The sequence below is a fragment of the Neoarius graeffei genome, chromosome 17 (assembly GCF_027579695.1).
Source record: "Neoarius graeffei isolate fNeoGra1 chromosome 17, fNeoGra1.pri, whole genome shotgun sequence".
NCBI lineage: Eukaryota > Metazoa > Chordata > Actinopteri > Siluriformes > Ariidae > Neoarius > Neoarius graeffei.
The window spans coordinates 3,174,839-3,246,927 of record NC_083585.1 but is presented as its reverse complement, the minus strand read 5'-3'; the positions used below and the strand labels follow the sequence as shown (position 1 = coordinate 3,246,927).

The 72,089-nt window shown below is 43.1% G+C and overlaps 1 protein-coding gene across 1 annotated transcript; it reads right to left on the bottom strand.

Annotated features, from left to right (window-relative positions):
- Nucleotides 1-13,228: 13,228 nt before the first annotated feature.
- On the bottom strand, nt 13,229-69,865 carry LOC132901318 (zinc finger protein 271-like). Its single transcript, XM_060943630.1, has 6 exons — nt 69,647-69,865; nt 47,064-47,235; nt 43,209-43,480; nt 21,227-21,294; nt 20,878-21,056; nt 13,229-15,436 (listed from the first exon to the last, which is right to left on the bottom strand). Exons 2-6 carry the CDS (start codon nt 47,221-47,223, stop codon nt 13,647-13,649), a joined length of 2,469 nt encoding a protein of 822 aa, XP_060799613.1. The 5' UTR covers nt 47,224-47,235; nt 69,647-69,865; the 3' UTR covers nt 13,229-13,646.
- Nucleotides 69,866-72,089: the final 2,224 nt, after the last annotated feature.

Sequence of the window (72,089 nt, the reverse complement as noted above, 5' to 3'; positions counted from 1 at the left end):
CCTGCAGAGAGCTGGGACCAAAGTAACAAAGGCTACCATCAGTAACACACTACGCCGCCAGGGACTCAAATCCTGCAGTGCCAGACGTGTCCCCTTGCTTAAGCCAGTAAATGTCCAGGCCTGTCTGAAGTTTGCTAGAGAGCATTTGGATGATCCAGAAGAGGATTGGGAGAATGTCATATGGTCAGATGAAACCAAAATAGAACTTTTTGGTAAAAACTCAACTTGTCGTGTTTGGAGGAGAAAGAATGCTGAGTTGCATCCAAAGAACACCATACCTACTGTGAAGCATGGGGGTGGAAACATCATGCTTTAGGGCTGTTTTTCTGCAAAGCGACCAGGACGACTGATCCGTGTAAAGGAAAGAATGAATGGGGCCATGTATCGTGAGATTTTGAGTGAAAACCTCCTTCCATCAGCAAGGGCATTGAAGATGAAACGTGGCTGGGTCTTTCAGCATGACAATGATCCCAAACACACCGCCCGGGCAACAAAGGAGTGGCTTCGTAAGAAGCATTTCAAGGTCCTGGAGTGGCCTAGCCAGTCTCCAGATCTCAACCCCATAGAAAATCTTTGGAGGGAGTTGAAAGTCCGTGTTGCCCAGTGACCGCCCCAAAACAACACTGCTCTAGAGGAGATCTGCATGGAGGAATGGGCCAAAATACCAGCAACAGTGTGTGAAAACCTTGTGAAGACTTACAGAAAACGTTTGACCTCTGTCATTGCCAACAAAGGGTATATAGCAAAGTATTGAGATGAACTTTTGTTATTGACCAAATACTTATTTTCCACCATAATTTGCAAATAAATTCTTTAAAAATCAGACAATGTGATTTTCTGGATTCTTTTTTCTCATTTTGTCTCTCATAGTTGAGGTATACCTATGATGAAAATTACAGGCCTCTCTCATCTTTTTAAGTGGGAGAACTTGCACAATTGGTGACTGACTAAATACTTTTTTGCCCCACTGTACATATGCCGTCCTGGATGCCGGTAGCTTGGCTACATTTTACTCAGAACATCTAATACAGAAATTGAATGTTACAGGCAGAAGAACTAGCCTCCTGTTGTGGACTATGGGTAAGAAAAGATTGTTCTAGCTTATTCTTTGACTGGTTAAGAGATAACTGGTCTGGACAGCAATGATTTTCACATCCTTCTCAAGGTTTTTACACGGAAGGAAATGCCTGTCACTGTAGATGATCTGGTAACTCCTGAAGACCTGACTAATTGGCCATATTTGTCAAAGGTGCACATCCCAAGCATTAAGGCAAATGTTGTGCTGTTAATTGGTAGTAATGCTCCCAAGATAATGGAACCTTAGGAGGTCATCAGCAGCTGTGGGAATGGTCCATATGCCATTAGGACATTGCTGGGATGGGTCATCAGTGGTCCACTGGCTAGAAACGATGACAATTTGGAGCAATGGTTTCTTTCTGCTACAGCAAACAGGATTTCTCTGTCCAAATTGGAGAAAATGCTGACTGATCAGTACAACTTTGTAACAAAAAGGGGGTACATTTCTGTTTTATGTATTTTGATCATGCATTGCATAAAAAGTGGGATTTTCCTCACTGAAACAAAATTGTCTTGTTTATCCATCATTCAATGCAGGCACAATCTTTTACAGGTTCCACCAACATTTGAACTCAGATGCCTGGATTCACCATCCAGAGTGCTAACCATGACACCATGGAGCCAAATCATTCAGCACTTGTGCTTTTCGGAAGATCAATACAGACACATAGTGGCCAATACCATTGAAGCTGCGATGATATTGCAATAAAGCCCAGATTCAAAATTGTAGAACTGGCCCATACCCATCTTGAAAAGAAGTTGTTTCATGGTGACGGACACAAAGGGTTTGAGACATAAAAGCTGGCTTGACCAAAAGGAGCCTTCTGTTGAGACAGTCTGTGCATGTTAGTTTGGAAGCTGCAAATGAAGGATTCACAGGTTCCACTGAGATTTGAACTCAGATCACTGGATTCAGAGTGCTAACCATTACACCATGGAACCAAAGTCAAACAGTGTGATTTGTTTTAACCATCAAATTACTGGCATCAACCTGGCAAAAAAAAAAAAAGCACAGACCAAGATGTACACAAGCCACAGTCCTTGATGCTGAAATCTGGGCTTGAGCCAAAGATGCTTAGATTTTCAGTCTAACACACTCCCAACTGAGCTATTTCAGCAACTCCTGGGGCAATTATGTCATGGCTCTATCCAAACAGCTGGATACAAAATTTGTCCCTCATCAAATACATACAGCAAGCTGAAATTTTGTTTTGAGATTACATTAGAATATGTTACAGGCATTTAGCAGACGCTCTTATGGGACTGTGGTCACAACAGCTCCAGTTCGAATCTGTGTGACAGCACTGCTTTTTCCAGGTCACTCTTGAATGCTGGATGAGTGGAAAATATCGATGGACAAAAAGTGTTTGCCCATCAAGTGGGCAGTCCTCACTCTCCGGTACTACCTGCTCGGACACCCTCTGTTCTGACCAGTGGGACCACCGCACGGATCACTCTGGGTATCACCCTTCAGCACTTTAAATTCAATTTGGCCTACAGGCCGGGGGCTACATATGGTGGTGGCAGATTACCTCTCCTGCCAGGTAATGCCAGGAAAGTGACAAAAGGGAGGTCATCAAGATTGATGTCCATTGACCTTCTAAGGGCTCCAAACGAGGCTTTTAGCCTACCAAATGCACATTCTATTACCATCCGTGCATGGCCCAAAGACAGTCCGAAGTACTGCTCTTGGACAGTGCTCCCCCCATTGGTGTATTCTTTGATCAGATATGGGAGCAGTGGATACGCGGCCTCTTCTTCATCAATAATTTGCCTGGGACAGGGTGGAATATTTCCATTTTTCAGGTATGTGTTTAGATTAGAATTTGCAAACATACGAGCATCATGGACGCTCCCCAGCCATTTATTTTAACGTGATGGTGGTGCTGGTAATGGCGATAGGCAGCGGTGTGTGAGCGTTGTGAGCGTATGAATGTCAGTGCGCGTTTTTTAAGCTCTAACCTCCTTGTTTTTTGTTTTTATCATCATTACTAACAAGTTCGGACGATCGTTACTATTTACTGCAACAATTACAATGACTTACCGCGGTATGTTGGGCCTTCTATTCCTCATCACTTTCTTCTGTCACCTACTGAGTGGATTATGTGACCACTGAGGGCCTCTCCAATACGGCCGCGATTTCCTGCTGCTTCTACAGGACAACAACGCTGGCAGTGTGGATCCCTCATCCACCTTCCCTGTGGAGATCATCCGTCCAATATACATCAGCGGTAACCAGGGCTGGGGTCCCAGGCCATTGAGGAAGAGGGGGAGACAGGGTAGTGTGCGCCAGAGACTGAAGAGGCAAGGCCACCACCGGATTCCTCTGTCCACTGTCATCTTAGCCAACGTCCAGTCACTTCGCAACAAGATTGACGAGCTCCAGGCAAATGTCAAGTTTTCACATGAGTATAAGAACGCTTGTCTCCTTGCCTTGACTGAGACATGGCTCAAAGATCATGACCCCCAGTCCGATTTGGAGATCGACAGCTTTGGGGAGCCTGTTCGCTTGGACAGAGATCCCTCGGTGACAGGTAAATCACTGGGGGGAGGCTTATGTCTCTATGTTAATAAGAACTGGTGCAGCACGGTGATAATCAGAGAGTCACTATGTACCCCCGACATTGAACTGTTGTCTGTGTCCCTTCGTCCATTTTATTTACCAAGGGAATTTCCACAGTTATTTGTAACACTTGTCTACATTCACCTGAAAGCTAATGCCGAGTTAGCAACCCAGGTTCTAGTCAAGGTGCTGCAGTGGCTACAAGGGATTTCCCCGGATGCGCCGGTCCTTGTCATGGGCGATTTTAACCATTGTAAACCAGGGAAGTCCCTGTGTAATTTTTACCAGTATGTGACTTGTCCGACTCACCATGGAAAATGTCTGGACCTCTGTTACGGTTCTGTGAAGGGTGCTTACAAGTCCTTGCGCAGAGCCCCACTTGGTTTGTTGGATCACAAGGCCGTGTATTTACTTCCGTCCTATAAACCAGTCCTGAAGGAACACAAGCCAGTGAAACATTTGGTTCCGGTTTGGTCGGAGAAATCAATCCAAAGTCTACAGGACTGCTACAGCTGTACAGACTGGGCCTTGTTTAAGGAGGTCTGTACTGATCTAGATGATCTCACAGAGACTGTGTCAGCATATGTAATCTTCTGTGAGGACTTGGTTATTCCACTCAAACAGGTTTCTTTCTTTCCAAACAACAAACCATGGATTTCAAAATCAGTTAAAAACTTAATAAATCAGCATAACATTTGTTTTTATCAGGGGGACACTACTAAATATAGAGAGCTACAAAAAGAAATTAAGAAAGAACTTAAGCTTGCCAAGTGTAGCTATAAAGATAGAGTGGAGAACCTGCTTTGTGCCGGTTGCTCCTGCCCTGCATGGGAAGGGGTTAAATCCATGATGGGTATGAAAACCAAAAAATGTCCTATTTCCCATGGCAACATGTCTGCCCATGAACTGAATGTTTTTTATAACCGTTTTAATACACACAACTTTGCAGTGGAACAATCCCATTTTAAGGCTGTGACAGCGGACCAAAATCCCGTCTACATTGAGGAGGGTATGGTCCGGAGACTTTTCCAGGGTGTGAAGGAGAGGAAAAGTCCAGGCCCTGATGGTATCAGTGGCCGCTTACTCAAGAATTGTGCAGATCAGTTGTCTGATATTTTTTGCTATATTTTTAGACGCTCCCTCCATCTCAATAAGGTCCCTTGCTCATGGAAAGATTCCATTATTGTCCCCATCCCTAAAAACAGAGCTCCAAAACAGCTGAATGACTACAGGCCCGTTGCCCTTACATCCCTTGTTATGAAGTCATTTGAGAAGATAGTTAAGAATGCACTATTATCCACTGTGAAAACCGGCTTGGACCCATTGCAATTCGCCTATAGGCCAGGTAGAGGGGTGGACAATGCCATATGCACTTTACTGAACTTGGTGCTCTCACACCTTGAGGCAGCTAACACCTTTGCATGTCTTGTTTTTATTGCTTTTTCCTCTGCTTTTAACTGTATTCAGCCACATATTTTAGCTAATAGGTTAAAGAACACACATAACATTGACCCTGGTCTTATTTCTTGGTTGATGGATTTTTTAACCGCCAGATCCCAACATGTCAGGGTCAATGATGTTTTATCTGATGCTCTGCTCTCCTCCACTGGTTCACCACAGGGTTGTGTTCTCTCCCCCCTTTTATTTGTTTTATACACAAATTTGTGTCAAAGCCAGCACACAGGACGGCATATTTTAAAGTTTGCTGACGACTCTGTTATTGTGTCTCTTTTAAAGTCAGATGATCCTGATCATGGCTCAGTGGTGTCTGATTTTATTAACTGGTGTAAGTCATCCTTTTTAGACATAAGCGTCAGCAAAACTAAAGAAATGATCATTGATTTTCGAAAAAAAACAAAGATGTCATCTCCTCTGTATATATTAGCGATCAGGTAGTTGAAGTTGTAGAGGAGTATAAATACTTGGGTACCATAATCGACTACAGATTTACTTTTGACAAACATGTGGACAACGTATGCATTTTTATCATTAACTGAGGAATTTTAACATGGATGGCAGTTTTATGAGAATGTTTTACAGTTGTTTTATTGAATCTGTTCTTACTTTTTATCTGCTGGTTTGGGTTGCTGACACAGAAAAACAAGAACCGTATTTTTAACATTATCAGTCTCTGTAGCAAAATTGCCAATACTCCCCTGAATAATATCTCCACTCTCCATAAAATCAGGTCACTCGAAAAAGCACAGGCAATTTTAGCTGACTCCAGTCACCCCCTGTTCTCAGAGTTCTCCCTTTTACCATCCAGACGCAGATTTGTTTTAAAAGGTTGTAGAACCAACAGATTCAAAAACTCATTTTTACCTGCTGTAACCGTCCTTTTAAAACACTTCTTGATGAATGTTTTTATTGTTCTAATTATTTATGGTTGGTTTCTGTCTCAATTGTGACTGTATTTATTGTTGGTGCGTGTTTTTTTCTGGTGGCTGCAAAGTTAATTGCCCTCAGGGGACATTAAAAATACCTTGAACCTTTCACCACCACGTCCATGAATGGATATTTGTAGTCACAGGTTGCTTGAATATTTAAAGTATACCTGCCTTTCCTGTTAATGTAATCTGTGGAATTGGCTGAAGGTTGTTTTATCTCTGTGTGTGTGCACCATCTACAGCACCTCGACAATGGCGGAGGCTGTGCGCTTGCTGAAATCCGTGCACAAGCTGTTGGACAGCAGTTTCTGTTGTCGGCAGTCGTATGTACTTAGGACCAAGATGCACAGTAATCGCTTTACACACTTGTCTGATTATTATGGAAACCATCGACCTAGAGAGCCCAAATGTATTTGCCATTTTCCGTATTCTACCCTCATCAGCTAAATAATATAGGGTGCAGGCTACTTTTGTCAATACACTGACTGGGCTCCGCATGACAGTCATCTGGCCTTCAATGTAGAGATGCAGTAACTCCGCAAGCGAGAGCAGCGATGACTGCGACATTCGGAAGTTCTCATGCCATTCCTCCAGGAGAACAACTTCATTTGTGAAGTTTAGCCACCAGGCAGCAGTTCGCCTGGGTCGGATCCAAAAGTGGCGGTAACGTTGGTAAGCAGCAGGCCTTTGTCTTGGTGGGAGGAAAAGTGCCTGAAAAACTGCGACCCTCCTCGCAGTTCTTCTCCTCTGCTCCTCATAAAGCAGTTGTAGTCCTATTTGCAAATGCAAACAAACCAAAAGTGTTTGCAAAGATGTAAAAAGGACGACCACCACTGTTGCATCCATGAGACCATCAAACCAAAATATTGAGCGCCTGACGCAAATATTGTTCTGTGACGCATATCGTGACGTCGGGAAAACCTAAAACTCCATTTTCCACTATTTACATGCAGGCATGAAAACGGAGTTTTCAAAGATATCCGTTTTCAGTGACTGAAACCTCCGTTTACGTGTAAATGAGAGGTGCAACCACATAAATAAATATGCGTCTTCATAGATATCTGGCTACGTGTAAATGCACCATGAGAACGCATGTCACTTTATAGCTCTGCGGAACACTGGGAGCTGTTTGAGATGCGCTATCCTGGGGTTTAATATTGAAGGCACATTCACGCTGTCCCTCTTCTTCCTTGTCACCCGCTTCCTCCTTTTCATCACTTTATTCACACTGAACCCATTTTATAACGCCATCCAAGAAGGCTTTGTAAAACTGAAATTTTGGTTCGTACCAGTCTGTATGATCGGCCTCTCTTTCATAGTCCTCTTTTATCAATCTCTGTACTGATGCTTGCAAATTATTAAACTCAATGAAAAATCCCTCAAATAACTTAATTTGTTTCTCAACAGTTTCTTTATCTGGGCTGGATTCAATAAGGCTGTTGATTTCATTACGTTTATGTGTTAGAACACCAAGCTTCCCTCTGCGTGTTGCAATTAACTTAAACAGTTGTCGTTCATTTGAGAAATCCTGGTCTTCAGTCTCTTCCTCAGTCATATTGAAACTGAACTCAAAAGCTTTAAACACAGAAGTTCGTTACTAACTTAAAAAGGTTGAACACAGCGCAGTAGGAAAGGCGAAAGGCAGTGCGCGCACAGGCCGGTTCACTTTGTAAAGTGCACGCGGCGGCTCAAGTTCAAATGCGAGCACGGCGGCCTGTTCAGCAGTTCAGCCTTATCCTCACCAACCAGAAAAGTCACTCAATCCTACAAGCACGTAAATCCACATCCACGAACTCCTGACAAGTAATCCACAGGCTTGCGACAACGCAGCTTCCAATCTTCCAAAACCGTGTGCCTGCTGGCGCCTCCAAGCTTCTAAATTTTCCATACACCCTTGAGCACTCACGCACGCTCTGCTAATTAGCGCAGGTGAACCAATTAACCCTTTCATGTACCAGGCTCCACTTAAGGCCAAGGCCAACATCTCATATCATCTCTAGCTGCTTTATCCTGTTCTACAGGGTCGCAGACAAGCTGGAGCCTATATTGCAACAGAAGGCTTGGTTCGTCTTAGAAATGGTCAATGCACAACATTGGGGATGGCGTAAGAACCCCCAAGAACGTCACAAGAAACTAAATTGCTATAGAGCATAATTTTTTGACACTGAATTTTCCCGATTCAGGGATTATTCTTTTGAGTACAAATTCCAACTCTGGACCCACCAGAGAGAGAGAGAGAGGGGTGGGCGGGCAGACAGGCAGGCATCCATCCATCTACAGTGGTGCTTGAAAGTTTGTGAACCCTTTAAAATTGTCTATATTTCTACATAAATATGACCTAAAACATCATCAGATTTTCACACAAGTCCTAAAAGTAGATAAAGAGAACCCAGTTAAACAAATGAGACAAAAATATTAGACTTGGTCATTTATTTATTGAGGAAAATGATCCAATATTACATATCTGTGAGTGGCAAAAGTATGTGAACCTCTAGGAGTAGCAGTTAATTTGAAGGTGAAATTAGAGTCAGGTGTTTTCAGTCAATACAATCAGGTGTGAGTGGGCACCCTGTTTTATTTAAAGAACAGGGATCTATCAAAGTCTGATCTTCACAACACGTTTGTGGAAGTGTATCATGGCATGAACAAAGGAGATTTCTGAGGACCTCAGAAAAAGCGTTGATGATGCTCATCAGGCTGGAAAAGGTTACAAAACCATCTCTCAAGAATTTGGACTCCACCAATCCACAGTCAAATGGAGGAAATTCAAGACCATTGTTACCCTCCCCAGGAGTGGTTGACCAACAAAGATCACTCCAAGAGCAAGGCGTGTAATAGTCGGCAAGGTCACAAAGGACCCCAGGATAACTTCTAAGCAACTGAAGGCTTCTCTCACACTGGCTAATATTAATGTTCATGAGTCCACCATCAGAAGAACACTGAACAACAATGGTGTGCATGGCAGGGTTGCAAGGAGAAAGCCACTGCTCTCCAAAAACAACATTGCTGCTCATCTGCAGTTTGAAAAAAAGCACATGGACAAGCCAGATGGCTATTGGAAAAATGTTTTGTGGACGGATGAGACCAAAATAGAATATTTTGGTTTCAATGAGAAGCTTTATGTTTGGAGAAAGGAAAACACTGCATTCCAGCAATAAGAACCTTATCCCATCTGTGAAACATGGTGGTGGTAATATCATGGTTTGGGCCTGTTTTGCTGCATCTGGACCAGGACAGCTTGCAATCATTGATGGAACAATGAATTCTGAATTATACCAGTGAATCCTAAAGGAAAATGTCAGGACATCTATCCATGAACTGAATCTCAAGAGAAGGTGGGTCATGCAGCAAGACAATGACCCTAAGCACACAAGTCGTTCTATTAGAGAATGGTTAAAGAAGAATAAAGTTAATGTTTTGGAATGGCCAAGTCAAAGACCTGACCTTAATCCAATCGAAATGTTGTGGAAGGACCTGAAGCGAGCAGTTCATGTGAGGAAACCCACCAACATCCCAGAGTTGAAGCTGTTCTGTATGGAGGAATGGGCTAAAATTCCTCCAAGCCAGCATGCAGGACTGATCAACAGTTACCGGAAACGTTTAATTGCAGTTATTGCTGCACAAGGGAGTCACAACAGATACTGAAAGCAAAGGTTCATATACTTTTGCCACTCACAGATATGTAATATTGGATAATTTTCCTCAATAAATAAATGACCAAGTATAATATTTTTGTCTGATTTGATTAACTGGGTTCTCTTTATCTACTTTTAGGACTTGTGTGAAAATCTGATGATGTTTTAGGTCATTTATGCAGAAATATAGAAAATTCTACAGGGTTCACAAACTTTCAAGCACCACTGTATCTAAATTGTATCCGTCATCGGTCAAGGGGTTGGCTTGGGAAACAGAATTTTGAGGTCAAAAATCACAATCATTGCTGATCAGTGGTGAAGGTTTTGAGCTAAGAAGCAGAACATTTAGAGTTTAAGAACGCAATTATGGCTAGTTAAGTGGTTAAGGTCATGGGTTAAGAATTAGAAGCTTTTGAGGTTAAAACAGCAATCATTGCTAGTAAAGGGGTCAAGGTATTGTATACAGAATTAGAAGGCTCCGAGTGTAAGCAGCCAATTAAGCCAAGTGTATCGTATGAAGAATTGGAAGGCTCTGAGTGTAAGCAGACAATTAAGCCTAGTGGGGGTATCCAGTCAATCAGACTTGTTTTAAGGGCTATTCCCCACAACCCCCGAACCTAACCACAACCTCGACACCTAAACTTAACCGTGATCCCAGTACCTAACCCTAACCCCAACCCCTCAACCCTTAAACCTAATCTCAACCACTAAAATCAAATCTTGGATCTAGACCTTCCCCTCATCCCGTTCCCGAACCCTGGCTGAGGACCATCAGACTGATCACCAACCCCTTCGACCAACATCCAGATTAAGGTACAGAAAGATTGTTTGCTCGGGAGTGTGGTGTCTGGGCTGTGGGGGGTGAGAGAGTAGATGGACTTTGGACAGGCCCGTGCAGAACACAGGCCCCAGCTTTTGCTGGGGCAATGGAAAACTTTCACCCTCACCCTACCCTAATCCTAACCAGAGGTAGCCTATTTTGAGGAGTGGGCCAAAGATAGCACCTTCTGGAACACCAAACTTTACTTTAGCATGCATATGAAAGTCCCCATTTAAGTATACAAACTGACAATGATCAGTTAAATAAGACCTGAGCCAGCAGAGGACCATTCCTTTATCTCCAATTACATTTTCTTGTCTATCCAGCAGAATGGAATGATCAGTGGTGTCAAAAGCTGCACTAAGGTTAAGCAGCACAAGCAAGGAGACACACCCCTGATCAGGAGCCATTAGTTGGTCATTTACTACTTTAACCAGTGCTGTGGCTCTGCTATGATGAGATCTAAATCCTGATTGATACCTTTTATGGATGTTATTCCCATGTAGATATGAGCATAACTGTTATGCCACAGTTTTTTCTAGGATTTTGGAGATAAAAGGGAGGTTTGATATTGGCCTATAATGGGACAGCTGACAAGGGTTGAGGTAGGTTCTTTAATCAAGAGTCTGACAACTGCTAGGTAAAAGGATTTAGGTACATAGCCATTGGTAAAAGAATAACTGATTGTTTTTCAAAGAGGTTTGATTGCTTCTGGTGTTATTTGTTTAAAGAATCATATAGGTAAGGGGTGAAAAAAAATCCCCACAAGTACACAAGTTGAAGATTTTGATTGAATAAGTGAAATTAGTTCGGTCTCTTTAAGGAGTGTAAAACACAAATCATTGCTCATAGTCATAGTGTTGGATACTTATCAAATTGTCTAGTTTCAAATTAATAGTTTGATATTTTTGCCTGAGATTTTCAATTTTGCCATTGAAAAAAACTTCATTAAGCCATCGCTACTACATATTGAAGGTTTGCATGTTTCTGTGGTGGTCTTATTCCTAGTTAATTTTGCAAAAGTATTCCATAAAAATTTAAGATTATTTTTGTTATCTTCTATTATGGTGGAGAGAAACATTGAACAAGCAGCATTAGAAGCTTGTCTCGGGAGTTCCAGTGGCTCTCATTCCATGCTAATTGGAATACTATCAATTTTGTTTGACACCATTTTCTAATTTTACATGTGTTTTGTATGTTTTAAGGTGCATGTGTGATTGTTATACCAAGGTGCTAGGTTTTTTTTCTCCTGAATTATTTTTCTTTTAAAGTGGAGCTACATTATCTAAAGCAAAGCAGAATGTTGACTCAAAGCATTCAGTTGTCTGATCAAGTTCTGTGAGGTCTAATGGGGATCCAATCATAGTTGATAACTCTGGGAAACTACTGATAAAACTTTATGCAGTAGTTGCTGTGAATGTACTTTTGACGTGATGGTGTGCAGGGTGCATATATTATTGTTAAGACATTTCAAAAAAGATGAGGTAATGGTCTGAGGGAGCATCAGACTGTGGAAGTATGACTATATTTTCTATATTTAATACAAATGCAAGTGCTAGATCGGGAGTGTGACCACTAGGAATCATACAAAAACCTGAACAAAAATAGGGTTAGGTCCTATGACATTCTGATTCACCCCTACTGAATCTAGAATGGACACGGATGCTGTTCTCAGAGTCTTCCAGGTGATCAAAATAATGTCTCTAACAATTAATTTGTCTAAAGATACAACCAAGTTTGAGAAATTCCGCAAATTCAGAAACAACTTCAGAATTTAAACCACGGGTCTGTAAATAATTAGTTGAATCAACTGCGTAGATTTTTTTTTTTTTAGCTACATACATTAGGATAAAGAACTTCAAGCATACTGAATTTTTGTTCAGGTTTTTGTACAATTCCTAGATTATTATAAACAACTTTGATGCCTTCTCCTCAACCAGTGAGACGAGGTGGATGCATATAGTTGGACGAGCTTCATTTAAGTGCTCTGTACTCATTTGGTTTGATTGACATTTCCATTAAACATTAAAATCCTGATCAGTAATAATTCCATGAACAATTAGTCTCATGCTGCAGTACTACACTGATAAGGGTTACAGTTAAATCATTATTTGTATGGTGGTAATTAATGACTACTTAAGAGCAAAAGAAAACATTAACAGTCTCATTTTAAACATCACTATAAGGTTACAGATTTTAAAACAGTCATAGAACACTGGTCTACAGCCAAAATGCTTCTGAAATAAATATAGTCAAACTTTAACTCTGGATCGCTGAGAACGAAAATGAAACTTAAAATTGTTCATTGGCTCATTTTCAAGATTGGCTCTATGAATAAATCTATGAGTGGCTTTGGATAGTACTTACTTTTTTGGCAAAACAATGAATGATGCAATCTGAAGCCGGTATTGCATCATACATGACATTAGGTTATTCTTAGAAGTCACTGCTGATGCATTCATAAGTCAACTGACATCACTCTGCTAAACAAATTGTCTTATATCAGCTCAAAAAAAAAAAAAATTCATACAGTGCTATGCACTTGAGATCAAGTCTTTGTTTGACAAGAGATGCTCCGTTTCATGAATACAAGAGACAAGCTGCCAAAAAATAAATAAATAAAAACCCACTGCGTACACACAATAAGGACGAAACCTATTCAGTACTGATACATAATTGGTTTTTGCAATTTGGTTCGTAATACATTTTATTTATATAAACTTTTTGCTGATTTTCTAGTGTTACATAAAGAGAAGAGGTGAAATATCATGTAAACCGACCATAAACACATGAAGAGACCTAGTTTTACAATTTACATTTAAAACATTACGATCTACACAATGTACATAAGTATAAAATTTAAAATCTTAAATATCATGGAAGCCATAGCCAATCAGCTGATTAACTGTCACTTCTAATTCAACACACTAAATTTCATAATAGCCAATTTCATCTCTGAAGCAGACAACTTCTGAAAAATTGTTGACCAGTGTAACATGAACAATAAAGTTCAAAGTACAGGTCATTTTCAGTCAAAACTGTAACAACCATATTTAATTTGACAACTTTAAATCATGCAATGTCTCTGAGTTAGTGCACTTGAAGGTCTTAAATGTAACTAAACAAGCAAACATCTTTCCACACTGTGAGCAGTGATACGGCTTCTATCCTGTGTGAATGCGCTGGTGTCGTTGGAGAGCACTCTGCTGAGTAAAACTCTTCCCACACTGTGAGCAGTGATATGGCTTCTCTCCTGTGTGAATGCGCTGGTGTGTTTGGAGATTACTCTGATGAGTAAAACTCTTCCCACACTGTGAGCAGTGATACGGCTTCTCTCCTGTGTGAATGCGCTGGTGTGTTTGGAGCGCACTCTGACGAATAAAACTCTTTCCACACTGTGAGCAGTGATACGGCTTCTCTCCTGTGTGAATGCGCTGGTGGACTTGGAGATTACTCTGCGTCGTAAAACTCTTCCCACACTGTGAGCAGTGATACGGCTTCTCTCCTGTGTGAATGCGCTGGTGTGTTTGGCGATCACTCTGGTGAGTAAAACTCTTCCCACACTGTGAGCAGTGATACGGCTTCTCTCCTGTGTGAATGCGCTGGTGGACATGGAGATTACTCTGCGTCGTAAAACTCTTCCCACACTGTGAGCAGTGATACGGCTTCTCTCCTGTGTGAATGCGCTGGTGTGTCTGGAGAGTACTCTGATGAGTAAAACTCTTTCCACACTGTGAGCAGTGATACGGCTTCTCTCCTGTGTGAACGCGCTGGTGTGTTTGGAGATCACTCTGACTAGTAAAACTCTTCCCACACTGTGAGCAGTGATACGGCTTCTCTCCTGTGTGAATGCGCTGGTGTAGTTGGAGATCACTCTGATGAGTAAAACTCTTCCCACTCTGTGAGCAGTGATACGGCTTCTCTCCTGTGTGAATGCGCTGGTGTGTTTGGAGATCACTCTGACTAGTAAAACTCTTCCCACACTGTGAGCAGTGATACGGCTTCTCTCCTGTGTGAATGCGCTGGTGTAGTTGGAGATCACTCTGATGAGTAAAACTCTTCCCACACTGTGAGCAGTGATACGGCTTCTCTCCTGTGTGAATGCGCTGGTGTAGTTGGAGAGCACTCTGATGAGTAAAACTCTTCCCACACTGTGAGCAGTGATACGGCTTCTCTCCTGTGTGAATGCGCTGGTGTTTTTGGAGAGTACTCTGATGAGTAAAACTCTTCCCACACTGTGAGCAGTGATACGGCTTCTCTCCTGTGTGAATGCGCTGGTGTAGTCGGAGATTACTCTGCTGAGTAAAACTCTTCCCACACTGTGAGCAGTGATACGGCTTCTCTCCTGTGTGAATGCGCTGGTGTTTTTGGAGAGTACTCTGACGAATAAAACTCTTTCCACACTGTGAGCAGTGATATGGCTTTTCTCCTGTGTGAATGCGCTGGTGTTGTCGGAGAGTACTCTGATGAGTAAAACTCTTTCCACACTGTGAGCAGTGAAACGGCTTCTCTCCTGTGTGAATGCGCTGGTGTTTTTGGAGATTACTCTGATGAGTAAAACTCTTCCCACACTGTGAGCAGTGATACGGCTTCTCTCCTGTGTGAATGCGCAGGTGTAGTTGGAGAGCACTCTGCTGAGTAAAGCTCTTCCCACACTGTGAGCAGTGATACGGCTTCTCTCCTGTGTGAATGCGCTGGTGTTTTTGGAGAGTACTCTGATGAGTAAAACTCTTCCCACACTGTGAGCAGTGATACGGCTTCTCTCCTGTGTGAATGCGCTGGTGTAGTCGGAGATTACTCTGCTGAGTAAAACTCTTCCCACACTGTGAGCAGTGATACGGCTTCTCTCCTGTGTGAATGCGCTGGTGTTGTTGGAGATCATACTGATGAGTAAAACTCTTCCCACACTGTGAGCAGTGATATGGTTTCTCTTCTGTGTGAATGCGCTGGTGTTCTGAAAGATCCAAAAATGGGCCTTATTTATCAAACTGGATATAGATAGATTTATTTGCAAATAGTTTCTGGTAGCATTTACACAAGCAAATATGTATTTTCTATCTAGATTTTTTATATGGATTAGGTTGTCAAGTTTAAAACATTAATTTCCAATTACACACTAATTTCATGAAATTGTTTTGTGGGATTTTGTGAAGCCCCATGATTCATATTAATGTAATTGATGAAAGCAAGGGGGGCACGGTGGTGTAGTGGTTAGCGCTGTTGCCTCACAGCAAGAAGTTCTGGGTTCGAGCCCCGTGGCTGTCGAGGGCCTTTCTGTGCGGAGTTTGCATGTTCTCCCCGTGTCCGCGTGGGTTTCCTCCGGGTGCTCCGGTTTCCCCCACAGTCCAAAGACATGCAGGTTAGGTTAACTGGTGACTTTAAATTGACCGTAGGTGTGAATGTGAGTGTGAATGGTTGTCTGTGTCTATGTGTCAGCCCTGTGATGACCTGGCGACTTGTCCAGGGTGTACCCCGCCATTCGCCCGTAGTCAGCTGGGATAGGCTCCAGCTTGCCAGCGACCCTGTAGAACAGGATAAAGCGGCTAGAGATAATGAGATGAGATGATGAAAGCAAGCCAACATCCAGAAATTAAGACATATAATAATAGTCATTTAATTTAAATGTAGGCGTATAAAAAAAAAATAGCTTGATTTCAACTGAATTTTTCTGGTATTGCGCAAGGTAAAAAAAATTTCAGAGAATGCAGAATGTTATAGATATTTGACCAAAGTTTAATATAAAATAGGAGAATTACATTGATCTTGCTCCTGAATTTACCCGTGATATGCACTTTAAGAAGCTAAAATTTAACATAATTAAAAAGATAAGTTCTCCATGGTATGACTCTTGTGGAATTATTGAATTCCATAAAAATACTAAAATTGTTATTGCTTGTTAAATTGCTTGATAATATAACCATCACATATGCTCCTGAAATAAAGCAAATGTGTTGCAATTGATTTTTATAATGGTTGATGGGTTTGACTGACATCTGCATTATCCAATTAACAATTTCGCTTGGTTCAGACACACTGCATGTGTGTTTTCAACTAACTTCTTTCCAGCCAGCTGGTTCTATTGCACTGAAGGTATTATAATGATGCCCCCTTCCAGTGTTTCTGTAATATGGGGAGGTCTGACATTATCCTATATTATGTGTTTGCTGTGACAGGGCATTTCCCCCCAATTTCTCCCCAATTTTCTCCCTAATTTAGCCATGGCCAATTCCCACCCATTAGACGCCTCTCCAGTATCACATAACAGCTGCCAACCAGGGAGGGCTATCATGTGCTTCCTCCAAGACAGGAAACACCAGTTGACCACGTTTTACTCATACAATGTCAGGGGGCTGCAAAGCACACTTGGACGAAAGCCCAATCCACTTACTTCCTATTAAATGTGCTCTCACATGCCCATGACTGGCCAGTGTAACTGACAGGGCAGAGAAGAAAGAGCATGCCATCTCTCCCTCCCAGAGAGCCCAGACAATTTTGCTCTCTTGAGCTCCCAACCACAGATGATTGTGGCGTCATCAGGATTTGAAAGTGGCAATATCTGGATGATGGGGAGGATGACGGGGACAACACTTTTCTGCTGTGCCACTCGGGATCCACAGGGCATTCATTTTACGCTACTTCTGGTTAAACTGGGCATGATGAATAAAACAACACTATCTTGTGGTTTACTATATACAGTGGTGCTTGAAAGTTTGTGAACCCTTTAGAATTTTCTATATTTCTGCATAAATATGACCTAAAACATCATCAGATTTTCACACAAGTCCTAAAAGTAGATAAAGAGAACCCAGTTAAACAAATGAGACAAAAATATTAGACTTGGTCATTTATTTATTGAGGAAAGTGATCCAATATTACATATCTGTGAGTGGCAAAAGTATGTGAACCTCTAGGATTAGCAGTTAATTTGAAGGTGAAATTAGAGTCAGGTGTTTTCAATCAATGGGATGACAATCAGGTGTGAGTGGGCACCCTCTCATCTCATCTCATTATCTGTAGCCACTTTATCCTGTTCTACAGGGTCGCAGGCAAGCTGGAGCCTATCCCAGCTGACTACGGGCGAAAGGCGGGGTACACCCTGGACAAGTCGCCAGGTCATCACAGGGCTGACACATAGACACAGACAACCATTCACACTCACATTCACACCTACGGTCAATTTAGAGCCACCAGTTAACCTAACCTGCATGTCTTTGGACTGTGGGGGAAACCGGAGCACCCGGAGGAAACCCACGCGGACACGGGGAGAACATGCAAACTGCACACAGAAAGGCCCTCGCCGGCCACGGGGCTCGAACCCAGACCTTCTTGCTGTGAGGCGACAGCGCTAACCACTACACCACCGTGCCGAGTGGGCACCCTGTTTTATTAAAAAAAAAGGGATATATTAAAGTCTGACCTTCACAACACATGTTTGTGGAAGTGTATCATGGCATGAACAAAGGAGATTTCTGAGGACCTTAGAAAAAGCGTTGTTGATGCTCATCAGGCTGGAAAAGGTTACAAAACCGTCTCTAAAGAGTTTGGACTCCACCAATCCACAGTCAGACAGATTGTGTACAAGTAGAGGAAATTCAAGACCATTGTTACCCTCCCCAGGAGTGATCAACCAACAGAGATCACTCCAAGAGCAAGGCGTGTAATAGTCGGCGAAGTCACAAAGGACCCCAGAGTAACTTCTAAGCAACTGAAGGCCTCTCTCACATCGGCTAATGTTACTGTTCATGAGTCCACCATCAGGAGAACACAGAACAACAATGGTGTGCATGGTAGGGCTGCAAGGAGAAAGCCACTGCTCTCCAAAAAGAACATTGCTGCTCATCTGCAGTTTGCTAAAGATCATGTGGACAAGCCAGAAAGCTATTGGAAAAATGTTTTGTGGATGGATGAGACCAAAATAGAACTTTTTGGTTTGAATGAGAAGTGTTATGTTTGGAGAAAGGAAAACACTGCATTCCAGCATAAGAACCTTATCCCATCTGTGAAACATGGTGGTGGTACTATCATGGTTTGGGCCTGTTTTGATACATCTGGGCCAGGACAGCTTGCAAACATTGATAGAACAATGAATTCTGAATTATACCAGTGAATTCTAAAGGAAAATGTCAGGACATCTGTCCATGAACTGAATCTCAAGAGAAGGTGGGTCATGCAGCAAGACAACGACCCTAAGCACACAAGTTGTTCTACCAAAGAATGGTTAAAGAAGAATAAAGTTCATGTTTTGGAATGGCCAAGTCAAAGTCCTGACCTTAATCCAATCAAAATGTTGTGGAAGGACCTGAAGCAAGCAGTTCATGTGAGGAAACCCACCAACATCCCAGAGTTGACGCTATTCTGTATGGAGGAATGGGCTAAAATTCCTCCAAGCCAGTGTGCAGGACTGATCAACAACTACCAGAAATGTTTAATTGCAGTTATTGCTGCACAAGGGGGTCACACCAGATACTGAAAGCAAAGGTTCACATATTTTTGCCACTTACAGATATGTAATATTGGATCATTTTCCTCAATAAATAAATGACCAAGTCTAATATTTTTGTCTCATTTGTTTAAATGGATTCTCTTTATCTACTTTTAGGACTTGGGTGAAAATCTGATGTTTTAGGTCATATTTATGCAGAAATATAGAAAATTCTAAAGGGTTCACAAACTTTCAAGCACCACTATAGTCAGTTTTGCAATAGCAAGATATGCAGTGGGCGGACTTCACGTGTCTCAAAGGAAGCTGATAGACTTCACCCTCTCTGGTTGGTCACGGTCATATGATCGAGAAGACCTACCTGGTTGGGGGAACAGGCCAAAATGAGTTCTCTGGGGAATGCTCTAGTTATTGCAGACTGCATTGTACAACAGCTTTCATCCCAGAAACACTGGTAGCAGGGTTCTCCACGAGGGGTTTTAGAGGGGCGGGCCGCCCCCCTTTCTGTGATTCCCGCCCCGTTTAATTTCTGTCGCCCCTTTACAAAAGGAAGAGACGTCCCTTTGTTTTCTTTGTGACAGATAGCCTTTCTCTGTTGGAGTACCGACAACGCGACAACACCCGAGTGTGAAACTCATTTACCAGCAATTAGTTTAGTCAGTCTGATGATTCTAGTCTAAGAAAAGCGTTTCACACTTCTGCGTTTTTGACACATTGCTCTTGCGCCGGGAGATAACACGCTGTGGCAGCGGGGGTGTGGTCAAGCATCGGTCTGTGACAGGAGGGCGGAGTCAGGGAAGGTAAGTGGCAGAATCACTACACCTGTCGTTAATTAATGTGTTTGTGTGTCTTCCCAGTGACCGCACCCTATTTAAGGAGAGAGCGCGAGAGCAGAGGGAGCTCTCTCCCCAACCAGACGGCTGATGTGTGTGCGTGTGTGAGAGTGTATATGAACGCTGAAAAGCTGAATAAAAGAGTTTTGTGAACTCAGTTCTGGCCTGCCGTCCTTCTGTGCTCTCCCAGGTTTCAGCACCACTGTGACAGTTCATGTAGGTGGGTGGAGCACAGAAGGACGGCAGGCCAGACCTGAGTTCACAAAACTCTTTTATTCAGCTTTTCAGCGTTCATATACACTCTCACACATGCTCAGACACGCACACACATCAGTCGTCTGGTGCGGGAGAGAGCTCCCTCTGCTGTCGCTCTCTCTCCTTAAATAGGGCGCGGTCACTGGGAAGACACACAAACCCATTAATTAACGACAGGTGTAATGATTCTGCCACTTACCTTCCCTGACTCCGCCCTCCTGTCACAGACCGATGCTTGACCACGCCCCCGCTGCCACACACGCCGCCATAATAACGTGTGAATCGACACCAAGTTCGAGATAACTGATTGTTATTGTCGGCAGAGAAATAAAGGATAAAAACAAAAAGTTCAAAGTTGGTGCGGCAAATATAGCCATGGAGCAGTGTAAAACATCTTTTCAATGTACTTTACTCTCTAAAAAAAAATTATTTTTTCCAGTGGTGCCTGCAATTACATTTTCATTTCAAACAATGTCAGCTGTTGTGGAGCAGTGTGAATATAGTTAATACAAAAACTTCTGTACTTTTCTGTTCTTTTTTTGTAGTTTGCTAAATAAAAAATATTTTTACCAGTTCCATTTCAAACAATGTGTCTGAATATGATGTGTAAGTGTGTAATGTTTGATGCATGATGTGTTTTGTACCAGTCCAACTGATTCCTCTATTCTAAATGATTACTATTTGAGAGTATTTTATGCAAATATTATGCAAATGACATATGTAAATTTATGCAAATTTGTTTCAAGGTCATCCGATTGACCCCCACCCCCCTATATTTTCAATCCATGGAGAACCCTGGGTAGGCTCAGAAACGTCACGAAATGATGCAGAAAATAACCTCTATAACCTCTTAGACAAAAGTAACACCTTGCTGTCTGGTTGTTCCTGTAGGTGCAGGACTGAGTTCTTTGGTGTACTCCTCTTCATACCACACCAAGAGCTCCTGTCCTGGGTTAATGGATCGACAGCAACGATACAGAATTCCCCCTTGATACTCAAATGCCACAAGATTCTGTTCTTCTTCATTACGGGCACATTTCACATACCTAAAAGAGTGAGGCAATGTTTCAAAAAAAGGTAAAAAATCAGATCAGAGTTACAGACTTGGAGAAAGCATGGCGGAGATATCAATGACATGAAGATAAAGTTCTTCCAACAAATGAGGAGCTGTAAAATCAAATCACTAAAACGACCCAACAGCTAGTGTACTGCTCACCTCATCCAATTCACATGCGTCTCTCTTTTGGCATCGATGTATTCTTCACACTGCATGCTCCTGTATACCTGTAGAAAAATACCACATTTACTTTTTTTTTTACACAAAATCAATACAGTGGGGCAAAAAAGTATTTAGTCAGCCACCAATTGTGCAAGTTCTCCCACTTAAAAAGATGAGAGAGGCCTGTAATTTTCATCATAGGTACACTTCAACTATGAGAGACAGAATGGGGGGAAAGAATCCAGGAAATCACATTGTAGGATTTTTAATGAATTAATTGGTAAATTAATTGGTAAATTCCTCGGTAAAATAAGTATTTGGTCACCTACAAACAAGCAAGATTCCTGGCTCTCACAGATCTGTAACTTCTTCTTTAAGAGGCTCCTCTGTCCTCCACTCGTTACCTGTATTAATGGCACCTGTTTGAACTCGTTATCAGTATAAAAGACACCTGTCCACAACCTCAAACAGTCACACTCCAAACTCCACTATGGCCAAGACCAAAGAGCTGTCAAAGGACACCAGAAACAAAATTGCAGACCTGCACCAGGCTGGGAAGACTGAATCTGCAATAGGTAAGCAGCTTGGTGTGAAGAAATCAACTATGGGAGCAATTATTAGAAAATGGAAGACATACAAGACCACTGATAATCTCCCTCGATCTGGGGCTCCATGCAAGATCTCACCCCGTGGGGTCAAAATGATCACAAGAACAGTGAGCAAAAACCCCAGAACCACACGGGGGGACCTAGTGAATGACCTGCAGAAAGCTGGGACCAAAGTAACAAAGGCTACCATCAGTAACACACTACGACGCCAGGGACTCAAATCCTGCAGTGCCAGACGTGTCCCCCTGCTTAAGCCAGTACATGTCCAGGCCCGTCTGAAGTTTGCTAGAGAGCATTTGGATGATCCAGAAGAGGACTGGGAGAATGTCATATGGTCAGATGAAACCAAAATAGAACTTTTTGGTAAAAACTCAACTTGTCGTGTTTGGAGGAGAAAGAATGCTGAGTTGCATCCAAAGAACACCATACCTACTGTGAAGCATGGGGGTGGAAACATCATGCTTTGGGGCTGTTTTTCTGCAAAGGGACCAGGACGACTGATCCGTGTAAAGGAAAGAATGAATGGGGCCATGTATCATGAGATTTTGAGTGAAAACCTCCTTCCATCAGCAAGGGCATTGAAGTGAAACGTGGCTGGGTCTTTCAGCATGACAATGATCCCAAACACACCGCCCGGGCAACGAAGGAGTGGCTTCGTAAGAAGCATTTCAAGGTCCTGGAGTGGCCTAGCCAGTCTCCAGATCTCAACCCCATAGAAAATCTTTGGAGGGAGTTGAAAGTCCGTGTTGCCCAGCGACAGCCCCAAAACATCACTGCTCTAGAGGAGATCTGCATGGAGGAATGGGCCAAAATACCAGCAACAGTGTGTGAAAACCTTGTGAAGACTTACAGAAAACGTTTGACCTCTGTCATTGCCAACAAAGGGTATATAGCAAAGTATTGAGATGAACTTTTGTTATTGACCAAATACTTATTTTCCACCATAATTTGCAAATAAATTCTTTAAAAATCAGACAGACAATGTGATTATCTGGATTTTTTTTCTCATTTTGTCTCTCATAGTTGCGGTATACCTATGATAATTACAGGCCTCTCTCATCTTTTTAAGTGGGAGAACTTGCACAATTGGTTACTGACTAAATACTTTTTTGCCCCACTGTATATGGCTTTAAATGAGGTTAACAGAAACAAGAACAATGGCTCATGCCAATATTATTAACCCTCATGAAGGCTGAATTAAAGGTTTTTGACTGTATCGTAAGATTCACAAAACAGCTGACAAGCTCCGAGATGAATTTAGTAACTATAGGAAAATGCAGGCAAGGCTTTATCAGGATTTAGGCAAAGGAAAGGTTTCTCATAAAAGGCTTTACTTCTGACATGGCAAAGCTGTGCTGTGAATCAGACCTCTGATAAATATCTATCTGTCCCTTGTGTATTGGTCTCTAAACGGACAGCTACAAAAATACACAACTTTAAAAGTCAGTTCTGTCTCTAAATGGGTTTTATATAAAATATTTTTGATCTGTACAAGTAATATTTATTTGGGCGCCAATGTTGTTTTAGTTCAGTGTAGCAGTGTTCATCTTTAATTTAAATAATTTTAAATTTACTTTTAGTCGTGTCCTGAAAATAGTAGTTACATTTTAGTCTTTTTTTTTTTGGTCAAGATTTCATCAATGGAACTCAATTTTAATTTTAGTCTCATTCTATCAATGTTTTAATCATAATTTCCTCAGATAGTTGCATGGTACTTGTAAAATATGCCCTGCAGTTTTAAGAGGGCCTGTTGCAGCAGGGGTTTAGCCGGATTCCCCCCCAGCATATGGCTGGTTTTGTCACTATGCAGAAGTTACAGTACTCGGCGTAAATGAGTACACCCCCTTTGAAAAGTAACATTTTAAACAAACAATCTCAATGAACACAAACAATTTCCAAAATGTTGACAAGACAAAGTTTAATATAACATCTGTTTAACTTATAACGTGAAAGTAAGGTTAATAATATAACTTAGATTACACTTTTTTTTCAGTTTTACTCAAATTAGGGTGGTGCAAAAATGAGTACACCCCACAACAAAAACTACTACATCTAGTACTTTGTATGGCCTCCATGATTTTTAATGACATCACCAAGTCTTCTAGGTATGGAATGAACAAGTTGGCGATATTTTGCAACAATCTTTTTCCATTCTTCAACAATGACCTCTTTTAGTGACTGGATGCTGGATGGAGAGTGATGCTCAACTTGTCTTTTCAGAATTCCCCAAAGAAAATAATTTCTTTACACCACAAAGGTGAAGGCTACAAGATGATCAGCAAAGCTTTACTTATCAGTCAGAATACTGTAGCAAAAGTGGTACAAAAATTTAAGAAAGATGGAACTGCAACCATCTCAGAGATGTACAGGTCGTCCATGGAAGTTAACACCTCGACAGAAGCGTCTTCTGATGAGAAGGGTTGAAGAAAATTGGCATACAAGTTCACTGCAGTTACCTAAAGAAGTAGAAAGCCAAACTGGGGTGACTATTTGCGGTGACACAATACGGCGTACGCTGCAGAGGAATGGCATGCATGGATGCCGTCCACGAAAGAAGCCTCTCCTAAAGCCCAGGCACAAAAAAGCCGGCCTAGAGTTTGCCAGGGCCCATGCTGACAAAGATGAAGCCTACTGGGACTCTATACTCTGGAGTGAGGAGACCAAGATAAATGTTTTTGGAACTGATGGCTTCAAAACTGTATGGCGTCGCAAAGGTGAGGAATACAAAGAAAAATGCATGGAGCCTACAGTGAAACATGGTGGTGGCAGTGTCTTTATGTGGGGCTGCATGAGTGCTGCTGATGTCGGGGAGCTGCATTTCATTGATGGCATCATGAATTCACAGATGTATTGCTCTATACTGAAAGAGAAGATGCTACCATCACTCCGTGCCCTTGGTCGTCGTGCACTTTTCCAACACGACAATGATCCTAAACACACAGCTAAGGCCACTGTTGGATTTCTGAAGAAGAACAGGGTGAAAGTGATTCAGTGGCCAAGTATGTCTCCTGATCTGAACCCAATCAAACACCTATGGGGAATTCTGAAGAGACAAGTTGAGCATCACTCTCCATCCAGCATCCAGTCACTAAAAGAGGTCATTGTTGAAGAATGGAAAAAGATTGATGTTGCAAAATGTTGCCAACTTGTTCATTCCATGCCTAGAAGACTTGGTGCTGTCATTAAAAATCATGGAGGCCATACAAAGTACTAGATGTAGTAGTTTTTGTTGTGGGGGTGTGCTCATTTTTGCACCACCCTAATTTGAGTAAAACTGAAAAATGTGTAATCCAAGTTATATTATTAACCTTACTTTCACGTTATAAGTTACAGATGCTATTTTAAACTTTGTCTTGTCAACATTTTGGGAATTGTGTTCATTGAGATATTGTTTAAAATGTTACTTTTCAAAGGAGGTGTACTCATTTACGCTGAGCACTGTATGTGGAGTTAGCCACGACTGTAATGGTGATGAGCGCTATTTTCATATGAAGACGTTACTTTGTTCAGACCAATGCCGTGTGTGTGTCCTGACTCATATACCCGTTAGAATCTAGGAGCATTATGAAAGCCATGCGAGCAGGGAAGTGAGCGAGTCTAGCAAACCAGATTCACTCCCGCTTCCCAACTACGGTCAGGAACCTGTGGTTGGTAGAAGAGAGCAACTGGACTTGCTTGAAAAGTCTTGAAGACGTTTCGCCTCTCGTCCGAAAGGCATCCTCAGTTCTGTCTGTCTAATAGGGAGTATCAAGTATTTATCCTCTCATGGATCATCATAGAATCCGAATCAGAATGCTGATGGCTGCATTGTAGGTGGCTGATAGATGTCATAGACACCCACCTCTGTTCAGTGATGGTCGTTCCAGGTTGACAAAAATGAACGATCCTCTCTGGCTAAGATGTCTGCCAGTTTTCTGGAAGTCCTCTCATACTCCCACACCAGTCGAAGGGAACTCATCCCAAAGTGCGTAGAAACATATCTGTGAAGATACTCAGTCATCCAGGTACATAGTAATCTGTGGTTGGTAGAAGAGAGCAACTGGACTTGCTTGAAAAGTCTTGAAGACGTTTCGCCTCTCGTCCGAAAGAGGCGAAACGAGAGGCGAAACGTCTTCAAGACTTTTCAAGCAAGTCCAGTTGCTCTCTTCTACCAACCACAGATTACTATGTACCTGGATGACTGAGTATCTTCACAGATACAGTCAGGAACGTGAAAAAGAGGGAAGGCAACATACTGGAATGGATTTTGCTAAGGATATTTCCCCTAGCTGTAAAAACTCCCTTGAGAAGTAAGCTAGGATGACTGTCTGAACAGAACCAGCTATCTTGGGTCACGTTTATTCGTCAGGGCATAATGAACAGAGATTTTGTTTTGCCATGCTTTTACCGGCCCTCTCTGTGGGCCTGTCATTTCAGGTTCACATGACAGCATACGTGCTCTCACCGGTCAATCACAACCAAGTTAGCTAATGCACATTAAAGACCCACTGACAACTTTTTACACCACGTAATATGTATATTTATTGTTTTATTGCTGTATTGTGAAATAAAATATCCAAAACTCAACTTGAATAAAGGGTCGTCTTTGTAGAAAATCAAGAATTTCAGAGCCGATTTTGTGTTTTTTGCCCCGGCTTCTACAAGCGCCATGAGCCATTTGCCCGTTTTTGCCGCTAGGGTGAGTGACGTCACATCAGTGTATGTCGTTCTGGATTGCATGAAAATGTCTGCATGGTCTGTGACAAACCTCAGATTCAATATTTGGTATAACCTCCTCTGCATGATCTGGCACATGTACATTGGGTTCTGAGTCTTCTATTTCTTGGAGCGTCTAATTTGAAGAAAGTTGCATTATATTATAGTCTGTCAGTATTTCGATTTCTATAATAAGACACGGAGGAGGGGGTGATGAAAGGAATTTGTTGTAATTTTTTTTCTTTTATGGTATAGGAAAAAACATGCCGGATGGCATCTTATATCTATCACTCCACACATATATCATGGATATTATCCTAACTAAATATATGAAACAAGGTATTGGCCTTTCAGTTGTTGTATATTACTGGTATTAGCTGCTTTGGCCTACTGATAAGTAATATGCAATGGTATAAGACGCATTTGTGACGTTACAACAAATTTTAAACAACATACATGTATTGAATAACAACACATAGCCACGTACCCTGGCTCGTTCTCTTTTGGCAAAGGCACCACCGGACTTTCGCTTTTTGACCGCCCGTTCGGGGGGTCTGCTGTCATCGGTTTCTCTTTTGACAGATTGATTTGGCCCAGGCCTGTCAAACAACGTCGGCACAGCTGACTCCTCCAACACCAGTGGATAAGTTGGATCAAACGTTCTTCGAGTTCTGGACGACAAAGTGAAACAGTGCTCCTCGAAATGTGCTGAACAGAGACGTGACCATTTTGTTGACTTCCAGTTCGCACGCGTTTTGGAAACGTTTCTTTCCCACTCTTTTGCTATTTCAGGGTGTTTTTTCCAAGGAAAGGAATGGAGTTTCACTCCTTCCGACGTGGTGTTAGAACACCTGTAAGCCACACATATAATCCCTTTTCAGTTAGACGCCATTTAACTTTTTCACGCAAGGAAATCACAACAAAACCACAGCTCAATATCACAAGACTTGTGAGAACTGAAGCAACATAGTGACTTGTAAACAAAAACGACACACTGATGTGACGTCACTTCCGGCATCTCTGAATGAGCCCAGTTCATATCCAGGTCAATCTCCCTGTGCGAAATTTAAAATTACTTCTGATGTTTAAAACGGACAGTTAAACCAAGAATTAAAACCAGAATTTATCTTTGGAGTCATATATTGTTTGTTTAAAAATTAATACGAAATGACTGTCAGTGGGTCTTTAACATTCTACACTAATGCAAAAGCAGTGTGCAGCAGTGAAACAAAAGCCATGGAAAGGTCAAAAATTAAAGGAGGAGCTAAAAAAACCAAACAAACCAGGCATTAGAGGCATAGGCTTCCAAATGTTTAAAAAAATAAATAAATCTACAAACTGTTTGGGCATCAGCACCCTGAATTGGCCTGCAATGCCATTTTCAAGGACCAGAATGAAGAGCTTAAAATGGACATTAAAACATAGCTATAGACTAGGCTGTTGCCTCTCGCGGTTACCAGAGGACTAGCCCCCCTGTAACCCTAGCTGTATAGGTGAGAGGCCGAGGGCTATGGAAACGAAGGTCAGTGCCGCCCAATGTGCCTGACTGCATGGAGCGGGAAGGACTTTAGAGATGGGCTAGACTACATGTTCATTTAAAACTGCTGTAACTTGCCCAACCATAACTGACTATCATATGTACCAGAGATTTCCAAGCTTGTTGGGGCTGAAGCACATCAAAGGTCAAATCAGAATGTCAAGGCACACCAAATTAAAAGTTGGCTATCGATTATGAAGAATGTCACACACATTATGATGGGCTAGAAGGTCATTTGCAAAATTTGACCCAGATTGCACTACAGCAGATTGTCAAATAATTATTAAAACAGATAGGTAAATCAGACAGGCAATTGTATAATTTATTAAAAACGTGAGGCAACGCTCATTAGTGTTTTCCATGAGTTACCTAGACTGTAGTGACGGAAGCATTTTCAGAACACAAACACCATTTGATTTGAGACTGATAACATTAAGGTGGGGTTTACATTAGACCGTATCAGCGGATCATCAGATTAACGTTTTTAAAACGATTAGCGCGCACACAGCAACGCCAATACACGGATACGCTCGGCTCCGCAGGCATCCTGCGCTCCAAATCACTCCGCCCTGAACAGCGAGTGCCCTCTGGAGGGTGCGCACTCCGGCCCTGCGCAGCTCACAGAGCGCACGAGGGAAGCGCACGAGCAGTGATTCGGGACTGAGCCGCTGTGTGTGTGATCCCAGTGCATATCAGGCATGCGTGCCACTTACCACTTGCAAGTGGAAGGATGGCAAGCCTAAAGACAATCATAACTACACAATGGGCAGTATTTTCATACTTTTATACTAGTGGTGTGTCGTTCACGAACGAACCGTTCTTTTTGAACGAGTCTTCGAAGTGAACGACTAGAACTAGTTTGCGCTGCCTCTCGTTCTCGGTCGTTCGCGAATCAGCAGTCTCTGCTCGGTGGCAGCAGGGCGGTCGCTGAATCTCGGTCGTTGGCGAATCAGCAGGATCTGTTCAGTAGCAGAAGGGCGTCCAACTTGCATTTTGATCTGTGCAGAGCAGCGCCACTTTACTTCTTTAAGGGCTATCTGAGCCCTATTATCAGAGCGTTGACACATGCCAGGTCTTTAGTTTACAATTTAGAGCTCTCACTCAGCAATACATTTCAGTTCACAGCGAACGAGCTCAGCAGTTCGTGAACGAACGAACAGCCAGCAGCCAGCCTGCCTGCTGTTCGCTGAATACGATGACTTGTAAAGTTGTTTATTCTCTGAAATGAGTGTTGCTGTTAAATAAGCAATTTTTTTTTTTTTTTTGCTTAATGGGTTTGAGAGAACAACTGCATAGCCGGCAGACCATGGCTCTACTAAAATAAATATAATAAATATAAAAACAACTTTATTCTCATCTACATTTAATTAACTTTCAGAGCTTTGTTTATGTAGTCTTTTTCAGATAATGCTAGGATAATGTTTTTCTTCCATCTTTTTCTCAAGCACATTGTAATGTATGAAAATCTATTGTGGATGGCACCTCTGCCGCCTCTCGTTCACTCAAGATGAACTAAACTTCGGACGACAGCCATTGTTGTGCCGCTTTGGTGTGACGTCATCAAAATGAACGAGTGAACGAACGAATTTCTTTGCTGAACTGACCGACATGAACGAACTGGTGGAAATGAATCGCCATGTCCCACCAATATTTTATACTCTTTAATGAAAGGTGATACAAGGCGGAAGTCCGCTCCGTTTTTCGGCAGTCGCGTCACATGACCAACGCCAGCGAATCAGGCAGGTGGATGTCACAGTCACGTTGTCCAATGACGATGCCAGCTAGAGCTCAGCACAGCGTATCCACGTATTCTCAATGTTTACACAGCACCGGACCAGACACGATCTGGATTGAATACGTGGACCCTGGCGGATTCCCGTTTCCCGGTGTTTCCAGGCGTTTTAATGTAAATGGACAGTGCATCCGCGAAGAAAATGAGACAGATACGGTCTAATGTAAACTTGGCCTAAGTGTCCACTCCAGTCATCCACTAGTGCAAACACAATACTATGGTTATCAATTTAAAACAGCAAACAGATAACATCAATGGAGAAGTTAGCATTGATAATTATCATTCATCAAACTTGAGCTTAGAGAACGTTAACATCAGCATGTCTGACTCATCTCCTCGCTTTAAAACAGTGCATGGTTAAATTTGTAGAGTTTTAGCTTATTTGAGTCAGAAAAGCTGCTAACACATCCGGTAGCATGTATTCGTCATTCAAAACACAAGTGCATGCTCTAACCAGAGTTCAAAATAGGTTTATTTTTGGATAAAATGAAATTATTCTGCATGTTCTCTATTCAATATTTTACATTTTCTAAAAAAATAAATAAACCAGTTGAACACAGGTAACCACTTCTGCTTCATTTCTTTGAGGGCTGAAGTGTATGCTCTAGTCATTTTTTTTAACCGTTTATGAACTGTTAAACTCCTTAACCATGCTTTGCGGGTGTGGCCTTTTTGCTGTGGCATCACCATTCATATCGATACAACCAGTGTGTTTATGCTTAAATTACTAAAGCACAAAATTGTTTTGTGCAAGGTCTTCATAGATCTAAAACTCTTAATTTTGCTTGCAAAGTGCACCAGTTTGATACATTTAACTTTAAAATAAACAAAATTATCTCACAGGGGAGCATGCCCCCAGAGCGAGGGCCACTGACCCTAGTTTCACAAAATCCTGAGGGAAACACTATTATTCTGTCTTTTTTTTTTAAATAACTACTGCCAGAGGAAAAGCTACCTGTTCTTTTGCAAGTTAGGGTAGCTCTGAAAGAAATCTCTCTCAGCTCAAACGTAGAAGTAGGTGACTGTGATTATGCAACATATCCTAGAAGCATGTTGATGTTCAAAAATAAACTTGACAGGTAGTGAACTAATGTGGCAAGTGTGTGTGGAAGGAGAAATCATGAGACGGAGAGCTCCACTTTTGAATATAAAAGTGTGTCATTGCATATCGTACAACGAAATTGGATGCCATCCTACCAGTGCAACATCTGCTTATTTTAGATTTAATTATTTATTTCGGTCATTTCAACTTTCAATAACATACACACTGGTTACATACATATCAGCAAGAAAGACCGAAAAGGATTAGACTGAAGCAAAAGCTTATTGCGTCTACCCTCATCACATTTCATAAATTAATAAATTTATGCCAAAGGAATTAAGGAAAGAAACAAAAAGGAAAAAAATTTAATTATAATAGTAACAATAGTATCTGTTACATTTTGTTCAATACAATTTTACAGCTTTCAATTTCAAATGAACACCAAAACATACATATTGGATTTTGCCGTTTTCGTATTCTGTAGCGTTAAATATCAAGTAGCTGGATCAAATTTAAATCAAACCATTTTTTTCCAAACATATTTCATACATCTCAGTTTTGTATTTACTGATAATCTTATGTTTGTATGCTTTTTTAAGGCCTTTAAACGTGTTACACAGTTTAATTTCATTTTCAAGACCATTCCATAAATTAACTCCTGTTATAGATATACACCTCTGTTTCACATTTGTTCTGAACTTTGTTTTAACAAACATATGAGTTCCTCTTAATTGATAATGACTCTCTCTGATTTGAAAAAAAACTCTGAATACAGTCAGCAATAGTTTTGTTTTTGATTTTAAACATAAATTGAGCAATTTTGTAATCCACAAAATCATGAAATTTAAGGCCATTCAAGTTTATAAACAACTGATTGGTTGGTTCACTATAACATACGTTGTGTATGATCCTAATAGCTCTTTTCTGCAATATGAAGATCGGGTTTGTGATTGTTTTACATGCATTTCCCCAGACCTCCACACAATAAGTTATATATGGAACAAGCAGAGAATTATAAAGGGCGTGCAATGATTTTTGGCTTAGAATGTGTTTAGTTTTATGAAGTATTGCAATACACTTGGACATTTTTGTTTTTACATGTTTAACTTGACTTGATGGGTAGTGAACTAATGTGGCAAGTGTGTGTGGAAGGAGAAATCATGAGACGGAGAGCTCCACTTTTGAATATAAAAACGTGTCATTGCATATCGTACAACGAAATTGGATGCCATCCTACCATTGCAACATCTGCTTATTAAAAATAAAGAAATAAAATATGTCCACATAATATACATCAACAACTCAAAAACTCTAAAAAGACATACACGCACAAAACATTCACACACTGTTTTTTTTTTTAATTGCACGGTCCCTTTAAAACAAGCAGTGTTTAGTGCAGTTATGGCTCTTGGGTAGAAGCTCTTTTTCGGTCTATAGACCCTTTACACTGACATCACATTTACGTTAGCAGTGGTCACTACCCTACCCTATACCTGGGGGACAAGCAAACTTTGTTTACATACTGTTCACATACTGAAGCCAAGCAAAGATGTCAGATGTCCGTTGCTGTTGTCTGAAGAAAACTACAGCTAAAAAAGCTCTACTAACGGATTACTTGGATAACCTTAGTCATAAAGAAGTGAAGGATACATGGAAATTAGAGTTTATTAGTGGCTATGATCTGTACAAAATTCCTCAAAACCAATGGAGTGACGGTGCAGATTTGTGGCTTAGTGTTAGCTACATGTTGGAATGTACGTTCATTTTCCGGAAGAATCCGGACATGGAATAACAGTTTAAAAAAAAACTGCACACCCCACTATATAAACAAGAAAACCTTTGTGTAAAGAATTTTTACCAACATCAGCTTTAGGGAACAGAATGCTGCAAAAGCCTGAGCATTTACTCTCAAAGGACTACTACTTGAACTGTGGGCTAGATGGTATTCCCGGCCTGTCATGTCTCAACAACCTCAAGGACATCAAGTTACAGAGCTATTTGCACTCATTTATACATTGATATTTATGATTTGTTAAAAAAGAAACAAATCTCTGAAGTATTATTTGTAAAATAACGTTATCTTGCGCTAGACTTTCAAACAATGTTGTAAGATTTTATTTTAATTTTATCTAATAGTGGATGGTACAATAATTACAAATGCAAACAGAATCGGCACATTCCAGTTGCAGCTGTAGTCATATAGCTAACTATAATCATATAGCTGACTATAATCACCCTTGTAATAATAATTTCAATAAACTGTTCATGTTCAGTTCCCTCTTCATTTATTCTCTATTCAAAAGGCACAACTGAGTCACACAGGTTGATAAGTGTGCAACAGACAGTAACAATTTTATCCAAAATAGTTTTTCCTGCCTTAGTCGATTTATTTCCATTTCACATGCCTGCAGCTGTTGTAAAGTTCAGTGCGTTTGTGTAGAACTCTCTCAAACTGTATACACTCTGGCTCCAGGTTGACATTTTGCACAGGACTAAGTTCCTTTGATAACAGAAGCAAAGCTTCAGCACTTTTTGCTCTTAATCTTTTCTGTTCTTTCAGGATGCATCAGGAGCATGTCGCTCCTTGTTGGGTTTTTTAACGAATTATGTCAGCGTTGTTTGTTTGGTGCCCAATCTGGGTTTTCCATGTCGAATGAGGAAGCTGGTTCATCTGGAAGAAAATCATTTGATTTTGTCTGAACACCTTCATGAAGAAGCTAATTCAAATGTGAGCAGAAATAAAAGGATATTCTTAAACTTTTCCATACTCTGTTGCGCCTGTCTATTTTTAAAAAAATACATTTTAAATAGTCGCAAATTTCTCTGCAATTTTCAGGGTTAGCTCCTCTCGCTGTATTCTCTTTAACCACTCATTTCTTCATTGTTCTTGAAGCATTTGCTTCTCTTTGTTAACAGTTTTCTTCATAGCAGGGAAATGGTAAGATCTTTTATCGATTCCTTGATTTAAATGATTGGAACAACCAAAAACAGCGCAAAAATGAACCATATTTAAGACTGGTTAAGCCTTGCTTACACGAAAACTGGTCTCTTTTCACCTGGGGGTCAATTATCACGTGATGCGTAACGTCATGTGCAAGGGGTCTATTTGTCCATTTCTTAATTGACCTGAACTGCATGCCCAAGGGCAGCAGTTCAAACAGAGAATTTCTGGGGTGGTAGTCAGGGGGCCAAAACTGACATTGTAACCAATGCAGCCATCTCAGGGTACAAGCTGACAACCTATAAAATATTAATATTTGACCCCTAGGGATGTAATCTAGACTGGTTGTCAGCTTGGAAAATGAGATTTTGTCCATTTTATGACTATATCTTTAAAAGTGGCAAAATCGGAATTTACCTCTAAGTGTTTCCTTATTCTTATTCTTATTCCCCTACAGTACTCTTGAAAATGCTTCCAACAGAATCCATCTTATGTGCAAATATAACCTTTAATAAAGTGAATAACACACATACCAAAGGAGTATTGCGCCACAGGTGCACTGTTTTGTTACCACAGATGTGCTAGGCCTGAAGAAAGAGGTTCAGTGGAGATAATCACAGACGGTGTTTTCACAGGAATTCATTAATAACATCTCACTCATTTCTAATAGTCTACTACAACAATTCAGATTCCACCACAACATGTCAGAAAAGGTAAGAAGCTAAACTTCACAGCTAGGTAATTAAGCTAATGTACCTTGGTAATAACTATATGTTTGTGTACACGTGTTCTGGGAATTTTTATTTCTGCACATTGCTCATTTCTACATTCTTCTAGATAAGTGTTGGCAACCTTTTAAACTAGCATAGCATATTACTCAGCTCAAATGATCAATAGTTTTTGAGATATAAAAGATCTAACAGAAATATAAAGAGATACAAGCAGGCTAAAGAAGGTTGAATGATTTCCTCGCTTTTCAGATAAGTTAACATGGAAACAGAGGGAGCAGTAAACTTAGAACCCAGAGAAGATCCAATAGCAAGAGGTATAAATTGGCAGAAATGTTTCATTTGTCAAAAAGACCATGGAAAGTACATGAAAGAGAAGCAGCTAACAAAACCATCTGAGGAAGGCCTGAATCGTATCCGAGTCAGAGCAAGTGAAAGAGCAAAATACAAAGATGTGGAATATGCTGATGCTCTGGATCGAATCCAAGCATCCCTAGACACAGAAAAAGACAAAATCAAATGGCACAAAACATCCTATGCTGCTTTTACCAATGTTACTTAAATTTCTCGCCTTAAGAAGAGTTTTGAAAAAGCAAGTACACCACAGGAAACGACAAGCACCTTCTGCCCCCGCTCCACTAGACAATCAGTATCTCCAGTCACTTGGGAAAAATGTATATTTTGTCAGAAGGATAAGCACAGAGAGAAACTGCGCAACATCCAAGTCTTGAGTACATCTGAAAAGATTCTTCACCTAGCTCAGCAAGACACAGAATTACGACCAAGGCTAGCAGGAGTCAATGACTTGATTGCCGCAGAGGGCAAGTACCATCTTATCTGCTACAGGGCATTCTTAAGGAAGTACCAGAGTACATCATCAGGAGAAAATGATCCATATTCCATTTGTTTACAAAATGCAGCAGATGAGCTTAGAGCAGGACTGTTCATGAGGATGCGGATACACGCATTCTGCTACATGCAGTTGATGCAACTGTCAAGGGGTTTCAGCGGCTCATCATTCAGTGCAGAGACACAGATGTTCTGGTGTTGCTGCTTGTCTGTGCACAACATTTGAGTCCTGAGGTTTGGATGAAGGCAGGAACAGCCAAGAAACCCCGCTTCATCAAAGTGCATGACATCAAATTGCCACATAATATCATTAATGGTTTGTTGGCATTTCACGCCATCACTGGATGTGATACAACTAGCCAGTTTACTGGTATAGGAAAAAGGACTGCATGGAAAGTGTTCCAGCAGTATCCTCATCTTCTTGAAAACTTCGGTGAGGAAGAAATGGCAAGTCCAGAAACGCTTCGCATGGCAGAACAATTTGTATGCAAATTGTATGACCCAAAATCAAGCAGCGAATTAATCCACGAGGTTCGATGTGCCCTGTTTCGGAAGGTGAAAGCCAATGTGGATACTTTACCTCCAACAAAGGATGCCTTATCTCTGCACCTCATGAGGGCACACTATCAAACAAAGATTTGGAAACAGTCACTAGTGTCTCATCCACAGCTGCCCTCACCAACTAGTTGTGGTTGGCATATGAAGGATGGTGTGCTGGTACCCAAGCTTTTAACCAAAGAACCGTTACAGGCAAGATCGTTGGAGCTGACGACCTGTGGATGCAAGGAGAGTGGGACTCAGTGCAGCACCAGGCATTGTCGATGTCGAAGAGGTGGGATATTTTGCTGTGGGGCATGTGGTTGTGCTAGTGCAGCTTGGTGTAAGAATACTCAGGTAACCACATCACATTATCATAAATCTATCATATTATGTTCAAAATAATAATATTCCTATTTATGTTATGCATGTGTTAACAAAATTAACCCCAAACTCTTCTATTAAATTCCTGTTTAGGACTTTGACTGAAAATGTGGACATGGCTTAAACAGTAGGTGTCTTCTGATATCAGCATCTTCTTCAACATACAATTTCCATTGTCTTCGGAGTACAACAGACCAATCTTCTACCAACAGGCTTTGATGAACATTACCATGCTGCTAATGAAAGTTCTGATGTCCTAAAGAAGTCCAAGTTCCTTTAAGTTTGTGAAGTGTGTTTATTTTTATTAAACAATCTTTTTGGTTAAAACATAAAATTAGTTGACTTATTGTTTTCTATTCCACACACACACACACACACACACACACTATATATCACTAGTTTGATACAGTACAGTAGTTGCATATTGAGATCATTTATAATTGTTATAATCATTATTAATATAATTGGATTTACAGTCAGGTATATGAATTAAGTCAAATAGGACCTAATGGTATAGGCTTAATTGGAAGTCTAGATTTCCGCCTGGTCAATAAATGCTAAAAACCTGTGCAGTGTTGTCCCATTTCACAATACATGCCTGACATTTGGCACACCTCTTTCTCCTAGATGGGAGTACTGATTGGTAGAGGTTTTGAGTTTGTATCTTGTGTTTCCAAGCTGATATTAACTTTATAAAGTGGTACACTTTAGGCGGAGATTGATTTTTTACATGTTCAAGCTCCATTTTCCCCCTATTGTATAATAGGTATGTACATGCTGACACTTCTACAGACATCCCAGAAGTGTCAGCTTTCATTTGATACCAAGTTTTTGTCTTTCGCCCTTGCGGTTCCCGAGATAATCACCATTTTCTGTAGTTTGGCGTGTTACACAAAATAACGTTTTTTTTTTACCCCTAAAATAGCTCCTAAAAGTCACAAAATCATTTTTTTCAGCCTGACAACCACTGTAGAATTTCACCTGAGGGTCCCTTCTTACAAAAAAAAAAAATAGGCTGTCATCTTGTACCCTGACATGGCAGCAAAAGTCTTAACGGAAGCCCTTTTCAGAAATGGCCCCCTGACTATGGGACGGATCTTTTAATATACTGAGGGTTCTTTTGAGGCAGCAGGAACTGTAAAGCTCTTCCAGGCAGGGAAGAGGGCATCCGATGATCATCTGGGTGGTGGGGACAACCCTCTGGAGAACTTTTCTCTCTGCTCCTGTGCAGCTGACAAACCACACACTGATGCAGTATGTATGTATGTTCTCTATGGAGCAACAATAGGAGGACATAAGCAGTTTTTGAGGGAGGTCGTTCATCCTGAGGATCATCAGGAAGTAAAGTCTCTGCTGTGCGTTCTTTATCACTTGTGTGGCATTAGAGCTCCAGGTCAGCTCCTCCTCTATGTGCACCCCAAGGAACCAGAAGTCCAGGATCCTCTCCACATATTGTGCACTGATGAGAATAGGCTGAAAGTCCATTTTCTTTTTCCTGAAGTCGATGATCAGCTCCTTGGTTTTGGTGGTTGAGGACCAGGTTTGTTGACTCAGCACCACCCAGACAGCTGCTCAACCTTATGCTGATAAGCAGATTCCTTCCCCCCAGAGATGAGCCCCACTATGGTAGTATCATCCGCAAATATGATGATGCCATTACGGGAGCGAGCAGGGTGCAGTTGTAAGTGTAGAAGAACAACTTGTTTAATCCTAGATAAAGCCGTGACACAGCAGCTATGCTCATATTTACATAGGAATAACACCCATGAAATGTATCAGTCAGGATTTAGACCTCATCATAGCAAAGAGACAGCTCTGGTTAAAGTAGGAAACGACCTACTGCTGGCGTCTGATCAGGGCTGTGTCTCGCTGCTTGTGTTGCTTGACCTTAGTGCAGCATTTGATACCATTGATCATTCCATTCTTCTGGATAGACTAGAAAATGTTGTGGGAGTTAAGGGAACAGTCCTCTCCTGGCTCAGCTCTTATTTAACTGATCGCTATCAGTATGCTGATGTAAATGGTGATTTTTCTAGACATACTGCATTTTTTATATCATTAGCACCCGCCAAATGCGGGTAAAATTCGGCTTTGGCGAGTAATAACTTTAGTCTCACTAGCCACTTTGGCGGGTGGTTTATTCTGTGGTATGACAATATATTTTAATTGTAGTTTTCTCTGAAGGCATCTGATATAATAAACACATTACAATGTAATATTATGCGACTACAACTCCTATGAGCACCTGCGTAAACATTCTGACGTTAGAATTGTTTAGAACGTTCGTTAACATCTCAGATAAAATCAAATGATACGGTAACCTGCGGTTAATAAACAAAGCAACAAAGTTGCTGACGACTGACAAGCACACTGTGTGGCAGCATATAGCTGGAGTTTTAAACCCTGCTGCTCAGGAAAAAAAGGGCAGAAATGAGCAGGGCCGGAGCAGCATTTTAAAATCACCGAGGTCCGTGATGCGCAAAGCACGCGCCGAAAAATGTTCGCCATATTTAAATGAGAGGGGTGAATTACACACCACACAAGAGATCTCTCCTCATATCATTATCTCTAGCCGCTTTATCCTGTTCTACAGGGTCGCAGGCAAGCTGGAGTCTATTCAAGCTGACTACGGGCGAAAGGCGGGGTACACCCTGGACAAGTCGCCAGGTCATCACAGGGCTGACACATAGACACAGACAACCATTCACACTCACACCTACGGTCAATTTAGAGTCACCAGTTAACCTAACCTGCATGTATTTGGACTGTGGGGGAAACCGGAGCACCCGGAGGAAACCCACGCGGACACGGGGAGAACATGCAAACTCCGCACAGAAAGGCCCTCGCCAGCCACGGGGCTCGAACCCTGACCTTCTTGCTGTGAGTCAACAGTGCTAACCACTACACCACCGTGCCACCCAGATTGGCTCGTTCATAGCAAAACCAAAAATACCATGTACTGCAAAGACTGTAGAAAGTCTGGCAAAGACAGGCACCAGTAATTTTAAACTCGAAACTATAAAGGACCACGAAAAGTCAAATGCACACATCGGTACTATAACATCAAAACCGGCGAAGACGGCTGGTTCACTACAGGACAGCATTGCTTTCAGTCCCTACCTGTCATGAAGTCAGCTGAGCTGGAGAGGATGGACCTGCCGTTTAGAAACGTTCACGTGATTGTACAGAAGTTGATCTCGCCCCAGCTTTCAACTTATGACCTGCTGGAAGCCTCAGGTCACGAAGACCATTTTTCATGGACCATTCAGACTCATCTGATGATGAATGTAATGAGGACATTTAATGTCTCTCTCTACATATGTTCTCACACACACACAATTAATAGATAATACATAATATACATAATAATACTTGATAATACACATAATACTTGCATATCAAAACATCAAATGTTTTTCAATGATAAATGTTTTGAATTGGACTTTTAATATTAGAATCAGTTCAATTGTACTGAATGTTATTTTTCATATATATTTCATATTGTAAGGGGCTTTAATTTGAGTTCAATTAACAGAATACTCTGCTTATATTTTTGTCCGAATTGGTTCCATGTTTTCATAGAGGGAGCTACCTTAACAGCACTGAATACTTGAGTGCTACTGTAGAGATACATTATACGCTGCCATTCATGATTAAATCTAGATCTTCCGAACTTTAACGTATCATGGTGAAGAAAAAAACTGCGATTTCCTGGCAACAAAATTGTGGCTAGTGAAAAGGCTGAATGGCTAGTGACTCAGGAAAACCACTAGCCACAGTGGCCGGTGAGCAAAAAATTAATGTAAAGCCCTGATTATATATTATATACGTGTATATAACGTCTGGGTGATATTATTCATAAACATATTAGTTTCCACTGTTATGCTGATGACACATAGTTGTATGTTTCTACAAAACCAGATGAGAGACACCAGCTTAATAGAATTGAGGAATGTGTGAAGGACATTAGACACGGGATGCTTATTAACTTCCTTCTGCTCAACTCTGACCACATGCAGCTAGAAGTAAGTTTTCTGATTCCACAGTAACTCTGGATGGCCTTTCTGTTTCTTCACGTGCAGCAGTAAAAGACCTCGGGGTGATTATTAACCCCAAACTTTCATTCGAAACTCACATCAATAACATTACCCGGTTAGCTTTCTTTCATCTCAGAAATATTTCTAAGAGAAGAAATTCAATGTCACTACACGCCGCAGAAAAATTAGTTCATGCTTTTGTTACCTCCAGGTTGGATTATTGTAATGCTTTACTGTCTGGATGTTCCAATAAGTGCATAAACAAGCTCCAGTTAGTTCAAAATGCAGCTGCAAGAGTCCTTACTAGAACTAGAAAATATGACCCCATCACCCCGTCTTATCCACACTGCATTGGCTCCCAATCAAATTTCACATTGATTGTAAAATACTATTCTTGACCTTGAAAGCACTGAATGGTCTCGCGCCACAGTACCTGAGTGAACTTCTGCTCCTCTATGACCCACCACGCCAACTTAGATCAAAAGGTGCAGGCTATCTGCTGGAACCTCGTATAGTGAAGGCTACATCAGGGGGCGGAGCCTTTTCTTACAAAGCCCCGCAGTTATGGAACAGCCTTCCAAGTAATGCTCGGGAATCAGAAACAGTCTCAGTGTTTAAGTCTAGGCTGAACGCATATCTGTTTAGCCAAGCCTTTTGTTAATTGTGTTTATGAAGTAAAGGTGTAGATCTGGAGGGTCCTCAGACAGTGTTTTGGTAAACTGGGATGTATGGATGCTGTCAGTCCCCACTTGCTTGCTCACTCGAGTTTGTTGACGGTGTAGTGACTGCTGCTTTATGTCCCGGGGCTCCCTCATGCCTGTACTACCTTCTGGCTCTCCCCTTTTAGTTATGCTGTCATAGTTAGTTGCCGGAGTCCCTGCTTGTACTCGGTGCAAAATGTATACTGTTCCTACTCATCAGGTGACATTGGGCATACCCAACAACCTGTGTTTTCTCTCTTTCTCTCCCCCTCCCCCCATCTGTCCCACTGAGTTACATGGCAATCCTGACCTCTTCTGCTCCTCAGACCTGCCTGATCCATTCTGATGCCCTACATCTGGTTGGAGTCTCATCATCACATCGCTCCTGTGGAGGATGGCCCCATATGGACAGTTGAAAGTCACACTTGGAAGATGCTCTGAACATTTACAGTAATGCTTTTATGGCTGAGGACTACAGATGACTTGCTAACTTTAGGACTGCAGTTGTCATGAACAGTTTTGCACTCAAGTATCCATCAATGAAGAGTTAGAACATCAACAAAACTGATTTCATGTTAAAAATGTTAGAATCACATTGTCTCTTATCACCCAAATGAGGATGGATTCCCTTTTGAGTCTGGTTCCTCTCGAGGTTCCTCTCTCATGTCGTCTGAGGGAGGTTTTCCTTGCCACCGTTGCCACAGGTTTGCTCATTGGGGATAGATTAGGGATAAAATTAGCTCATGTTTTAAGTCGTTCAAATTCTGTAAAGCTGCTTTGCGACAATGTCTATTGTTAAAAGCGCTATACAAATAAACTTGACTTGAGGGTGAAGAGTGGGGAGCCATTGCTGAGGCAATCAGACAGGAAGTCCTTTATCCAGAGGCAGATGGATTAAGACAGTTCCAGGTCTGTCAGGTTGGACACCAGTCTGTGAGGGAGAATGGTGTTGAATGCTGAGCTAAAGTCCACAAAGAACAGCCTAGCATAGCTCTCCTGCTGCTCAAGGTGAGTGAGGGCAGTGTGGAGAGTTGTTACTATGGTGTCCTCTGTAGACCCATTAGCTCTACAAGTAAACTGGTGTCTAACATGGGTGGGGGACTTGAGATGATGCAAGTCTGAACCAGTTGCTCAAAGCGCTTCATGATGACGGGAGTAAGTGCCACTGGTCAGTGGTCATTCAGGCTGCTAATGGTCTTTTTTTGGCAACGGAAGCTGGTAGAGGACTTCAGGCAGGGTGGGATGGTGGACTGGGATAGGGACTGATTGACTTATGTGACATCCTATGCTCTGTACATAACATGGTTCTAGATGTTTTATTTTACTACAAGATGCATGCCTATCAGAAATACTGGACAGAGGTGGTCAATTACTGCAGGAGTCTTGGTCAAGGTGGCTCATTGCTATTTAGCCCCTAATGTTCTCCAAGCTTTAACATTAACAGCCCCATGAGCCTTTGCACTCTGGCAAGGCTCCGTGGAACTGGCAACAACTAAAGCGACTGCTTTTTCTGGTCGCTACAATAATAATCCTCCTCCCTGGAGCCAAATTTATTTTCAAAATGGGATTAAAGGCCATTTAGATTAAAAAAAAAAAAAAGTAAAAGTTAAAAGTGACTACCTACAAACATTTTTAATGAAAAAGTACAGTCATTGTTGTATTTTAAAAAAAATATTTCATGAGCCTGCATGAAAATGCATGGGGTTGCTCAAAATTCCACAGCGCACTTCACTTTGTCTCACAGCACACCAGGTATATACTGTCTCATATCATCTCTAGCCACTTTATCCTGTTCTACAGGGTCGCAGGCAAGCTGGAGCCTATCCCAGCTGCAAAAGGCGGGGTACACCCTGGACAAGTCGCCAGGTCATCACAGGGCTGACGCATAGACACAGACAACTTGAGCACTGAGGTGTTACTAGCATTTTTATTAACAGGCAAGTTTCACCACACTGGCTAAAAGAACCAATGTCAGACCGCATTGTGCTCAAACTTGCGATTTACACCACTACTCCACATATTATCTGCAAGAAGAAACTGATATTAATTGGAGCTACCTTCATCTAGTCATCATATTTTGTTACATAAAAATATACAATCTTTATAATAAAATTTATTACAAACTCACAACCGAGGAGTCTCCACTGTTCTTGGCTTCCTCTCGGTTCACCAGCTCTCCCTGGCAGGGGCCGAAGTGTGCACCTACTGGAACAGTCTCCCCCTTATTAAACACTCCCAGGCCTGCATCAGGAATACTGGACTTCTGGATTTCTAGCCCAGGAGGAAGTGTTTGTCTGGCTCGGTCAGGGACTCCCATGGGAACAGGAGTATCGGGGATGAAGAGGGGTGGTCCATGAACCTCGCATTTGTTGAGGAAGAAGGATTTGCAAACTTCACAGTCTAGGAGTAGAGAAAACACAACAGGAAGAAATGAGGCCCAAATGTGTGTGCAATTTGTGTGTGTCTATCCAAGACCATATACGGTACATTAGTACCGTATAAAGATTATCCTAAGAAAGCTTGCCAGTAAGGTTCACTGAGCATCTGGTTGAGACTAGGTGTCCATCAGGACTGGGATCAAACAGGACACAACAAAGTACCAGTATTGGCAAAAAATATGGAAACACCTACCAAAATGACAAAATGCCACGATTTGACCTTTTGTTCTCAAGTTTTCTTAATAAACTAAACATTTTCATCATGACAAACAAATGTTACAAGTAACCAGAGTAAATCATTCTAAAATATCAATATTTGGTATGGAACCCCTTGACACTGAAGTGCACTGACACGATCAGGCATGCTATCAAAGTTTATGAATAAAATCAAGTGGAATTGATCTCCATACGTCTTGCAACACTTCCCAGAGCTGTGGCAGGTTTGAAGGAGCCCTTTCCCCTTCTCTTGCTCCATGTAGTTTCAGACTTGCTCAATTATATTCATGTCAGGACTTTGGGCTGGCCAATCAAGAATTGCCAAGCTGCCATCTTGTTCTTTGTTTTGTAAATACTGTTTAACCATCCCAGCTGTGTGTTTTGGGTCATTATCTTGCTGGAAGATAAAGTTGTTGCCAATGAGAGCTCTTCCAGAAGGCACAGCATGATGGATAAGGATTTGTCTGTACTTGTCAGCAGTGAGGGTCCCATCTATTTTGTAGAGATGACCAACTCCATTGTAGGTGATGGCTCCCCATACTTGCAGGACCCCTCGGCCATGTTTTACTGTAGGAGAAATACAGTTTGCCTTGTATCTTTCTCCCTTTCCTCACCTGACTTACTGTTGTATAGCGTTGCCAAATAATTCAAAATTTCTTCTCATCTGAGAACATGACCCTTTTCCACTGCTCAGAAGTCCAACTCCTGTGAATTTTTGCCTAGTTAAGTCTCTTCTGCTTATTTCCACCTCTCAACAAAAGTTTTGCACACTGACACATGACCTTTGAGGCCTTCTGCTGACAGCGTCTTCCTAACCAGGTGTGGGGAGACATCCTTGCCTGTAGCATCTTGGAGGTCCTGTGCCAGTTCCTTGATGGATTTCTTCCTCTCTCGTAGGGATGTAGTCTTGAGGTACTGGACATCAGCTTTAGTCAACCTTTTCTTCCTTCCTCTGCCTGAAATGTTCTTGAAGTTCCCAGTCTTCTGGTGATGCTTGAGGCATTTCCAGACAGCACTGTGGGTCATATGCAGTTTCTTTGCTATGGCTCATTATGAATGGCCCTCCTCCCGCAAAACTTTCATCCTAATACGCTGCTCTTCTGTAGTTTCTCTCTTTGATGCCATTTCTGCCTGTTGCCTGGCTGTAGTCAGAGGATAAATACTTTTTCTAATGAATTATTTGTAGAGACCACATGATTTAGTTTATGGTTTTGACCTGTGGAATAATTAGCATATCATGGTAGGATTGCCCAACAAGGAGTGATTAAGGTGGTTTTGGGGGCTAAACTAAAGAAACACCATTTCCAATATTTTTATAATGTTTATCACACAACAATGGCCAAAACTGCTAGTATTTTCATGGGTAAAGTATAAAATTGTGGTTAAAAGGTATCTCTGTATCTTCATAATGTATTTCAGTTGCCTTCAGTGCAGATTCTGATGTCATTTGCACGGATTAAGTATGCAAAATCGATCTTTTCCTAGGCATTTCCATATTTTGTGCCAGTACTGGATATACGAGTATGAGGTTTTTTTACTTCCTTGTGGGAGTAAACAAATGGTCAGATACGAAGCTTGCAGGGCAAAATAAAATGAATGTTCATTAACATGACTGTGGCACTGCATGATGTATTTACAGTATTCTCTTAGGACTTGCCTGGTCAGGGTTGTTTTAAATTCAGCTACTTGTTTGCTTATCTTCTGGGGAACAGAATTTCCCAAATTTGTTATGAAAATCACATGCAGGTACAAACAAAATTAACTGTGGCACGGTGGTTAGCACGGTTGCCTCACAGCAAGAAGGTTCTGGGTTCGAACCCAGCGGCCGGCGAAGGCCTTTCTGTGTGGAGTTTGCATGTTCTCCCCATGTCTGCATGGGTTTCCTCCGGGTGCTCTGGTTTCCCCCACAATCCAAAGACATGCAGCTGGGTTAACGTGGGGCGGCCTTGGGCTGAGGTGCCCTTGAGCATGGTACCTGACCCCTGACTGCTCCCCGGGCACTCTGGTGTGGCTGCCAACTGCTCTGGGTGTGCGCGCGCGTGTGTTCACTGCTTCAGATGGGTTAAATGCAGAGAATGAATTTCACTGTGCTTGAAGTGTGCATGTGACAAAAAGTTTCTTCTTCTTCTGTCCACACAGTAAGTAAGAAAGTAAATAAATAAATAGTCCAACGCAGTCCAACAGGGAGGAGAACTTGCAAAACTTCACACAGACAGCAACCCAAGCTAAAAATCGAATCCAGGACCCCGGAGCTGCGCCACTGTGATGCCCCGAAATCCGTATATTTGGACTCCTGTCTCTCACACCCACTGTCTCTTATTGAACATTCCATTCCAGAGGCATAATGAGGGGCATACTCTCTGTCCCCTATTAAATCACAGCTGGTTGGGATCTTCTGCGAGCTTATGCATGTGGGGAACAGAGCACATAGCACTGTCCTCCAGGTGTGTTTTGCTATCATGTGACACAGCATGAGCTGCAATTGAAAAAGAGGAGTTTGATGGCTTTACATGTCTTGGAGGAAGTACGTGTTAGCCTTCACTCACATGGTTAGAGAGACCTGGCTAGTGGGTGGATACTAGCAGGTGACCACACTGGATGACAAATGGGTGGAAGAAAGAGGGGGAGAAAAAAAAACCCTATAATCTTCTAATGTGGTGAAGACGTTACGACACATTTATTTAACATTTATGGAAGGAGACCCAGGTATCAGTCAGTAAGTTTCCCAAGATGGAAGAGTCTTCAGGACAGAGGACTTTGTGCTTTCTGGTTTCTCAGTCACACGACATTCCACATTTTTTTTTTGGTCTCAGAATAAAACACAGGAGTGGCTGGAGAGAATGACAGACATTCTGCAACATTAAATGTAAACAGAAACAAATTAAACATTGAATGTGTCATTCATTAATAAATTCAAAATTGCACTAACAAGCAAATCACTATGGTTTGAGGGGAATCATACATTTTGGGCCATGCTGTAATATGAAAATAAAACCACGCAGCATAGATTTTTTTCCATCGTGTGATATTCCATGCTTTTTTTGTTCAGGTTAACATCTTCGGTTTATAACGACTAAAGTATTTTAAATAAATAAATAAACAAACAAAGTTTCTCTCACTCCTCGCTACAATGTTACATGCTATAAACAAAGTTCATACTTTAATCAATAAAAAATCTAAATTTCAATGTCAATTTGTTGATTAAAATTATAAGAGAGACTGAGGCTACATGCCAAATGTACTGTATTGCACTTCTAGTGCACCAGATAGTGTGCAGGGTAGAATAAACAGTGAGTGTTACTGAGCACCAGAGTGGCCTAATGTCTTACAGAGATAGTCTTTATCGTCAGGATCTTCCACTTTAACAGAGAGACCTTCAGGTGGGTTGTCGAGATAGTCTCCATAGCTGTAGATATTCAGCTCCAGCGTCTCCTCTTTCTTCACACAGGCTTCTGAGGTCTCTCCATCCATGGATGTCTCTGTTTTCATGTCCTCACACAGCTAAAAATCAAACAAATCTGTTAGGGCGGGACAGTATCCATCCCACTCGGGAAGATCCTGCTCTCATTTCTCGCAGCATAGCTCAGTCTCAGAACAGGCCTAGTTAATCCACGACAATCCAGAGCCAAGGCCAGGGAGCAGACGGACAGGCTAAACTGTCTGTCTGCTACCTGCACAGAGTCATCACACAGGTTTCATTACATTGAGACTGTGCCTGTTCCCCGAGCTATACACAAAAGTAGAAATACTCAGAGTTTGTTCTAATAATCTAATTAATATAAAATTAGATCATACTGACTGTACAGCCGCTGCCAGCACCTTTGACCTACTGTAAAAGGTAAGACTTTTAAATATTTTCTCTTATGTCTGAAGCACGAACTGTTAATGAACTTCTTACTGATCAGCAGTTTAATGTACTGTGTTTAAACAGAAGCATGGATTAAACCAAAGGAGTCTGTAGCATTAAATGAAACTAGTCCTCCTGGTTGCAGTTATATACACCAGCCTCATCTAACTGGCAGAGGAGGCATCGCAATTCTTTATAATGATTATCTCGGCATGACACAAAAACCTGGACAGTTAGTATGAAGAACTTCAAACGCATTTGTGGCAGTGGGGGCATGGCTTAGTGTCAGTTTGTGAATGTAGGGCGGGGCCAGGGAAGGTGAGTGGCAAAGTCAATGCACCTGTTGTCAATTAAATGTGTGTGTGTGTGTTTGTTGCAGTGACTGTGGAGAACAGAAAAAGAGGGAGAGAGCAGACAGAAGAGATTTCCCCAGACCAAAACACAACTGTGTGTACGCACACGTCTGTGTACCTAAATGGACATTAAAGCTGAAAAACAACACGAAAATAAAAAGGTGTGTGTGAACGTCATCTCTCACCTGCCATGCTTCTGTACTCCACCCACACGAGGGACGTATTAGATTGGTGCCGAAACCCGGGAGTACAGAAGGGAACCACCACATGAAGTCTTCCCCATTGAAGGATCTCATCCATGCCCTCGCTACTGCCCAGCAAAACCAGAATCAAGTGCTGACCGCCCTCCGGAAGGAACAAGAGCAATGCTTTGAAGCCTTGATACTGGCCCAGCAGGAAGACCGCCAAGCGTTCCGGCATCTGCTTGTGTTGTCGGGGACCTCGACCGCAGCGGACCCTCCCCACAGCACCCTCACAAAGATGGGCCCGTACAACGATCTGGAAGGCTTTAATTGCTCACTTCAAGCCAGCAGCCGAAGTGTGGGGGTTGCCAGTCGAGCAGCACGCAGCATGCCTACTTCCGCTCCTGACTGGCGAGGCACAGCCCGCCACACAGCAGCTCGCTGCCGACAGCCAGCTCATATATACACCGACCTGAAGACAGCCATCCTGCAGTGTGTCGGCCACTCTCTGGAACAATATCGCCAGTGCTTCTGGACACGGACATTGGAGGAGGTCAGCCGGCCATTCGCATTTGACCAATAGCGGCTGAGGGTGGAAGACCATGACACCAACAGGATCATTGATCTGGTGACACTGGAACAGTTTAATCGCTCAACTTCCGGAAGGAACGGCAGACTGGGTCCAGCATCATCGCTCAGCGTCCCTGGAGCAAGCCATCAAGTTGGTGGAGGGCCATCTGATGCCGGTTCCGACAGCAGGTGGATGGGTCACCTCTTCTCCCTTCTCTTCCCATCCCCACCCCATTCCCCCACCACAGAGACGGGGGCTGGCTCCCCACAGCTGGCCCACCGCACCAGTGGTGTCCTCCCATATTGTCCTTCCGTGTTTGTGATTGAGGAATCACACAGTGACTGGAGCAGCCCGGCGGTCCTGGTACCCAAGACTGATAGATCGGTCTGGTTCTTTGTAAACTATAGAAAAAAGTCAACGTGGTGCGTAGGTAGCGTTAACCAACAATTGTCCGTCGTTGACGGATTTTTTTTAGCTATGACGGAAAAATCTGAAGGCCGTCGGTCATTTTGATGGATGTTTACCGTTACCATTACCAATAACAATAATAGCCTAATAATAAAACATAATGAAACACACAATTGAAATGATTGGCAAGTTGTGGCAGAGTTTTCTTACATACAGCATACATAGTCTTCACTGCCATCACTTTCAATTTGAGCCGACGTTGCGGCGAGTCTTGATGTTCAGTGCATAGGCTACTCATGTATACATTGTAGCCACTGCGCAAGGCTGTTCCCCCCATCGCGCTCCTGACCGCGCTCTGACTTTTCTAACCACTAGCACAGTGAGATGTATTAATGTTTCCCTTCTCTGCAGAAGACATGTCATTTTTGCTATTAAAAAAAGAGAGATGCATTGGGTTGTTTGTGTCGTTTCCCTGCCTGTACGTCTTAATGCAATAGCGCTCATTTAGGCTAGTTGTTTTCTTGTTTTTAAAATGAAACAAATGCCGATTTATTGTATTCTTCCCCAGCAAGCTTAGGAAGCTTAGGAACATCACTGCTCGAATATCTGCTAAACTATCATTTTAATGAGAGCACGGGTAGACAAACTAACATTTAAACATAACTTCGTTTTATTTAAGACCTTCCGTGTCAGCCCACTACGGGTCACCGCGGGGTGCAGCTGCACCACTGGTGCAGAAAGACCGCATGCTGCAGGATTTCCTCCCTATGAAGAGAGTACTAGCAGGGTCAGGAAATCCAACTTTCAGAGGCTCTTGCCGGCTTCTGATCACTTCCCTGGGAGAAATGTTTCCCGACTTCAGAACTTTGGCTGAAGTGGCGCTGGTTATTCCAGTCTCCAGTGTCGCAGCAGAGCGCGTGTTCAGCCTTCAGAATAAAATTAAAACGTCAATGAGAAGTCGTCTGTCCGAGGCAAAGACGCAAAATTTAATGACAATTGCCTCGGCAGCAGTCTCCATTGACGACTTTGATTATGCACAAGCGAGCTCCCAATTTAAATCCATGCGGGCCAGAAGGAAGGTTTGAGCTCACGCAAACAGGTTAAATTAGATTGTCACTTAAATCGTTGTAGTGGACTGTTCATATTTTAACTGCAATTGTCTTGCTACGTTGTAAAATAACATTGTTCATATGCCCGTTAAGGCTCAACAGCCGCAATGTTTTTAGCGGAGGGAAAATGGGTTCACAAGTGACCGAATGTCAGAATCTCTGTTCATTTTTTTGCAGCATAAATACATAAATAAATGATTAAATAATACAAGCTTGTTCTGTGAATTAATTTTTAAATGAAAATGAGTCCATGAAAACACAAGTTATTAAGTATATAGCATTTATAGCCTATATACATTGTCATTTAAAAGTTAAAATAAAATGATAGCTAATAATGGACAATGACGGAATTTTTATGACCCTGTCCGTCAAAATGACGGACAATGAAAAAGTCTAACGCAACCACTGACGTGGTGTCTAAATTCGACACATACCCAATGCCTCGCATTGATGAGTTGCTTGATCAGTTAGATGCTGCTCACTTTTATTCGATACTGGATTTAACAAAGGGATATTGGCAGATCCCCTTGACTCCTCTATCCTGAGAGAAAATGGCCTTTTCCACACCGTTTGGATTACACCAGTTTGTCACACGTCTTTCTGAGTTATTTGGGGCTCCCGCCACATTCCAGCAGCTCATAGAGAATATCCTCCATCCCCACACTACCTATGTGGCAATGTACCTTGACAACATTATCGCGTACAGCAATGATTGGCCTCGGCACCTTGAACACCTTAGGGCTGTCCTAGAGTCACTGAGGCATGGGGGTCTCACAGGTAACCCAAAAAAAATGTGCAATTGGGTGGGTGGAAGTACGGTATCTGGGTCATGGGCAGGTGTATCCCCAAATTGACAAGACTGCTGCGATTGCGGCTTGCCCGAGGCCCAAGACCAAAAAGGGGGTGAGGCAGTTCCTGGGGCTGGCTGGCTACTATCCTAGGTTCATACCTAATTATTCAGATGTCACCAGCCCACTGACTGATCTCACTAAAAAGAGAGCACCAGATCCGGTCCAGTGGACGGAGCAGTGCCAACAGGCTTTCACCAAGGTAAAAGCTGCAGTGTGTGTGGGGGGGAGGGGGGGGGATTTTTATACTCCCCTGATTTCTCTCTCCCTTCATTTTACAGACAGACGCATCGGACAGAAGGCTGGAGGCCGTTTTGTACCAGAAGGTGGAGAGCAAGGAACTGTAAATCAGCTGCAAGCTCTCAATGCACGAAAGTATGTACAGCACCATTAAAAAGGAGTGCCTGGCCATCAAGTGGGCGGTCCTCACCTTCCAATACTACCTGCTGGGGTGCCCTTTCACTCTCTGTTCGGACCATGTGCCCCTCCAGTGACTCCACCACATGACGGATGCCAATGTGCAGATCACCCATTGGTATCTCACCCTCCAGGAGGTTACATGGTTACATTCAAGGTGGTCCACAGGCCGGGGCACAGATGGTGGTGGCAGACTTCCTGTTCCATTGAAGGGGGAGTCCACTGCAGGATGGATGGCTCCCTGGCCCGAGTCGACCAGTGGGGGTATGTGGCAGTGGGGACATGGCCTAGCGGCAGTTTGAGAATGGAGGGCAGGTCCAAGGTTTCTTTATTTGTACCATACCATAGTACTGATAAATTCGTTGTGCAGGCAGGAATTCAGCAATCCCAATACAAAATAACAGCTACGTAAAATACATTGTAACAGACAAGCAGTGTTTCTCCTAGAAAGTGTTTGAAGGTGCAGTGGCAAGACCTGCATTCAGACGTCCCACCCCAGTACAAGGATAAAAACAGCCAACAGCACAGAAGGCTATACATAGATTAATCCATCGGTCATGACTTTAGTCCACAACATGCCAGCACATAACTGCGCAGAATAAAATGCTAAAACAGCCAACAGTACACAACAAAAGCACCTCGGTAGTAGGCTAACTCAACTTAAACAACTTGCTTGTATCAGTACCAATGCAGTATAGAAACATTGAAAACAGTGCACTCGGCGGTGCTAATAGAAGTGACCAATGACTTGCGCTTAAAACTTCCCAAAGGCCTGTCTGCGTCTGTCATTGGCCTGCATGAACTCCTTAGCGATGGCTGTCATGTCAGTTTGTTCCAGAATGTCATGGTGAATATGGCAGTTCATCAAGTCATTCAGTCTCTTGTGTCATTGTGGATCGGAGGTATGATTTCAGTCGACGAAGTGTGGAAAACAAACGCTCTGCTGATGCCAAGGGCACGAAGGCCAAAAGCCAGGGCACCGAGGCCATAAAATAAAACAATGATTTTATGTCTATAATGAATTTAATTTAAGGACTAATTACTCTTCTGAGGAAGATTGGAGTCCTGGTCAAAACTATCAAGCAGGTAAAGAAACATCTACAATATTATGTCTGAAGATAAGAAAATGTTGAACACATCTAAACTTATCAATCCATCACTCACTTCAAAAATTGTAAAACTTAAACCTATATCCTCCCATAATTTTTGTTCAATTGACATCGAATGTGCAAGAGCATCTTCAGACTGTACTACTACGCAGATTTTTGATTAATCAAAATTGAGCCTGGAGTACATCAAAATGTTTGACTGTAAATGGAACATATACTAGCATGCAGGCTACTGATTAACCCATAAGAGCCCAGACTGATTTCTCAATCAAGGAAAATTATTGAGGAAATAAAATGAACTAAATAGACGACAAAGAAAACATTTCTGACCTTTTATTTTTTAAAATAGCACTTTCATGTCTCAAGATCTGAAATATTAAATTGCAAATTTGCAGAACACTGCAACGCTATTACACTTAACCCGAAAGTTCATTCTATGCAAACAGTTTGAGTAAATACCACTTTTAAAGATTCGTTTTATTGCATTACTTAAACAGTGTGAGTATATGAAGAGTATATGAGAGTCATTGGGTGTACTCATTTTTGTAATTTAAACAAACTATCATGTTTTACCTCAGGCCACAGTGCTGCCCTGTTGTGATTGGCTCAAAACTCAAGACAAGTTGAGTTGACAGCTACAGAGGAAGTTGCACCATTTTCTAATTTACACAGAGCAATTTAAGGTCTTTGCACTTTTGACAGCAAGCTAATTAGCATGTTAGCGGCTACAGTCGGTACTCGGCGCGTTAAAAGTGGGTCAACGTTGTAACGACATAACGCTACTGTACAAGCAATGCTTATTTAACGGTAACAAACTTAAGCCTTATATGTTGAATTTCCTGTCTTATTCGTTCGTTAATGTATCACACAGTCTTACCTCAGTCAACTTCTTCCCTCCTTCTGCGAAAATTCAATGTCTCAGACGCGGACACAAGTGGGCGGGAGATGCGTTTGATTAAGTCTCCTGATTGGCTGGTGATAGATTGGTGTCATTATAGTGCGTCGGAGCGGTTCATGCCAGGCTCGAGTCTGCTCAAAGTCAAAAAATATTGGTTTAGCCTATTTTTTTAAATAATTTTCAAAAATAATTTTCAAAAATAATTTTCAAAAAGTTACCCGGGCCACGGCCCCCCTTCAGGAATTCCTGAAGGTGCGGCGGCAAAAATCAAGGTGTGGCGGCCCACCGCAGCCAATTGTACATAGCGGAAACACTGGACAAGACAACAACAGTACACACATCCTAACATATACAATCCTTAAAGTGTGATCTTTAAAAAGTGCTTCATCATCAATTGTTCAGTATGAACAAAATTATTCATCTCTGGGCCTTACTGTTCAGCAATACAATTGCTGTTGGTACAAAGCTCTTTCTTTACCGTTTTGTCCTTCCCTTAGGGACCCCAAAACGACGACCAGAGCAAAGGAGCTGGAACTCACCATGCAAAGGGTGTGAGCCATCTTTAAGAATACAGGTAGCTTTACGTTGTAACTGTATGTCATAAAGAGAAGACATGGTGGGTTGAGGCTTCCCAATTAGCCACCCAGCCCATTTATTTGGTTCAGGGAGTTTTTGTCCTGTAGTGACAGTAGGGCTGCACGATTATGGAAAAAATGATAATCACGATTATCTTGATCAAAATTGTAATCGCGATTATTAATCACGATTATTCTTGATGTTAGGGAAATCACTTAAATTTTATTTCACTATATTCAAACAAACAATATGAACAGCTTTCAGTGCAGAATGAAATTTAAAAGAGAAATTCTGATTTCCAAATGACAAATAAATGAAATTTATCTAAGAAATTACCAAAGGATGAAGGAACTGAAAACTCAATTGCAACAATTACATAGCATTATACTGAGGCCTACAAGTTTTTAGCTAGAAAGACCAGCCTATCAACATGCTCTGGCTTTAAACATGAGCGAAGGCAGGTCACAACATTGCCTCCAGTGCTAAATAGTCTGTTGTTCCGACATAGTTAGCTTTTCTCTCTCACCTCAATCTGTTACCTACTCTCACGCTATTACCCCCTTGAAGAAGATACCACTGCACTGAAGCTCTGCGCACTTGGCCAGTGTTGCCAGATGCTGCTGACGTTTTCCAGCCCAAAATATGTTCAAAACCCGCCAAAATGCACTTGAAACCGCTCAATCTGGCAACACTGCTGGCTGGCTGGCTTGCTTGCTTATTTAGGCGGAGTAATGAAACCTTACATGCGTCGGTTCGCCCCCTAATGGTTTGGCGGAGTACTGGTCAAAAAGTGCTTGATCAGATATGCAGCAGAGCCCGCATTTTAAATGGAAATAAATCGCGATTTTCATTTAATTTAATCGTGGCAGCCAAAATCGTGATTTTCGATTAAATTCGATTAATTGTGTGACAGATTACCAAACCAAGACATGAAGGCAAAAGATAACAATGACTCAGTAAAAGCACGATAAAATAGGGTCAGCATAGTTATCAATGTTAAAACGGAACAATTTCCGAAGATAAAACAACCGCTGTTGTCCCCTCTTGCATACTGCTTCCAAGTTCTTGTTAAAAGTCAATTTATCATCAATGACAATCCCAAGATACTTGTAATTATCTGCGCGTTCAACAGATTGGCCCTTGATGACAGTGGGATCATGGTTTGGAGCCTGATTTCTAAAATCAATAATCATGTCCTTTGTTTTGGATGTATTAAGCACCAAGAAAGAAAGATCACACCACCTAATAAAATCCTCCAAGACTGGATCATGGCTGTATTCATTATTGTGTAACAAACTTACAATGACGGTATCGTCTGCAAATTTTAAAATGCGCCTGTTTTCATAGACACTCTTACACATATCTGTATAAAGGATAAAAAGTAAGGGAGAGAGAACACATCCCTGAATGAATAAGTTGAACTAGACAATTCCCCTGTGGGAAATCGTGAGAGTGATGCAGTGGGCGTAGCAGTCGCTATTGCAGGAGTTGTACTGTACTGTGTGAATGTGTGACTTGCTATGATGCTATGTTCATGTGTGTGTTTGAGAGAGAGAGCAGCCCCTCCCCCATCTGCTCCCTGACTGGAGCTGGTTGCCTTGGTGACGGTGCTCAGGTGCAGAGCAGAGACATAAGATTACAGGCAAAGAGAGCATTTTCTCAGATTTCCTTCTCCTCAAACAACGGTGATTTACATGAAAACGAAAGGAGGTATTCACAAAATTTTCACATTGAGTGCTACAAGGCTCTCATGAACACATTGATGTAATTTTTTTGTCCCTAGTGTAAAAAAATGTGGACAACAGAGCGAGTTGAAAATAACTGACATTTCTGATTTTGTAGTAAAATCACTGTCGGGATTATAATGGGAGTTAATGGAGCAGTTGGGCTGTGAACCTGCCACTTTGAGGCTTCTTGTGCAAAAACTGTAAATCCTATCGTTTAGGTAGACACATTGTGTGAATCAAGATAAGTGTGACTTCAACTTTTGAGAAAATTATATGTGTAGAGTGCAGAGCATTTTTTAAGGATTTTCCACTAGGAGACCAAATGGTCTGGGCAATACAATCACAGGCCCCAGAGTCCATGCGGCTGCACCGCTGAGGCATATTCTGTGATGCAAAATGGTTCACCAATCACCATACAGACAAACACACTACAGCGACTACACAGCTATCAAGAGCAATTACCAAGCACAAATGTTACAGGGGCAAAGACAGGTTTTTAATTTGGGCACTATGGCAAGCCTAAAAATTTTTTTTTTTTTTTACTATTTTTGCACGTAGCGTGCCGAAAATTTTTGACATATCATTTTTAGTAATTTTTTTAACCAATTATAAATATATTGAGCAATAAAAATAATAGAAATTACATAATCATGTGCAAGTATAAAGGAGTGCTGTATCTAAAAAGTCAAAAGTTTTCTCCAACATTCTGAATAAATAAAAAAAGATAAAAATATTTTGTAAGCCTAATTATGATCACAGCATCTATTTGGGCGCACATCTATTTCAATTCAACTTCCAATATAATTTGGTATAAATTAATTTGGGCATAAATGGGATAAAAATAATTTTCACTTAAGTTTAAAAATAAGCTGGTACAAAGCAGATTACATAAAAGTCTCACAAAATATGTAATAAAAATCCACAGCGTACCTGGCAACTGTAAGGCAGCTGTTGCAGACGACAAGTCAATGACCTCGACCTTGTCAACAATATCGTCTGATGTCTTCTGACTGTTCTGTCGTGTGATAAACCTCCCCATTCCCCCGCCTGTAGACTTAATAAAGCCATCGATTGTGCGTTTTCCATGAATATATGAACTGCTGTTCTTATTATGTGTGTGGCAGCGGGGGTGTGGTCAAGCGCCGGTCTGTGACAGGACGGCGGAGCCAGGGAAGGTGAGTGGCAGAATCACTACACCTGACGGTAATTAACCTGTGTTTTTGTGTCTTCCCAGTAACCGCGCCCTATTTAAGGAGGCAGAGGGAAGCTCTTCCCGGGACGAGAACACAGCACGTGTGTGTGTTTCTCTGAAATATTGTTAAACTGAAAAGTCTGGCAATAAAGCCTGTTACTTACCTTAAGCTTTGTCCTGCCGTCCTCTGTGCTCCACCCACACCTAAGGGACATTCCACAGTGGTGCCGAAACCCGGGAGAAGGTGGAGCACCAACCCAGCATCCCCATGGAATCCTCCCCGTTCGCCGACCTGGTCCACGCCCTCGCCACGGCTCAGCAAAGCCAGCACCAGGCGCTCGTCACGCTCCGAAAGGAACAAGAGCGGCGCTTCGAAGCCCTGGTGCTGGCCCAGCAGGAAGATCGCAAGGCGTTCCGGCATCTCCTCGCGTCGGCGGGGTCCACCAGCGCCCCGGCTGCGGGCCCGTCTCCCCTCACCGTGACCAAGATGGGCCCGCAGGACAACCCCGAGGCATTCCTCACATTGTTTGAACAGGTCGCCGAAGCCTCGGGGTGGCCGATGGAGCAGCGCGCGGCGCGCCTCCTCCCCCTCCTGACGGGAGAGGCGCAGCTGGCCGCGCTACAGCTCCCCGCCGACCGCCGGCTGGCCTACGCGGACCTCCGCCGAGCCGTCCTCCAGCGCGTGGGGCGCACACCAGAACAACAGCGCCAGCGCTTCCGCGCTCTGCGCTTGGAGGAAGTTGGCCGGCCGTTCGCGTTCGGCCAGCAGCTCCGGGACGCCTGCTGTCGGTGGCTGAGGGCCGAGGGAATCATCGATCAGGTGGTGCTGGAGCAGTTCATCGCCCGCTTACCAGCCGGAACCGCAGAGTGGGTCCAGTGCCACCGCCCGGCGTCGCTGGATCAGGCAGTAGGACTGGCGGAGGATCATTTGGTGGCTGTTCCGGCGGCAGGACAGCCGACGACATCTTCTCTCCTCTCTCTCTTTCTCCCCTCCTTTCTGTGTCCCGTCCTCGCCCCATTCCCCCACCACGGAGACGGGGGCCGGCTCCACCCCAGCCAGCCCGCCACACCCATGGTGCCCTCCCGTTTCTCCCTTCTGTGTCTGTCTCTCCCCCACCTCAGGTGAGTGAGCCCCAGAGCACCGGTGCAGAGGGAAAGCCCGGGCCGGTTTGCTGGTGCTGCGGGGAGCCGGGCCACCTGCAACAACAGTGCGCAGCAATGGAGGTGGGCGTGGTGGTACGGATCCCCAATGCGCCAGAGGCCGCCCTCGATCGGGCCGGAGCGTATCGCATGCCGGTGAGTGTCCAAGGGGCTACATATCAGGCGTTGGTGGATTCTGGTTGTAATCAGACCTCGATCCGCCAAAGCCTGGTGCAGGACGAGGCATTGGGGGGAGCACAGGGGGTGAAGGTGTTGTGTGTGCACGGGGAAGTTCACAGCTACCCTTTGGTGTCGGTCCACATATTTTTCAGAGGGGAAAAATCTATAGTGAAGGCAGTGGTTAATCCTCGCCTTACCCACTCTTTAATTTTGGGGACTGATTGGCCGGGATTTTGGGGTTTAATGACGCGCCTAGTAAAGAGTGGGTCCTGCCATTTGACGGGGGAGGTCTCGGTGTCGCTTTGGCTGGAGCTGCTGTCACAGAGCCATCTACGTCATCTCCGCGGCAGAGTGAGGAGCCGCCGGCTCCTCCTCTGGCTGTTGGGGAATCCCTCGCGGATTTCCCATTAGAACAATCGTGAGATGAGACTCTGCGACATGCGTTTGACCAAGTGAGAGTAATCGATGGTCAAACGCTCCCGCCGAACGCCACCCCGTCCTTCCCCTATTTTTCTATTATGAAGGATAGATTATACCGAGTGACGCAGGACACTCAGATGAAAGAGCGAGTCACACAGCTGTTAATTCCAAAGAGCCACCGGGAATTGGTATTCCAGGCGGCTCACTTTAATCCCATGGCTGGACACCTAGGGCAGGATAAGACACTAGCCCGAATAATAGCCCGATTCTATTGGCCGGGGATTCACGGCGATGTCCGTAGGTGGTGTACGGCGTGCCGCGAATGCCAATTAGTAAATCCAGCGGCCATTCCAAAAGCGCCTTTGCGCCCTCTACCTCTAATCGAGACCCTGTTCGAAAGAATTGGGATGGATCTCGTTGGGCCATTAGATCGGTCAGCACGAGGGTACCGCTTTATATTAGTCTTGGTGGACTATGCAACGCGATACCCGGAAGCAGTGCCTCTGCGCAATATTTCCGCACGCAGTATTGCGGAGGCACTCTTCCGCGTCATCTCCCTTGTTGGAATCCCGAAAGAGATTCTGACTGATCAAGGCACTTCATTTGTGTCACGGACACTGCACGAACTGTATGGGTTATTGGGGATTAAGCCGATCCGCACCAGTGTGTATCACCCACAAACAGACGGTTTAGTAGAACGGTTCAACCGCACCCTCAAGAATATTATTAAAAAATTTGTAAGTGAGGACGCACGTAATTGGGATAGGTGGCTCGAGCCCAGGGCTCGAAGTTAACTTTTTTTCTGTGTGTCCCCCAGTGGTCCCGAATTCTGTGTTGTATTGTCCCGAATGGAAGCAATAGTGTCCCCATTTTTTTCCTCTCTGAAATAACCAGTGGTTAATATTATCATATGAAGTTACTATTATATTTGTAACTATACAATTTTGAACCCTTTATATCATTTTTACAATAAGTCACAAAACACAAATGACACATGTCCAATACATCATCTCATCTCATCTCATTATCTCTAGCCGCTTTATCCTGTTCTACAGGGTCGCAGGCAAGCTGGAGCCTATCCCAGCTGACTACGGGCGAAAGGCGGGGTACACCCTGGACAAGTCGCCAGGTCATCACAGGGCTGACACATAGACACAGACAACCATTCACACTCACATTCACACCTACGGCCAATTTAGAGTCACCAGTTAACCTAACCTGCATGTCTTTGGACTGTGGGGGAAACTGGAGCACCCGGAGAAAACCCACGCGGACACGGGAAGAACATGCAAACTCCGCACAGAAAGGCCCTCGCCGGCCACGGGGCTCGAACACGGACCTTCTTGCTGTGAGGCGACAGCGCTAACCACTACACCACCGTGCCGCCCTCCAATACATCATCTACTTCAAAATTACAGTAATTGCATTTTCAGTTTATTAAACTTTGGCGATCTCACTGTATGAATAGATATCTGTTTATTTAAAAGGGGCCAACTAGCTCATTCAGAAAATGTTTCAACTCACTACATCTGCAGTACACTTCAGCTGAAAATAAGACCCCTTTTATGTTCGTTTCATCTACTTATACCTTGAATATCTGTTGGCATATATAAGGCCAACTTATCATTTTCACCATTACCGTTATCCATTTTTATGTAATATACCTGTTGCCCCATTCAGAGATGTTTTGAAAGCCATCAGCCATACCATCAATGGATGAAATGCACACCCATGTTGCAAGCAATACAATAGAAGGTTTGACCCAAAAAACGAAATATTTTAATCCAGTCTACAGTGTAAAATAAAGGAAAAACGCCATCCAATCATATCGAGGTACCACCTCAAAATGATTGGATACTGACACGTCAATCAGACTGAAGCCCGCGACCAGCCCGTCCCTTCTGTGTGTGTGTGAGAGCGAGAGCAGAGTGTCACACAGAGCGCAAGATTCTCTCAGTGCGCTCCCTCCAAACAACAGGGATTTACACGAAAACGGAAGGAGATATTCACAAAATTCTTTCACAGTGAGCACCACAAGGCTCTCCTGAACACACGGATGTAATTTTTTTTGTCTGTAGTGTAAAAAATGAGGTCACTAGAGCGAGTTAAAAACGAGTGACTTTTCTGCCACGTTTATAATGGGAGTCTATGAGGCTGAGCGGCTGTGCTCTCGTTACTTTCAGGCTTCTCATTCAAAAACTGTAAATCCTATCGCTCAGGTAGACACATTGTGTGAATCAGGACAAGTGTGGCTACTACATTTGAGAAAATTGTGTGTGTGGAGTGAAAATTGGGGCTGAAAACACAGTTTAAATGAGAAAGTTTGAGCCATTTTTCCAAGCTCTCTACACTCTAACTTAACGAGCTCCACTGGTGTGTAACGCAATAGACACCCATTATAAAGCCGGAATTTCTCAGGCTTTATAAGGGGGAGGAGGGGTAGAGACGCGGGGGGTGGGAGTGTTTCTTTTCAAAATATGGCTTGTGTGAACCGTTATTCCAAAATCTCGTACTGCACCTTTAATGTAGAACTTTTTTTTCTAGATCTATTTTTTTTTCTTTGTCCCGGGATTGTCCCAGATATGATAATTTTGTGTCCCAATGACATTTTTTATGGTCACCGGGATGTCGGGACACCGTTAGTTTCAAGCGCTGCTCGAGCCCTTGCTGTTCTCAGTGCGAGAGGTCCCCCAAGCCTCCACGGGGTTCTCCCCATTTGAATTGTTATATGGGCGTAAGCGGCGCGGCATCCTAGATGTGCTGCGGGAAAATTGGGAGGAGGGACCTTCACAAAGCAAAAACAAAATCCAATACGTTATGGACCTGCGCGCAAAACTCCACACTCTCACCCACCTAACTCAGGAGAATTTGCGGCAGGCCCAGGAACAGCAAGCCCGCCTGTACAACAAGGGTACGCGCCTTAGGGAGTTCACTCCGGGAGATAAGGTACTCGTACTGTTGCCCACGTCGAGCTCCAAATTGATCGCCAAGTGGCAAGGACCCTTTGAGGTCACACGGCGAGTCGGGGACGTCGACTATGAGGTGAGGCGAACGGACAGGGATGGGGCGCTACAGATTTACCACCTCAATCTGCTTAAACTCTGGAATGAGGAGGTCCCCGTGGCGTTGGTGTCGGTAGTTCCGGATAAGGCGGAGCTGGGGCCGGAGGTTCAAAAAGGGACACTGGCATCACGTAACTCTCCGGTCCCCTGTGGAGACCACCTCTCCCCGACCCAACTCATGGAGGTCGCCCAGTTGCAGGCCGAGTTTTCGGATGTGTTCTTGCCCCTGCCCGGTCGCACTAACCTCATAGAGCACCACATAGAGATGCCCCCGGGGTTGGTAGTGCATAGCCGCCTTTACAGGCTACCCGAACACAAAAAAAAGGTGGTTCGGGAAGAATTTCAGACCATGCTCGAAATGGGCATCGTCGAGGAGTCCCACAGTGACTGGTGCAGCCCGGTGGTCTTGGTACCAAGGCTGACGGGTCGGTCCGGTTCTGTGTGGACTACAGAAAAGTCAACGCGGTGTCTAAATTCGACGCGTACCTAATGCCTCATTTTGACGAGCTGCTTGATCGACTCGGCACGGCTCGCTTTTATTCGACACTGGATTTGACGAAGGGATATTGGCAGATCCCCTTGACTCCACTATCCCGGGAAAAAACGGCCTTTTCCACTCCGTTCGGCTTACACCAATTCGTCACACTTCCGTTTGGGCTGTTTGGGGCGCCTGCTACGTTTCAGCGGCTGATGGACAGGGTCCTCCGGCCCCACGCCACCTACGCGGCCGCATATCTGGACGATATAATCGTTTATAGTAATGACTGGCAGCGGCACTTGCAGCACCTGAGGGCCGTCCTTAGGTCGCTGAGGTGGGCGGGTCTCACTGCCAACCCGAAGAAGTGTGCGATTGGGCGGGTGGAAGTACGGTATCTGGGCTTCCACTTGGGCAACGGGCAGGTGCGTCCCCAAATTAATAAGACAGCAGCGATTGCGGCCTGCCCGAGGCCCAAGACCAAAAAGGGGGTGAGACAGTTCCTGGGGCTGGCTGGCTACTATTGTAGGTTTATACCTAATTATTCGGACGTCACCAGCCCGCTGACTGACCTCACTAAAAAGGGGGCACCAGATCCGGTCCAGTGGATGGAGCAGTGCCAGCGGGCTTTCTCTGAGGTAAAGGCTGCACTGTGTGGGGGGCCACTATTACACTCCCCTGACTTTTCTCTCCCTTTTGTGTTGCAGACCGACGCGTCGGACAGAGGGCTGGGGGCGGTGTTGTCCCAGGAGGTGTAGGGGGAGGACCGCCCCATCCTGTACATTAGCAGGAAGCTGTCGGTGAGTGAGGGGCGCTACAGCACTATTGAGAAAGAATGCCTAGCGATCGCCCTCCGTTACTACCTGCTGGGGCGCCCTTTCACCCTCTGTTCGGACCACGCGCCCCTCCAGTGGCTCCACCGCATGAAAGATGCCAACGCACGGATCACCCGTTGGTATCTGGCACTCCAACCCTTCAATTTCAAGGTGGTCCACAGGCCGGGGGCGCAGATGGTCGTGGCGGACTTCCTCTCCCGTCGGGGGGGGGAGTCGGCTGTGGGCTGGACGGCCGCCCGGCCTGAGTCGGGCGGTGGGGGTATGTGGCAGCGGGGGCGTGGTCAAGCGCCGGTCTGTGACAGGAGGGCGGAGCCAGGGAAGGTGAGTGGCAGAATCACTACACCTGATGGTAATTAACCTGTGTTTTTGTGTCTTCCCAGTAACCGCGCCCTATTTAAGGAAGCAGAGGGAGAGCAGAGGGAAGCTCTTCCCGGGACGAGAACACAGCGTGTGTGTGTTTGTCTGAAATATTGTTAAACTGAGAAGTCTGGCAATAAAGCCTGTTACTTACCTTAAGCTTTGTCCTGCCATCCTCTGTGCTCCACCCACACCTAAGGGACATTCCACAATGTGATTTACCAGTTGTCTTAGGTCTACCATGACCCGGCATGACGACCACTTGTCAATCTATACTATCAACAGTATTACAAACCGACAGCCATGTGTTATCATGAATCGTTGAGAATTTCACAACATAAACAAAGGAAGTATATTTTATGACATTCAGACGTCAGAGACTCAGACACGGTTTACGGTAATCGCTAGACGCATTTCATGTTCACTTCATGTTATGAAGCGACTGAACAACAAATTGAAATATACATGCCAAAAAATGACATTTAACAATAATTTAAAAATATTTTGGGTTCTCCACCCTTATGAAACAGGATATTTTCTTCTAATTTGGGCGATTTTCATAAGTTCTATTTTGGGCCTTTTGACAAGCCCGTAATTTGGGCACCGTTATACGGTATGTAATTGGGTCTGTATTTGCCCTTGTGTTATGTCAAAGACACTCAAAGTTACACAGTAATGACATCGGATTCTGACATCAGCCATCTCAGTAACCAAATTTTAGTTTTGTTTTTCTTAACCAACATGATCTTGTGTGTATATCTTATAACATAGATCTTCGTTTTCCTTGTTAAATGTATACTTACATGGTACTTGGTTAATTAATTGCAACTGATTGAACCAAATGATAAGACATAATTTGTTTTAAAATTTGGTCTCCTAGTGAAGCTGATTTTGCATTGACTAGTGCCGCTTTTCCACTACAAACGCGGCTGAGCCGTGCCGTGCCGAGTCGAGCTGAGCGGGGCTGTTGGAGTTGTATTTCGACTACAACCGCGCTGAACTGTGCTGGCTGGAAGTGGGTGGACACATTGGGTGGAGTTAGCGAAAGTGGGTGGACGTCATGTGATGTCGTTAAGCAGCGCAAACAGTGACATCAGTGACAGTGGCGGAACAAGTCAGAGCCGGGCCGGGGGCGGGGCAAATGACCGGGCCCTTTATTAAAGCTTATCATAACATCATTTTAGGCTACAAAATGTCCGCAACTGCGGTGTTTACCAATTTCAACACTACCGGGTGCAACTATGTTATTTAGTACATCAAGTCCTTCAAACGAACATGTAACTCAGAAACAAAAAAACATTAGGATACTGTACATGGCTCATAATAAAACATCAATAGCCTACTGCGCGCATTATTTGAAGGGCATACGACGAGCCTTGCGCTCCGCGAACTCGTCCACGATGCTCTGTATGTCACTGATTCAGTGATCTTTTAAGCGGTAGTCTCACGACCCGGATAGTAAACAATAAACATGGAGGACATGGAGTCGTTAGTGTTGCTGGTCTTGGTGCTGTGGCTTGTTGTCACCGACAACGCCAACAGATACTGGCAAGAGTGTATAGATGAGGCGAGGCGCATAAGGCTTCAGAAATTCTCGTAATTCATAATTATTCTTCTTCCGGGTTTGCGGTGTTTACAGATCCCAGCGCGCTCGCGGGGCGTGTGTGGGCATGTGAGGACACTCCTCCTCACCATTCAGTGCACAGGGGAGTGTCTGCTCACGCCCCCAACCTCAGTCGGCTCGCTTTGGCTCGCTTCAGCCCCACTCCAAAACGGTGCGAGTTTTGGGGGCTAAGCAGGGCTGAAACGAGCTGAGTCGTGCTGGTTTTTGGTAGTCGAAACGCGAGCCGTGTCGGGCTGAAGTGAGCTGAAGCGAGCTGAAGTGAGCTGAAAAAGGGTAGTGGAAAAGGGCCATAAGAGACCAAATCTGGCCACTGGGAGAACATCTGGTCTCCCAGTAACTATGTTAAAAAAATGAGTCAGAAATGAGTGAGAAATTTCACTCTACTGTGTAGAGTGAAATTTGTGGCAGAAAACAGTTTTAATGAGAAATGTAGAGCATTTTTTTAAAGCTGTGTACACTCTAGCTCGACTGCATAGACACTCATTATAAAGTCTGAATTTCTCCAGAATTGATCATGGTGTTTGATCTGTGACTGATCAAAAAGTATAGAACCTAGCAAAAAAGTTGAATGCCAGATCCACACAGGAGAATTTTGTCTCCGTTTTAAAGATTGAATCATGTCTCTAGGTGAAAGCATGCCAGAGCAGCGGATGTTTGAAAAACGTTGAAAATGTGCGATTTTTTTCATTTATTCCCATAGAAATTAATGGGAAATTTTGCGTGATTTTTTCGCGACTAAAAATCGTAGAATGCTGAACAAAGTAAAAGCACACCGAGTCCGATCGAGCCGCACGTTTTGATGTATAGAGTGCTTCGAGGTCAGCGCGAACCCGGCGGCGGCCATATTGGAAGTCAAACGTCGCTGTGTCAGTGCATTGTTGTTGCTCAGCGAAGCAAAATGCCAAATACGTGTGTCATTGTTGGCTGTAGTAGCCGGGGGGAAAAGGGTGGCAAAAGCTTCCACAGACTCCCTGAAGTCGTGACAAACCCGGGAATTGCAGCACAGGAGAAAAGCGTACGGAGGAGACGACAGTGGCTGGCTGCCATTAACCGATCAAATTTAGGACTAGAGTGTATCCGGATTTGTTCTGATCACTTTGTGACAGGTAGGTTAAATTGTCTTGAATTTCATAGTTACTAAAATAAATGTGACACAAACTATTATCTTTTCTATGTACTTTCAGCAATGATTAATGGATATATTTGTCACATTAGGTAGCTTATGTCTACTGCAGTGCATTGTTGCATCAAATGGCATTTAAGATCTAGGCCTAGTAGTGTTTATGTACACATGCTATTAGCACAAGTTACATACTAGGCCTACATTTTATTCACTGACTAAAATAATTGATAATTATGCGGCAACAAGCTGGGGTCAGCTTTCCATTCCTTCTCACTAACAGTGTATGGATCTACATTCCCAATGAAACGTACCTTCTCAGCATAACGCTCCCGTGCCTGCTTATCCAAACTTTCACAGTAGTGCTCCATCACTTCAGATGTCTAAATTCTTAAAAAATCAAAGCTTCTAAGCCCTCTAACGCGGAAACGAATCGGTGAATGTTTAATCTATGATGTGTACTCTATGCGCGCTCTGGAGCGAGTGACTTCCAAGATGGTCGCGCCGACCGCATGGTTACTATTTTTAGCATCATCTCGGAGCACTCTATTGTTTGTGTGCGATGTACGGTTATTGGGTTATTCGAAATCGAAATTTGTATGGAAGATGAACAAGTTTAAGAAGAAGAAGAAACACGCAGAAGAAGAGTTTGCAGTGCCTAATAAAGCCCTGAGTATAAAACCAGCCCTGAGTTAAAGTAAGAGGTTTCATTGCTGCCAGAGCTAATAGACCAGTTCACAGATATCGCCGCGCATGCACAGGGTCAAAGGTCGAGGCCTCATCGGAGATGAAAACATGGCGGCAAACAATCCAAACCTTAGTAAATACGCCTTATGGATATGAGAGAACGGGGATTGCCAACTACCATGGGGGTAGAAGAGTTAAGGGCGCTTGCATATGCCACAGATATTTTGAAAATCCAGCCTGTACCGTCCAAGGAAGACGAAGAAAAATCGAGGTATGTACCCGGTGATACTGCCACGCCCACTGCAGTTTTTGACAGGTCAACATCTGACACGGAGAAATAATATAAATCGTGCTGCCTACCAGATTACAGTCGTCTGTTTTATTGTATCAGTACTAGTATCACTCACTATACTCATCAGTCATAGATTAGTCCAGTACAACATGACCAGCTTGCTTTTTTTCCATTTGACTGTCACAAGTTTTTTCAGGCTGGTACAGTCAAAAATTGAAAAAAGTTTTGGCCTACAAAACTAGTCATAGATTCTACTAGTGTATTAATTGGAGTCAACATGAAAACGTTAGGTAAAAACTTTAAACCAGTACAATCTCTTCTTCAAAGTTTCACCAAATGGTTTTATTTATGCAACTTAAAGCTCATAATACTGTATAACTTTGGTCGAGTAAAAACACGGAGCAAAAACATGGCTGAATCCTGAATGACTCCTATTTGTTTAAATAGGGGACTACATAGGCAGCAAAATGTAGTTTCTTTTTCCCTGCCATGGAGGCGCACTTGTATACCGAGGAGGAAAGCAATTTGCATTATAGCCGTGAGGCGGCTCGGCTCGGTTTTCCCTTTCGGGCGCTCTCGTTTTCTGTTAGAATTTGGTAAAGAAAAAAATAAATAAATATTATTTACCAGCTTACCGGGTCCATTAACATAAATCTGACAGCTGACAAGGTCGGGATATAAACAAACTTTTGCGTTAAACTGTGTGCTTGGATTCACATAATTTTTTCTGTATACACTCAAATGTACACTACAGTCTTCTCGCATCCACTGTTCAAGCAGTCGACGTCCACTGTGGCAATCGACAACACAACAGTGTCCCCACAGCGAGCCTGTAGCCTCTGCCATTGTTGACATACTCTACTTCCGGTCGTTTATGAGGCCTTAACCTTTGACCTTTCCCACAACTCCTTGCGCTTTGCCGTATCTGTGAACTGGTCTATGGAGCACTTGCATGTGACGTCACAGCCGATCCAGATTGTGACAGACGCCATCTTGTAGGTCAAACGCCATATTCCGCCTTCTACTTCTGGTTCTACTTCTGCTTTTACTTCTACATTTTCTTCTGGAAAACCCTACTATATACAATTCTACTACAATGGCTGCGGCTACAAGCTCTCCCTACCTGTGTACGTTTTTTATGTTTTTTGTATTTTTGCGTGTTGTTCGTCTGTACCGGACTTCAATATCCACTACAACCGTATGGACTTACTGGACATTGGTTTCCAGCAGAAAATGACGGTTTGTAGCGATTTCCATCGCATGCACAACATTTCCGGACGAGATAGCGAGACCAGCGGGGTGTCTCCGTGGATTGTTATCGGAAGCAAAGCGAAGGGGGCGGTGTCGGGAGCGGAAACAAAAGCGAGGCTGCAGGCAGAGCCGGCCTGTTGACTAAGCTCAGAAAACAGCCACTCAAACCTCCACTGCCAAGCCTCTACCTCTCCAACGCCAGATCCATGTAAACAAGACAGACGATTTGGAATTACAGCTGGAATTACCTTATTCTATAATCGGCTGGTCAGTGCTATACTTAAGTGACTTACCCATCCAATGAGGATTCTTGTTTACAAGATGCCACATCTGAGTCGCTGACAAATCTTGAATTTCTGTAAAGATAACTGTCCAGAGATTTATAAGCACGCAGTGCTTCACCACTGAACAGCGAGGGAAAGTTAATGAGGTAATTATACACATCCGGGTATTCCGCTGGCAGTTCAAAATCTGGTCGTGAAAACTCGTCCGGTAAGCCATAAGGGTCACAAATCTGTAGATCGTTTATTTTAGACATATATCTAGTTATCTGTTCATTAGAAAAATGAGCCGTGTAGTCCGTCGGTTGAAATTGATCCATTCTGTACACGAGTGCAGCAGCATTCAGCGGTGTTTTTGACCAACAAGATGGCGGTTGTGTACTTTCCGGTCACGTGACTGCAAGATCTCTATTGTTAGACACAGTTCTCTCTCTCTCCAGGGATCAGAGGCTTCGAGCTCAACACCATACGATTCTTCCAACAACAAGACCTCCCGGTTCAGGAAACCATGCCTAAAACAGTCCCCTATGATTTCATCCATTTTCATTTTCAGTGTGTAAAGCTTTCTGCTCAACACACTGCAGAGGGGGTGATTCTGCCTGATTAGCTTAATAATAATAATAATAATAATTTTAAAAAATAAATAAAAACCCCGAGAAAAAGAAGTCTGTGAGAAATCAAGTCGGAATTTTGAGAAATAAAAAGTTGGAATTGCGAGGAAGTTACAATTTAGAAGAAAAAAGAAAGCGATGGAAATGAACTTGAAGTGAAGCTTTAAATACTTTCAATATACACCTAAACAGGTTAGCCAAACTACAACTCTCTCCTGAGTGGATAAATAGTGCACTATCTAGAATGCACACGGCATTATTTCATACTGAACGGAGTTCCTAAAACAGTAAAGTGGAGATATATTTGGGATTCGACCACACACCTTCAGTTTAACTTACCTCAGGGTTTTAAATCCTCAGAGCCAGACACAATAACGTGCTTTTATTTTTATAACTCGAGGGGCTAAAGGGTTTTAAATCCTCAGAGCCAGACACAATAACGTGTTTTTATTTTTATAACTCGAGGGGCTAAAGCGGCTCAGACGAGCAGCGGTTTTTTCTTCTCCAGTGTTTTCTGGCGGTTGGAGAAGCAGCTACTGGACGCGTTACCGCCACCACCTGGACTGGAGCGGAGTTTCAGGGTGGAGGACGCCGATCCCAGCCGAACCCAAAAGCCAGTATCTCACTGGGCTTCGACAAATTGCGAACGTCATGCGCGAGAGAGTTTCAAAAGTGTCTTGAAACATTCGCGGGGCTTCTCAATTTCCTCGCATGAGTCGCAAAGTGTCGCTCCTTCATCGCTGATATTTTGAACATGTTCAAAAAATTAGTGCGACAAAATTTCTCTCAAAATAGCCGCAAATGCAAAGCTGTCACGAACCCTTCTCAAGTCAGTTTCCGTGAGACAGGAAGTGCGAGTTCTTCAGCCAGTATCTCACTGGGCTGTGACAGCCTGCGGCTAGTTGGAGACACAACAATTGCGATATAATATGTGAATATCAATTCAGTGTGATTCCAAGTGAAAATTGTCACTAATTCATATATTTTATCACAATTGTTGTGTCTCCAACTAGTCGCAGGCTGTCGCAGCCCAGTGAGATACTGGCTTAACCCTCACACACTTCTACTAATAACAATTATAATGTAATTTTAAAAAGTGTAATGTTGCATGCCTGGACCCATTTGGTTGTTCTGAACATGTCCGAATTGGGTTTTTTTGTTTGTTTTTTGTTTATTTGTTTGTTTTCTGCCAGAAGTTAAAATTCTCTGGGGCTGGAATAATAAAGACTCCTCTGAGGCACATAAAGCCAGCATCTATTTGAACTGCTGCTCATACAGCATCACACACCTATCTACCCATTTCTATATGTAGGAACTCATAGACATTTGGCTAGTGTTACTTGCAGTTGACACCTCTCCCTTCCTGACTTTTGACAACATCAGGATTTGGACTCACAATCTCTAGATGATAGGGTGAATGCTTCTCTGTTGCACCAATGCCCAAGAAGCTCCATCCATTATCTATTGCTGCTTATCCTGTCCTGCAGGGTCGCAGGCAAGCTGGAGCCTATCCCAGCTGACTATGGGCGAGAGGCAGGGTACACCCTGGACAAGTTGCCAGGTCATTGCAGGGCCGACACATAGACACAAACAACCATTGACGCTCACATTTAGAGCCACCAATTAGCCTAACCTGCATGCCTTTGGGGGAAACTGGAGCACCCAGAGGAAACCCTGCTGTGCCCCTGCAGGATTTTACATCTTTTGAGTGTCTTGGCCTAAGTTTTACTGGCAGCCAACCTCTACTCATTTTACTGGTGTATAGGCCTCCAAAGGCATCCTCTGTCTTTATAAGTGAGCTTACTGAGCTGCTGTCCTCTGTATGTCCCAAGTACTCCTCCATCCTGGTTCTGGGTGATTTTAATATACATGTTGATTCTAATCATTGTAATTTTGCTAACCAACTTCTAAATGTTTTAAACTGCTTTGATTTTACCCAGCATGTTAATTTTCCTACACACTCAAAAGGTCACACTCTGGATCTCGTCTGCACCAGTGGTACATTGCCTTCTGACATCTCACCTAAAGACCTCTCTATCTCAGATCACATAGCTGTCTTCTTCCGTATGGCTATTCCTGAGCCTCAGCGCCGTCTCCGCCCCCTGCACTCTATCACTTACCGGAACACTAGGAATATCAACACGACTGAGTTGGCTAGCTTACTACGTTCACAGCTTTCAGTGCAACCACTCAGTTCATGCTCTGATGACCTAGTGTTTTCCTATAACTCAACCCTTACCAGCACATTGAATCAGTTTGCTCCCCTGAAAACCCGCACTGTCTTCTTTTTACACTCAGCTCCTTGGTATACACCTGAGCTGAGGGCAATGAAGGCTGCTGGCCAAAGGCTTGAGCAGCTCAGTAAAAAGACTGGGCTCACTGTCCATGCACAAGCTTTTAAAGACCATGTTATGGCTTATGAGGAGGCCTTAAACAAGGCTAAGTCCTTGTATTACTCCACTGTCATTGCGAGAGGTCAGAACAACCCCAGAGCCCTGTTTTCCACTATACATAAAATCCTCCAACCATCTAAATCCTTCCCACTTACTCCCTCAGCAGATCTTTGCTTTGATTTTCTAAATTATTTTGGAAATAAAATCAGCACCATCTACAGGCAGCTCCAGTCACTCTCTTCTCCTACTCTGAGGGACGGTCCATCTCTGCCTGCAACACCTACTCATTCACTCTCCTGTTTCTCTGCTGTTGATGAGGAAACCGTCCATGATCTTGTCACCAAGGCAAGGCCCACCACCTGCCTCTTGGACCCCATGCCCACCCCTCT

What these genes read in the sequence shown, in the direction of transcription:
- LOC132901318 (XM_060943630.1), bottom strand. Translation starts at nt 47,223, where the DNA reads ATGAAAACAGAGACATCCATGGATGGAGAGACCTCAGAAGCCTGTGTG. An exon ending in ACAGTGGAGACTCCTCGGTT is followed by an intron (nt 21,295 to 43,208) that starts GTGAGTTTGTAA and finishes ATTTTTCTACAG; the next exon opens with GTATACAGGAGCATGCAGTG. An exon ending in ACGCATGTGAATTGGATGAG is followed by an intron (nt 21,057 to 21,226) that starts GTGAGCAGTACA and finishes TCACTCTTTTAG; the next exon opens with GTATGTGAAATGTGCCCGTA.